Source organism: Ranitomeya variabilis, chromosome 2, assembly GCF_051348905.1.
Source record: "Ranitomeya variabilis isolate aRanVar5 chromosome 2, aRanVar5.hap1, whole genome shotgun sequence".
Lineage (NCBI taxonomy): Eukaryota > Metazoa > Chordata > Amphibia > Anura > Dendrobatidae > Ranitomeya > Ranitomeya variabilis.
The window spans coordinates 64,490,965-64,563,053 of NC_135233.1; the positions used below are offsets into that span (position 1 = coordinate 64,490,965).

Below are 72,089 nucleotides of genomic sequence, written 5' to 3' on the forward strand. Positions count from 1 at the left end.
GTCTGGAGTCCAGGCACACTCCCAGGAAAATCTTCCTTTGTTCTGGTAGTAGGTCTGACTTCTGTCAGTTTAGTACCCATCCAAGATGTTCCATTACTGAAATCGTCCGAGTACTGAAATCGTCCGAGTCCTGTGATCCGTCAGGAGCTCTACTGAATCTGCCACGAGAAGAAAGTCGTCCAGGTACGGAATTATTATAATACCCTGGCTTCTCAGGAAGGCCACCATCTCTGATACAAGTTTTGTAAAAATACAAGGAGCAGAAGCCAGCCAGAAGGGGAGGCCCTGAAACTGGTAGTGACAGGTCCGGGTTGGCAGAGCTTCCGCAAACCTCAGCAGATTCTGAGACGAGGGATGCACCGGGACCTGATAGTAGGCACTCTTTAGGTCGAGTGTGCACATAACAGCATCCTGATCTATAAGATGAACTGCTGACCGGATAGATTCCATTCGGAACCTTTTGTATCTCACCCAGGTATTCAAAGGCTTTAGATTTATTATGGTGCGAGTGTCGCCCGATGGCATGAGGCAGTGAATAGGGATGAATAGTGCCACCTTCCTTTCTCAGATGGAGGGACCGGGATTATTACCTCCGTACTGAGCATGTCTTGTAAATCTTTTAGTATGGCAGAGTCTGCCGTAACTATAGTAGGTGCAATGTACCTTTCTGGGGGAGGGGAGTAAAGCTCTATGCTGTATCCCTCTGACACGGTTCTGCGAACCCATTGATTTTGAGTGATCTGGGCCCAGTTTTTTGCAAACTGCCGAAGCCTTCCCCCAATGCACGTGGCGTCATTGTGACTTATTTCTAGAGGATGGACTAAAGAAAAGATCACTGCTCCTGTTACCCTGTCCACGGGAGCCTCCGTAGGATCCCCTGCTGGACCGATTTTGTCCCCGAGAATCAAATTGCTTTCTGGAGAAGAAACCTCTCCGAAAGGGTTGGAACCGCTTAAGCTTGTCCTCAGGGAACCCCTTCTTTTTATCAGAGGCTGACTCAAGGATAGAGTCCAAAGCAGGTCCAAACACCCTCTGTCCCGAAAATGGAATAGAGCAAAGTTTGGACTTAGAGGCATTGTCACCTGACCAGGACCTCAGCCATACAGCCCTCCTAGCCGCATTAGATAGGGAACTGTTACGAGCTGAGAATCTAACCGATTCTGCTGTCATATCTGATAAAAATGCCATGGCTGACTTCATAATAGGTATGGAGCTCAGAATATCAGATCTAGGGGTCTTGTTGACTAGATGATCTTCCAACTGACCCATCCATAGGTACATAGATCTGGCCACCGAAGTGGCTGCTATGTTTGTCCTAATTAGGGCCGCAGAAGCCTCCCAGGCCCTCTTTAGGAGAATGTCAGCTTTCCTATCCATGGGGTCACGCAAACTAGAAGAGTCCTCGAAAGGTATAGCAGTCTTTTTGGTGACTTTTGCATAACTTGCATAACTTGACATCCTCTGGGTCGAATGGCAAACGACCCTTAAAGTCACGAGATAGCACCAGCCGGCGCTCAGCATCTTTCCACTCTTCTAGGACCATGGTTTTGATATGATCACTTATAGGAAACACAGTCTGGTTTCGCGCCACAAGTCCCCCAAACATCAAGTCCTGTCTGGACTGTGGTTTAGAAGTGTCCTCGATAGGCATAGTATTCCTCACTGCTTGGACAAGCTCATCTGTCTCCTCGGACTGGAAGAGGTACTTCCTGGCTCGATCCTGGCTCTCTACCGGAATCTCTCCCTCCTCTTCTGATAGAGAATCCCTTAACTCGGAACCTTCATCAGAAGAATACTCCGGCTCCCCATGGTCTTTTTCCCGCCTGGCTCGCTTACGACCAGCTATGGGACTGGCAGGGCGCGAATTTGAGAGGCTGGATATGGAGGCCTGAACCTCCTCCCGTATTAGGGATCTCATCTCTGAAAGCTGTGATGTCTGCTCATCCTTCATGACCCTAGAGGTACAGGGTGCGCAGAGGGTCCTGCCATGGGAGTCTGGGAGCTTTATATGGCATACAGGACATCTGTTGGTCTTCACCGTGACCTTCCCAGATTTTTTAGCCGTGGCTGGGGGAGCAGGGGGGTTTCCCTTATCCTAAACGACATAAGATAGGGAGTAATAGGCTAGATGCTGTGCGTGGTATTATGTGGGGAGAGGTTGAACTGCACCAGGCAGACTTACCCCATCCTCCTCGATCTCCATAGCTGGTCTGAAGCCGACAACGTACCCCCTGCACGATGCTGGATGCTAATGTTAGTAGCGGCCAAGCTGCACTGCGCTCTCCTGATGGAGCGCCTGCTCTCCCCGCTCATAAAACGCCACCGGAAGTGACGTTTCGCCGACCCCTGGCGAAACCGGAAGTGACGCGGCTCCCCTGATCCCGGAAATGCCCGTCAGGTGCAGAGTCTCCCGAACAGAGCGCCTTGCTGAATGGAGGCCCGCCAGGATCACCGCCGCGTCCTGAGCCGAGAGCCTCCCACCGGGAGGAGCGGCTAAATCCCGGAGCATCGTCCCGCTCCAGGCCTTTGGGGAAGAGGGACTCCCACCTGGGGAGTTTCGACCCTGAGCCTCTTGACAGGGGGAAGGATTGGAAGACCGCACAATCCCCCTGAGCTCGGTAAGCCTGCGCAGCTCCTTCCTCGTGTGTCCCTCCATGCAGGGACAGGAAAAAACACTGAGGATTGGTGGGTGGGACCAGATATTTGAACTCTCGTGTGTTTCCTGTCCCAGCAAGGAGGAGGACGTCCTCCAGGGTGCTGTCAGGAGAGACGTCCTGGAAAATTGCTATTGTTGCCGGGTACTGGTTAGCAGATCTCAGTGGGCACACTGCGCATGCGCCTGCTGTTAACTACGGTAAGTATTGTATATTATTTTCATGCACTATGCTATTTATTTATTGCAGGACATTTAATCATTATGTTTTTTTTCTGTTCACTGCATGCACACCAATTTATGTCCCAGTTTATACTTTTTCGTGTTTTTTCTGCCTGTCTGCATCATGTGCATATAAAAGGCGTGGCCTGCCTTTCTCTTGCTTGAGCTGGGCATTATATGGCTGTGTGTTCACTAGTTGGGCTCAGTCTCTCAGCCCTTATCTACATGCATGTCACTTGACAAATGGTAAGGTTTTTAATATTAGAGTTAGGACTGTCCCAATTATGGTCACCATGAAGAGGTGGGATGGCTTTCGCACTTTTTTGATCAAAAAACATGTTAACTAAATACTGTATATTATTTTCATGCACTATGCTATTTTATTTATTGCAGGGAATTTGTTTTTTGTCTTTTTCTTTTGTATTCAATCATAGTTGCAGATTTAATTAATTTTGAATCCGTTATACATAGTGTACTTTTTGACAAGAAACAAACAAACAAAAAAAAATAATAATTACCGTAAGAAAAAAACAATACCTCTAATTAACCTAAATTAGGGCATAAAACCTAAGCTGCTCATTCACATAGGCCCCGGATCACCAGCGCCTTTTTTTGCCTAGTTTGCACCCAATTCATTATTCTATTTGCGCCCTTTTTAAGTCAGGCTTATATGTGCTTGACTGCTTGTTTTCCACTTTGTGAGTGGAGTCTGGTAATTCCAGATGTTCTGGCTGATTCCCCAATTGCGTTTCTTTGAAAAGTAAAAAAATTAGTTGCAATGTCACTCCAGTATTCCCCACCTGATGTATTTTTCAGTACGCTAGCACGTTGGCACAATTTGAGACTTTTAGTGCAGAAGAAGTTCAGGACCGGAAGAAGGCCCCTTTTTAACTTTGTGCCAAATACATTAATCGCATGCACCACTTTGATGAATGCGATGCCAAGAACAGCAACCAATATCACAAGATAAAAAAGGAAAGGGACTTAAAAAGAAAAGCAAATGATTAATCGGGTCTAATGTTTTTTTTTGCTGGCAGATCCCCTTCTGACAACATTTTCTTGTATACATTAATACCCCAAGTTCCTAAGGAAGGATCACTGGAGGAAAAAGTAAAATCAGCCATCTTGGGTCATCTTACACAGTCAAGATAAAGCGTCCATAACAAGCACAGATCTAGTATGTAGTAAGTCGATTTATGTTCACTTACGTTTATCCTAACTTAGTAATGAACTGGACATGGGTTTGTACAAATGATCGCTCGCGTGATCTTTGGATCCCTCCTCCTGTTCTATATGTTACATTATTGACGGCAGGACATCCGCAGTTTAAATGACCAACGATCATATTTAGAATGGCGAGATCACCGACAGCCTAACATTTTCTAATTTGATCACTGGGCAGAATTACACTGGGCAATGATCAGGAACGAATGTTTTTTTCTCTATGCCAAAATAGTATTGTTTGCTGGCATTAGTAAAGTTCGGAGGTGCTTAACAGCTGCTCGCCCACCTCCCCTACGAAGAAGTAATACGGAAATGTAGCTGAGCTACAGAGCATAGCGGGGATATACACGGCAGGACAATATCACATCGTCAGATGGCATCACTGCGGATGGCATGCAGCATCACGCCCGTTATACTGTAATAGAGCCAAGTTATTAAATTGTTCCTAATATATAAAATAAGACAAAAAGGCATTTTACAAGAAAAAATAAAGAAACTTCACTCACCAGTGAGGGGATTCGCACTTACTATAAAACTTCTGTTACCAAATAGAGCTATCAATACAGAAGCTGGAGGTTCCTGCCCAGCCGAGCGTTCACGCCATTGACAGGACTGCAACCCTATCTGAAGGGCTATTGTGCGACTGATGTAATGAGTCTGTAATTACCTTATTAATAATGTAGAAATCTATCACTTTGCTTAGGACGACCTTACATTAACATTCCAATTATGTATATGCGTAAAAATCAGCTCATCCAGCACAAATGAGATCCAACAAGTGTCGCAGCGAACAATTGGGAGAATCAGATGGTGAAGAGCCTACACAACCATGTGGCAGCCAAGCTTTATATAAGATCCAAGAGTTTCAACCTTTTCGCGGTGTCTTTAGCTTTTTTTGTGGGGCGTTTTTCATTACGTACAAATGGCTTCAGGGTTTTTGCTTCTTTTTTTTTTTCAAAACACAGCCTGACCAGGTATTACACTTCTGCTGCATTTTTTACTCAAGGCTTCTCTAAACGACTTATAGGAAAATGTCTTATAGAACATTATAATTTAAAAATGCCCTTAATAAAACAACGGGGGAGGGAAAGTCTAGAGAACCACAATATTCAGTCTTTGCAATGTATTACGCGTCTTTCTGATCATTTTTTATAGATTGATTATTATTATTTTGCTAAAATAATCCTGGAAAAGTAAAGTTGCTTGGCACATCAGAAAAATAGATAAAATCTTCAAATACTATTCCAGAAGTATCAAGCAATTAAAACCCACATGTTGTTGATAGAAAAAACATTAACGTGTTTCTAGTATTATCAACAACATGTGGATTTTAATTGATTGATACTTATGGAATAAAATTAAATTTGAAGATTTTATATATTTTTTTGGATGTGACGATCAACTTTAATTTTCTTATACTAATTTCCTGACATTCAGCATTATTTTCAATGGTACCCAATGCATGGAAAGAACAGATTGGGTCATTCACTGCACGGTGAGCAATTTAGTCTTCCTTTTTTAATTAACCACTAAAATACCTTTAAAACTGCATTTTCATAACATTGATTTTAATATATATATTGTACACATGTTTGGAAGATTCAAATCAACAGTGGTTTGCTTTTTATTTTTTATCCTGCTTTTTTTTAACTGTATTTCACACATTGTGCCCCCAATAGGATCATCAGAGATGTTTGGAAGGATTTTCAGCATTTAAACACATTTTTGTTCCTGCCCATTTTCCCTGTAACTGAGGTTTGCATATAAACCTAACTAAAGGGTTTTTTTCAGGACAATTTTATTTTTTTTAATATAGGCCTAAGAACTAACAAGCATGTCTGTCTGCTCCACCCGGCTCAGAGTGGTCCTGGATCATTACTGTCCCATGTCAGCAAAGCGACTCCTCCTCTTCCTGACTGCTCTGTCGACAGGGCATGACTGCTGGCATCATGCTGACTGACAGCTGGCTCACCCCAGTTAGGCAGCAGAAAGCTGACTGTCAATCAGCATGATGTAGGCAGTGACGCTCTGTCAACAGAGCGGAAGAGAAGCCGATGCTCTGTCAATGTGACATTAGCAGAAGCTGCAGAATCACCGGCAGGAGCGCTCTGTGACCACTCTATGCCGACATAGATCATGGGGGACAGAATAGGCAGATGGTTAGCAACAACGAGCCTGCTAGTTCTTAGGCCTGCAGTAAAAAATAATCCCAGGTAACCTCTTTAAAGATATGGTCACACACTGCGTTTCCGATTATTTTTTTTATTTTTTTTTTACATTTACCTTATTTTACTTTGATTTTCACAGCAAACAACTAATCGGGAATGCATCCTTACAGGAAAAATTCAGCCTCCGATCTGCACTATAGAGCTCATTTTTAACCCGCTCATCCCCCAGCCCTTTTTCACATTCATAGACTGAATAAATCTCCTGACATATTCTCTCACGCAATCTCCGGTCCTCCCAAGACCTCTACTCTCCTCCACACTTATTCGTTCCTCACCCAATCGCCTCCAAGACTTTTCCCGAATATCCCCCATTCTCTGGAATTCTGTGCCCCAACATCCGATAATCAACCACATTCTGATCCTTTAGATAGAACTTGAAAACCCACCTCTTCAGGAAAGCCTACAGCCTGCAGTGCCCCCGCTGCCTCCTCACCACTAATGAAGCTACCGCCTCACCAACACCGAAGCTGCTGCAACCCCCAACCTACTGTCTCCTTCCCCATAATCCTGTAGAATGTGAGCCCGCAAGGGCAGGGTCCTCGCCCCTCTGTACCAGTCTGTAATTGTTAGTTTGCTTACTGTAAGTGATATCTGTATATCGAGTTAGGGGTATTGATTGTATCCGTGCGGACCTTCGGGGTGGAAATATTGGTCCCCTTTTAGCCCAGAAGGAAGCCCGTTGGATTTGAGAATTACGTACTATGCAACCGCAACGTCTAAATGAGGTCATGAGTTATGCCCTGTTTCTCTGAACTAACTTGCTGCCAGAAATTTTAATTGGCCTCGTCAGGGGTTGTTTTTAATTTATTGTATGTCTTACGTTTTTTATTTTATTTAATTTTAGTTCATCTATACAGTTCTTTATTTTACGGCTGCTGTTCGGTGTGGGAATCTGGAAAATTTGGAGTATGAAGACCACTATCTAACAAACGACTGAGGGACAAGAAGTGATTATAATATATATATATATATATATATATATATATATATATTTATTTATATATATATTTAAATTTTCATATCTTATTTTGTATGGACGGTATATAGATTGTTGTATTTTATTATATAAATTACACTATATATGTTTTTCTCGGAAAATACATTCGTATATATTTATACGTTCTTATTTCTCACTATATGCACTTTGCACTTTTGTAGAATTAATTATGTGTATAATATGTGCACTTTTAAACTATTATGTGTCTGTTATAGGTATCATGTGATTGATCTTTTGCACTTTATCATATTGTAGTATATGACTCGAATAATGTGAATTATATGTTTATATATATATATGAGGTAGAATATTTATTTTGTCACTAATTGCACTTTATTATTAAATATAAACTTTGCATATAAAATGTGGATTATATGTTAGGATATTATACATTATACTCCAGCAGACTCATATATATATATACCGTACTCATTCTATGTAGTCATTCATACATGGCTTCACATTCACTTTCTGTCCCTTTACTTCCTCCTGACCTGTGCGCATGCGCGCTGTTGAAAGGTTGCCTAGCATCACTGACGGCGTCTCTATTCCATTTGCTTTGATGAGGACAAGGACCTGCCCACGTGATCGGTGGGCGCGTTTCTTTTCCTTGCACCTGCATAGGCTTATGACGCCCTCGGTGATGCGTGGGGCGCCGGACTCCAGCAGCGCATGCGCCGTTATATGGCCAGGTTTCTCCTCTTATTCTCATCTGATTGGGCAGCCTGTATATCTAAACACCATAGGACCTGACGATGCCACTCCCCCGGAAGAAGGCACACAAGCCGAAACAGCCGTAGGGGCAGTGGCACCGCTGGTCTAAGATACATATATTGGTTTATACAGCTTTTTTTCCCTCCCTGATTCTTATATGTTGACCACTGGATACTTCTTACCAGTTAAACGTGTGTACTTTGTTTGACCAGCATAAACATGATTAGGTATATCGGTATTTACTCTGGTAGGGTGCTGATACAATTGTTATGTTAATTTGCCTTTGACCTGTGGTTCCATCTAGTAGTTGTCTCCATTATTGAATCCCGTTGCTAGTATTATGGCATTTTATAATATATTCTCAATAAATTGATTGTTTTTACTATCTGGATCCCTTAGTGCATTTTTTTATATAGGTTCTATATATTCCCCATAATCCTGTAGAATGTAAGCCCCGCAAGGGCAGGGTCCTCGCCCCTCTATATCAGTCTGTAATTGTTAGTTTGCTTACTGTAAGTGATATCTGTAATCTGTATGTAACCCATTCCCATGTACAGCACCATGGAATCAATGGTGCTATATAACTAAATAATAATAATAATAATAAATAAATAAAAAAGACAAGGCCAAATTTTACAATTCTGACCAGTGTCACTTGAGCTAATAACTCTGGAACGCTTCAATGTATCTCAGTGATTCTGAGACAGTTTTATAGTGACAAGTGTACTTTATAGTAGTGGTAAATTTAGGTCAATATTTTTTTGTGTTTGAAAATATTGGAAATTTGTTGAAAATTTCGCAATTTTTAAACTTCTAGCTTTTATGCCCTTAAACCAGAGGTCACACAAAATAGTTAATAAATAACATTTACCATATGCCTACTTTGCATCATCATATTTGAAACATATTTTCTTTTTGTTAGGAAGTTAGAAGGGTTAAAAGTTTATCAGCAATTTCTCATTTTTTCCAACAAGATTTAGAAAACCATTTTTTAGAGACTACATCATGTTAGAAGTGACTTTGAGGGGCCTACTGTATGTGACAGAAAATACCCAAAAGTGACAATACTCTAAAAACTGCACCCTCCGAACTGCTCAAAACCACATTTAAGAAGTTTATTAACCCTCCAGGTGCTTCACAGGACAAGCATTGTGCAAAGACATGAAAATATTAAGTTTTCACAAAAAAATGTTGCTTTCGTCCCAAATTTTTTATTTTCAGAAGGGTAACAGGAGAAAATTGATAACAAAATTGCTGTGCAATTTCTCCTGAGAACGCAGATACCCTATATATGGTGGAAATCTACTGCTTGGGCACATGGCAGGGCTCGGAAAGGAAGGAGCACCGTTTGACTTTTGAAGCACAAAATTGGCTGGAATAAATAAAACACCATGTTGAAGAGCCCCTGAATGTGACTAAAGAGTGAAACCCCCCACAAGTGACCCGATTTTGGAAACTACATCCCTGAAGGAATTTATTTACAGGTAAGGTGGGCAGCTTGACCCCCCCAGGTGTTTCACAGAATTTGATAACGTTGAGACGTGAAATTGAAAACAATACGTGTTGTCTTACCCGCAAAATTTTCATTTCCAAAAGGGCAAATGGGAGAAAACAAATGGTACAATTTGTTGCACAATTTCTCGTATATTTTCGGTTAGGCTGCCGTCACACTAGCAGTATTTGGTCAGTATTTTCCATCAGTATTTGTAAGCCAAAACCAGGAGTGGGACAAATAGAGGAAAAGTATAATAGAAACATATGCACCACTTCTGTATTTATCACCCACTCCTGGTTTTGGCTTACAAATACCGTATTTTCCGGCGTATAAGACGACTGGGCGTATAAGACGACCCCCCAACTTTACCAGTTAAAATATAAAATCTTCTTAAAAGTCGGGGGTCTTCTTATACACCCTATGTCGTCTTATAGGGCCGGTGAATATGTGCCTTTTGGGGGGGGGGGGGGGGGGGGGGAGTGATCCTGATGACGAGGGGGCGTCTCACAGGAAAGTGAGTATCCCCCATTACCTTATCGTAGCGGTGCAGCGTGGGGGTCTCAGTGCTGGGAGTGGCGGCGGCGGCTGCTGTGCTCTGGTGCGGCGGCTGCTGTGCTCTGGTGCGGCGGCTGCTGTGCTCTGGTGCGGCGGCTCCTCTTCTGTGTGGGGCCTCTGTGCTGTGCGGTGGCGGTGGCGGCGGCATATCTTTATCCAGTTGGGGCTCCTCCGGCATCTCCTTAGCCCTGGAGGCCCCGCCGCAACTCCATGAGTGCAATGCAGCGGCCATTTTCCCGGAGGCAGCTCAATAGGTGCGATGCGGTGGCCTCCGGGAAAATGGCCGCTGCTCAGATTCAGATCTCGTCCCGAAATCTCGGGACACGAGATCTGAATCTGAGCAGCGGCCATTTTCCCGGAGGCCACCACATTGCACCGATGGAGTTGCGGCGGGGCCTCCAGGGCTAAGGAGATGCCGGAGGAGCCCCAACTGGATAAAGATACGCCGCTGCCGCCGCCACCTCACAGCACAGAGGCCCCACACAGAAGAGGAGCCGCCGCACCAGAACACAGCAGCCGCCGCCACTCCCAGCACTGACACCCCCACGCTGCACCGCTAGGATAAGGTAATGGGGATTACTCACTTTCCTGTGAGACGCCCCCTCGTCATCAGGATCACTCCCCCTCCCCACCCACCATATACACCGGCGTACAAGTCGATTCCCGGCGTATAAGACGACCCCCGACTTTTAAGAAGATTTTCGGGGGTTAAAAAGTCGTCTTATACGCCGGAAAATACGGTACTGATGTAAAATACTGACCAAATACTGATAGTGTGACGGCAGTTATGGTTTGAGGGTGCCATGTCACATTGATAAAGCCTGAGGTGCCAGAACAGCAGAACCCCTCCACTTAAGTGTCCTCATTTTGCAAACTACATTCCTCAATGAATTCATATAAGGGTGCAACGATCATACTGTTACCACGGGTTTGTCACAGAACCTTATAAATACCATTTCTCGGTGAAGAAAAAAAATAATTGCTTTATTAAAACAAAAATGTTGTTTTAGCCCCAGATTTTACATTTCCACACAGGGAAAATTGATCGAATAGATTGTCACAGAATTTCTGCTGAGCGTGGTAATACCCCATATTTGGCTGTACAGTGCTGCTTAGCCATACGGCGAGAATTGGGAGGGGCGGAGCGCTATTGGACTCGGAATTACCTAGAATAATTTGCGGACTCCATATACAGAGCCCCTAAGTGTCAGAAGAGAATAATCCCCCTTCAAGTGACCCCATTTTGGAAATTCTACCCTCTGGGAATTTGTCTATCACTGTAGTGATGATTTTGAGTCTATGGATGTCAGTGAGCCAAACCACAGACTCTTTAATTCCCCTGAATCCCGACTCCACAGCACTGGTCACTACTGAGCATGTACATAAAGTGCAGCACAGATTCATCTCAGCTACGACCCCACAGCACTGGTCACTACTGAGCATGTACATAAAGTGCAGCACAGATTCATCTCAGCTACAACCCCACAGCACTGGTCACTACTGAGCATGTACATAAAGTGCAGCAAAGATTCATCTCAGCTAAGATCCCACAGCACTGGTCACTACTGAGCATGTACATAAAGTGCAGCAAAAATTCATCTCAGCTACAACCCCACAGCACTGGTCACTACTGAGCATGGACATAAAGTGCAGCACAGATTCATCTCATCAGATCAGGAACAGAACAGTCATTCAAAGGACATTTCATAATTTTCCTAAATTCTAGTGAAAACATTTACATCACATCCTGCATTGTACTGCTGTACCCAATGTATTATATATTTTAGGAGTCATTCCATCTTTTACTGACTCAGACCACCAAAATGGACTCTGACTCCTCAACCCTGGTGCCTAGTACACTGTAGTGCCCAGCTCGTGGTCCTGTAGTCACGCACCCCGTAAATTAGGCGGGCTATCATCGCTAAAGAAAAGCCTAACATGTGGACGCTAAATGTGGTTTAAGCACACTGGGGCTAAGAAGGGAGGAGGCATTTGGATTTGGGAGCGCAGAATTTGCTGTATTTCTTCCGGGGGGCGAGGAGCCATTTAGCTTTTCCAGAGCCTTTGTGCTACCAGTAATGTGGAAGCCCCTATATTTCCGTTAACAGATGACAGACCTGAGAGGGGACTTGGTTTTTTTGTGGATTCAGTTGAACCTTTTATTGGGAACATTTCACACAACAATTTGGATCACATTTCTCCTGCACTCTATGCTCTGAGTGACATGATTCAGATGAAACCCCCGAGGGAGCCACTCACTATAATGAGGCAGCAGAGTTACTCTGGTCTCTGCCTGGACCCCGTCTTGTCCTTCTTTTCAGAGGTGCACAAAACTGTAGCGCGCCGTGCTTTTCTGTACGCCTAAAAAGACGGACACCAACGGAACATAGGCCAGACAGCATCCACAGTGCCTTCATCTGCCTCATTATTGGGAATCTCCCGCTGGGGGTTCCGTTTGAATCCCATAATTCAGAGATTTTACACGAAAACCATGATGTAAGCGCTCAGCGCAGAGCCCTACGCTTTGGGAGGCAGAATGAACAAATCAACAGCAGGTGAAGAATTGGGTTTTATTTATATTTTACGCCGTTCCTCGTGCAGCATAAGTGATTAGACGACATTATTCTTCAGGTCAATACAATTAGTCTGCCGTCACACTATCAGGCCGGCGTCACACTCAGCGTAAGACAATACGGTCCGTTTTTTACGGCCGTAATACGGAGAAATGTTCCCAAAATAGTGATCTGTATGTCATCCGTAGGCAGGGTGTGTCAGCGTATTTTGCGCATGGCATCCTCTGTATGTAATCCGTATGGCATCCGTACTGCGATATTTTCTCGCAGGCTTGCAAAACCGATATCTAATGGATTTATGTGCTCAAATGTTCGTTACAACAAATATACAGTATCTATATGTCATTGAGACACATATATATATATTCTGTATTTATATTTAATTCAGCGTGATATATGTGAAAAGCCATTTAAGACTTTATTTTAGCAGCTACAGCGCCCAAATTTTGCACATACACACTACTAACATTAGTAGTGTGGAATATGCAAAAAAAAAAGGGATATGAGATGGATTACTGTATGTAAACCATGTCTCATATCCTGTCGGGTTTGGGAAGGAGAAATGAAAAGCCGGCAATTGAATTACCGGCTTTTCACTAACACCGGTGCGTATTTCTCGCAAGTCACACTGCTGGTCCGTGTGGAATCCGTATTTTTATCGCCCTCATAGACTTTCATTGGCGATTTTTTTTGCGCAATACGCTGACAAACGCAGCATGCTGCGATTTTCTACGGCCGTACAAGACCGTATAATACGGATCAGTAAAATACGGCTGATAGGAGCTGGAACATAGGGAATCATTGGGCCGTGTGTTATGCGTATTTTACGGACGTAGTTTATGCGCTCATACGTCCGTAAAACTCGCTAGTGTGACGCCGGCCTCAGTATTTGGTCAGTATTTTATATCAGTATTTGTAAGCCAAAACCAGAAGTGGGTGATAAATACAGAAGTGGTGCATGTGTTTCTATTATACTTTTCCTCTAATTGTTCCACTCCTGGTTTTGGCTTACACGTACTGATGTAAAATAATGACCAAATACTGCTAGTGTGACGGCAGCCTTACAGTGATACCAGATTTATGTTGTTTGTATGTTTTGATGCTTTTACACAATAGAATCAATTTCATAAAAAAAGAATTATTTCTGCATTGCTTTATGAGAGCTATAGCTTTTTTACTTCTCAGATGATGGAGCTGTACGGCGGCTTGTTTTTTTGCAATACAAGATGACATTTTCAGTGGTACCATTTGCATTAACATTGGACTTTTTGATTGCGTTTTATTTCACTGTTTGGCATTATGATAAAAAGCATTGTTTTTTGACAATTTATTTTTTATGGTATTCACAGAAGGGGTTAACTAGTGGGACAGATTTATAGATCGGGTCATTCCGGAAGTGGCAATATATGTACTTTATTTGCTTATTTTTGTTTTAACATTAAATCTATGTATTTATTGGTAGAAAATTTTCATTTTTTTTTTTTTTTACAATTTTACAATTTTTAAAAACTTTATTTTTATTTTTTTTACCTTGTCCCTCTATGGGTCATCAAGTGTTACTGCCCTGATTGCTGATCTAATACTCTGCAGTACTTTTCCATTGCAGGGGATTAGATCAGGCAATCGCACACATGGAGGAGGTGTGTCAGCTCCTACTCTCAGCAGGCCATCTTTTGGCCTGGGTCACCATGGAGAGCATAGGCCCAACACGCTTGCGATCGCGTTGTGCCGATCGGAGCAAAAAGTGAGCTCCCGATCACCTGTGCTTAACCCACATTCACTACATTGGATCAGTGCTGTTTACACCACCATCAGGAAGGCAGAGAAGTGGCCTCCTGCATGATCTCCCTGCACTAGTGGAACGTGCACTGATGTACTAAGATGTTATATGTGATAAGGCCCGATGGTTTACACGGGTTGCCCCCTTTCAGATTTTTTTTTTCCTATAAACTCCATTAGTAGTAAATAAACAAACTGCTCTTTACTCATCTTTTCAAGGTCCCGTGACAAGACTTCACTGCAGCTCCTGGTGTCTGTTATTGTCTGCAGAGCTAACATCACGTCAACAGCGCTGCAGCCAATCAGTGAGCTCTCCAAGACATTGAGCTGACTGGCTGCAGCGCTGCTAATGTGGCATCAGCATTGTAGACAAAAACAGATAATGGGAGTAGCGACAGAGACTCAGTGCTGGACCAGGGGAGGGTGAGTAAAGTGCGTCTTCTTTTTTAACAATGAGCTTATAAGAAAAACTTTTCTGTAAAGGGGATGACCCGATTAAAACATTGCGACAAGAAGTAGATAAAAAAACAAAAGTGGTGAACATCACTTTAAGGTTCGCTCACACGAGGTAAATACACATCACAAAAATCATCCAAGGGACGAAATCAAAAGAATCTCATTTTTATGTCATGGATTTGCAGCCTAGAATTACGCAGGTCTATGAGCCGATTAACCACATTACATTTGGCTAAACCGAGTTCTCCCATAATAGGGCTGGAAAACCAAGGCACTGTGAATGACAACACATTACCCAATGAAAACACTGGGATCTGTTGTGGGTGTAAACTGGGAGGGGCAGCCTCTGCGGGTGTAAGCTGGGGGGGCAGCCTCTGCGGGTGTAAGCTGGGAGGAGCAGCCTCTGCGGGTGTAAGCTGGGAGGAGCAGCCTCTGTGGGTGTAAGCTGGGAGGAGCAGCCTCTGCGGGTGTAAGCTGGGGGGCAGCCTCTGCGGGTGTAATCTGGGAGGAGCAGCCTCTGCGGGTGTAAGCTGGGGGGGCAGCCTCTGCGGGTGTAAGCTGGGAGGAGCAGCCTCTGCGGGTGTAAGCTGGGAGGAGCAGCCTCTGTGGGTGTAAGCTGGGAGGAGCAGCCTCTGCGGGTGTAAGCTGGGGGGCAGCCTCTGCGGGTGTAATCTGGGAGGAGCAGCCTCTGCGGGTGTAAGCTGGGAGGAGCAGCCTCTGCGGGTGTAATCTGGGAGGAGCAGCCTCTGCGGGTGTAATCTGGGAGGAGCAGCCTCTGCGGGTGTAATCTGGGAGGAGCAGCCTCTGCGGGTGTAATCTGGGAGGAGCAGCCTCTGCGGGTGTAAGCTGGGAGGAGCAGCCTCTGTGGGTGTAAGCTGGGAGGAGCAGCCTCTGTGGGTGTAAGCTGGGGGGCAGCCTCTGCGGGTGTAAGCTGGGGGGGCAGCCTCTGCGGGTGTAATCTGGGAGGAGCAGCCTCTGCGGATGTAAGCTGGGAGGAGCAGCCTCTGCGGGTGTAAGCTGGGGGGCAGCCTCTGCGGTTGTAAGCTGGGAGGAGCAGCCTCTGCAGGTGTAAGCTGGGGGGCAGCCTCTGCGGGTGTAAGCTGGGGGGCAGCCTCTGCGGGTGTAAGCTGGGGGGCAGCCTCTGCGGGTGTAAGCTGGGGGGCAGCCTCTGCGGGTGTAAGCTGGGGGGCAGCCTCTGCGGGTGTAAGCTGGGAGGAGCAGCCTCTGCGGGTGTAAGCTGGGGGGGCAGCCACTGTAAGTGTAAGCTGGGGGGCAGCCTCTGCGGGTGTAAGCTGGGGGGCAGCCTCTGCGGGTGTAAGCTGGGGGGCAGCCTCTGCGGGTGTAAGCTGGGGGGGCAGCCTCTGCGGGTGTAAGCTGGGGGACAGCCTCTGCGGGTGTAAGCTGGGGGGCAGCCTCTGCGGGTGTAAGCTGGGGGGGCAGCCTCTGCGGGTGTAAGCTGGGGGACAGCCTCTGCGGGTGTAAGCTGGGGGGGCAGCCTCTGTAGGTGTAAGCTGGGGGACAGCCTCTGCGGGTGTAGTAAGGTCAGCCATTAGTTGTCACTCTACTCCCTGTAACCAGACACAACCTGTACACTGGGGGGCGCACGGGGAAGTCTCGTATATAAAGCAGAGCATTGTATTCTGTGTATATACAGAGAATCAGTGCAGTGATGGCTAATGCCGCCCGCGGTCGGCGCTGTGTACTGTGCGGTATAGACGATAGCAGTGAGCACAGGACACACACGGCTCCTACCTCCCGTCCTATTACCGGGCTCCGCCGCAGGACACGTAATGTCAGCGCTCCCGCCTCTCACTAGTCACTACAGGCGGCAGAGGCCTCCGCCGTCTCCTAGCAACCAGCAGCCTCGTCTGTGCAGTGAGGGGCGGGGCCATGCTCCCGCTGCAGTGCACTGATTTCTGTGGTGACTGGTGGACGCCTCATGTGCCGGGACCGGCAGTGTACACTATATACACCCCTGTACTGCGCCCCCGCCCGCACACGGGTCTCTGAGAGGGGACAACGTCCGTAGCGGTCACCGATCCCACAACCAGTCATTTCACGGAGTATAGTGCTCTCCGTGAAATACTCACTTTACAGCCCTCTCTAACCAGTCCTCACTATCCGCTCCTCACCGCGCAGCCCTTACTATCCGCTCCTCACCGTGCAGCCCTTACTATCCGCTCCTCACCGTTCAGTCCTCACTATCCGCTCCTCACCGTCCAGTCCTCACTATCCGCTCCTCACCGTGCAGTCCTCACTATCCGCTCCTCACCGTTCAGTCCTCACTATCCGCTCCTCACCGTGCAGTCCTCACTATCCGCTCCTCACCGTTCAGTCCTCACTATCCGCTCCTCACCGCGCAGCCCTCACTATCCGCTCCTCACCGTGCAGTCCTCACTATCCGCTCCTCACCGTGCAGTCCTCACTATCCGCTCCTCACCGTTCAGTCCTCACTATCCGCTCCTCACCGCGCAGCCCTCACTATCCGCTCCTCACCGCGCAGCCCTTACTATCCGCTCCTCACCGTTCAGTCCTCACTATCCGCTCCTCACCGTTCAGTCCTCACTATCCGCTCCTCACCGTTCAGTCCTCACTATCCGCTCCTCACCGTTCAGTCCTCACTATCCGCTCCTCACCGCGCAGCCCTTACTATCCGCTCCTCACCGTTCAGTCCTCACTATCCGCTCCTCACCGTTCAGTCCTCACTATCCGCTCCTCACCGTTCAGTCCTCACTATCCGCTCCTCACCGTTCAGTCCTCACTATCCGCTCCTCACCGTTCAGTCCTCACTATCCGCTCCTCACCGTTCAGTCCTCACTATCCGCTCCTCACCGCGCAGCCCTTACTATCCGCTCCTCACCGTTCAGTCCTCACTATCCGCTCCTCACCGTTCAGTCCTCACTATCCGCTCCTCACCGTTCAGTCCTCACTATCCGCTCCTCACCGTTCAGTCCTCACTATCCGCTCCTCACCGTTCAGTCCTCACTATCCGCTCCTCACCGTTCAGTCCTCACTATCCGCTCCTCACCGTTCAGTCCTCACTATCCGCTCCTCACCGTTCAGTCCTCACTATCCGCTCCTCACCGTTCAGTCCTCACTATCCGCTCCTCACCGTTCAGTCCTCACTATCCGCTCCTCACCGTTCAGTCCTCACTATCCGCTCCTCACCGTTCAGTCCTCACTATCCGCTCCTCACCGCGCAGCCCTTACTATCCGCTCCTCACCGTTCAGTCCTCACTATCCGCTCCTCACCGTTCAGTCCTCACTATCCGCTCCTCACCGTTCAGTCCTCACTATCTGCTCCTCACCGTTCAGTCCTCACTATCCGCTCCTCACCGCGCAGCCCTTACTATCCGCTCCTCACCGTTCAGTCCTCACTATCCGCTCCTCACCGTTCAGTCCTCACTATCCGCTCCTCACCGTCCAGTCCTCACCATCCAGTCCTCGCTATCCGCTCCTCACCGCGCAGCACTCACTATCCGCTCCTCACCGTGCAGCCCTTACTATCTGTACCCAGTGGCGTAACTACAAAGTTATGGGCCCCGGTGCGAACTTCCAAATGGGCCCCCCCCTACCCCCGCGATGTGTGACTGCAGACTTTTGAATCCCCCCAGAGCATGTATTGTGTGCTGCGAGGATTTGCCGGTTTCAGCCCCTTTAAGGCATCCACATTGGATTAATGTCAGCTGAACCTGCTGATATACAGGCCCACAACAGATGATTGTCAGGCCAAAAAAGAATTCAGGATGTCTAATTTAGGAATTCTGATCCTTTTACTCTTGAAAAGATAAATCACCATAATGGTGCGTGCACACGTTGCAGATTTAGCTGTGGAGTTTTCTGTGCAGATTCTTCCTCTCTTGCCAGAAAACGCAGGTGCGTTTTTGATGTGTTTTTTTCATGCAGATCTGTATGCATTTTTGAAGGCTAAATAAAGATCTATTATTGAACAAAAAAAATTGTGATGTCATTTCTTGTCCAACCTCTTCATTTACATACGCCATTGAAGAATAATGTTTTCACACACAGACAGAGATCATAGATAATAGATCGATAGATAATAGATAGATCTATAGATAGATAGATAATACCAAGCCCGATGTCTAGTAATAAACATAATAAAATGGTACTTAAAGAGTTTAATAAAGACACACACGCACAAAATCTGCGTTAGGCCGGGATCACACTTACGAGAAACTCGCACCTCAATACCCGGCACTGCCGCCGGCACTGGGACCGGAGCATTCAGCTTCATAGAAATACATGCAGCCGCACTCTCCAGTCCCAGTGTCAGCGGCAGTGCCGGATACTGAGGTGCAAGACTCGTGCAAGTTTCTCGCAAGAGTGACCCCGGCCTTAAACGCAATATCTGTTTAATTTAAAAAATAATTGTGTGGGCTCCAGCGCAATTTTCAAGTCCAGAGTGGGAAAGCCAGCGACTGGGGGCCGATGTTTGTAGCCTGGGAAGCGGGTAATATCCATTGCCCCCTCCCAGTCTATAAATCTCAGCCCGCAGCAGTATATTTAGCCTTTACTGGCTATTAAAATAGGGGGACCCCCCAAAAAAATGGCCTGGGGTCCCCCTATGATTTATAGCCAGAAAGGCTATGCAGACAGCTGTGGGCTGATATTCATAGCCTAGAGATCGCCCCCCCGGGCTACAAATACCATCTCCCAGCCGCCCCAGAAATGGCACTTAGCCTCTCTCTTCTCACTGCCCTGTAGTGGTGGCATATGGGGTAATAAGGGGTTAATGTCACATTTGATTGTAAGGTGACATCAAGTCTGATTAGTAATGGAGAGGTGTCAATAAGATACCTATCCATTACTAATCCTATAGTAGTGAAAGAGTTAATAAAAAGACACAGCCAGTAAAAAAGTATTTTATTATTCTTAATTTCACCAAACGTACAACCACGCCTAATTCCCCAAAGCCATCAATCACCTGCAAAAAATAAACCAACCATATACTCCCTGACCGCCGTAGTCCAATTAATAACATGTCCCACTACAATCTCCCCTATAGAATAGTGACATCGGGTGATGTCACCGCTCTATAGGCCTCCCATGATGCACTGACAGGAGATAATGGCTCCTGCAGTGCATCGCTGATGAGGATACCTGAGTTCAGGCTCACTTTACGGCAATGCTGCGTGGGAATTTTCTCACACAGCGTTGCCAGAGAGAGAATGAACTTAAGTGACCTCTCTCCCGGCAGCGGCGGAGGGATATACATCGCGGAAGGTTACCTCCGCTGTCAGTAAATCACGGGGCCCCTGTAGAGCGCTGACATCTCCCGATGTCACTGTTCTACATGGGAGGTCATTGTGGGACACTCGTTATTAACTGGACTACAGCGGAAAGGTAAGTATAAGTTGGTTTATTTTGTTATTTTTATTACAGGAGAATCGAGGGCTTCGGGGACTAGGTGATTGGTGAGTATGTACTGTATGTTATATGTTGTATGTTATGTGTGTCATGCAGCGCTCGCCCCCGGCTTCTGCAGCTCGCCGGGTGCGCGCGCGCGGCGCATTCAGCTCTGCGCGTGCGCACATCTGATTCCTCTGTTGGCACTCCTTCCTGTCCTCTCCATCATCCTGGAGGACTGTAACCCGGAAGTAGCTCTCACGCTGGTATATAAGCTGCTTCCTGCTGCTCCTCTGTGCCTGATGATCATTTGTGTTTACAAGTGCTTCTGGTCACCTGTGGTCTCTGTGCGTTCCTAGCTTTCTGACCTTGGGACTCCTCCTTCCTCTGCAGTACCTGCCTGTTTTTCCTGTGTTCCTGCTTTGTTCCTTCAGTTCCTGTTTCTCTGCGGTACCTGCCCGGCTCCTTTACCACACCTTGCTCCCGTCAGCCTCTGTGTCTCCATATTGTCTCGTCAGCCTCCGTGTCTCTGTAGTATTCCCATCTTCTCCCTCGTCTCAGTAGTTCCTTGCCATTCCCTCTGTTTCCTCCGCTGTTTCCTTCGGTCCCTGTGTTCCTGCAGTGTACCCTTCTTATCTCAGTCGACCCTCCAGCTTCCGTGGCGATAGTCCCTCACGGGCCTGCCCCTAACGCTCCCTGTATAGGGGGCGGTCCACCTGGTCAGCTCGTCCGAGGGGGGTTCGTCGTCACGGTCCAGTGGGTCCACTCTCCGTTGTCCCTGTTAGAATCTACTCTCTCAAATGGGACTGCACTCGGATGACATCTGAGTGCAGCCTGATTCTTACAGCATCACAATGTGTATGCACTGTATGTTATATAATGTATGTTCTTTATGTTGTTTTTTTTCTTTTATTTACTACTGAACACAGCCATTGTCTGATGGGACTACTTTCCCATCATCGGCAATGCTGTCACTGTGAGCATTCATAGCCAGATGGGAGCAGTAGTCCTATCAGACAATGGATGCCTACACAGACACACACACACAGGGACACACACACAGACCCGCACACACAGAGACAGGCACACACACAGGGACACATGCACACACACACACAGGGACACATGCATACACACAGGGACACATACACGCAGACCCCCGCGCACACTATACACGCATATAGCTATGCCCACACACCCCTCCTCCCGATTTGCAGCATTTCATCCGCAACAAAACTGCAGATCTTTTTTACACCTGCTGTTTTGCTGCGGATTTGCCTGACTCAATGGAAGTCAATGGGTGCAGAAATGCTGCAGATCCGACAAAAGAATTAACATGCTGCGGGAAAAAAAAGCCGCGATTCCACGCTTTTTTTTTACAGCATGTGCACAACAATTGTCAATTTCACATAGACTAACATTGGCTGTGCACTACACTGCGGATTTGATGCCAAAAACTCAGTGGAAATGCATCAAAATCCGCAACGTGTGCACATAGCCTAAGTGTCTAACAACGGCTCTCATACACAGGGGCGCTCCTTTGTATGGAGGAGTCGGGTGAGACAGCTGCAAGCCAGACCATCATTCAGACAACAGCTCTCTAACGTGTCTGAGGGGCTTTAATAATAGTAGAAAAAAAACATTATCCCTTTGAGGGGCATATACTTGTTAGTGTTTCTACACATGGTGGTAATGAAAGGCGCATTGGCTTTTTAAGAAGAGTTCCAGATATCAGCTCTTTTTAAGGAGTAGCAACAGGTTTGCTGTTTTAAAAGTGGAGAAGCAATGGCTTTTTTTAAGGCCGGCGTCACACTGGCGAGTTTTACGGACGTAAGAGCGCAGAAACTACGTCCGTAAAACGCGCATTACATACGGCACAATTATTCTCAATGGGGCTGCTCCTATTAGCCGTATATTAGGGTTCAGTATTATACGGCTTTCTACGGCCGTACAAAATCGCAGCATGCTGCGTTTGTCACCGTATTGCGCAAAAAAATCGCCAATGAAAGTCTATGGGGGCGAGAAAAATACGGATTCCACACTGACCAGCAGTGTGACTTGCGAGAAATACGCAGCGGTGTTAGTGAAAAGTCGGTAATTCAATTGCCGGCTTTTCATTTCTCCTGCACAAACCCGACAGGATATGAGACATGGTTTACATACAGTAATCCATCTCATATCCCCTTTTTTTTTGCATATTCCACACTACTAATGTTAGTAGTGTGTATGTGCAAAATTTGTGCACTGTAGCTGCTAAAATAAAGGGTTAAATGGCAGAAAAAATTGGCGTGGGCTCCCGCACAATTTTCTCCGCCAGAGTGGTAAAGCCAGTGACTGAGGACAGATATTAATAGCCAGGAGAGGGTCCATGGTTATTGGCCCCCCCGTGGCTAAAAACATCTGCCCCCAGCCACCCCAGAAAAGGCACATCTGGAAGATGCGCCTATTCTGGCACTTGGCCACTCTCTTCCCACTCCCTGTAGCGGTGGGATATGGGGTAATGAAGGGTTAATGCCACCTTGCTATTGTAAGGTGACATTAAGCCAGATTAATAATGGAGAGGCGTCAATTATGACACCTATCCATTATTAATCCAATTGTAGGAAAGGGTTAAAAAACACACACACACACACATGATTAAAAAGGATTTTAATGAAATAAACAGCGGTTGTTGTAATAATTTATTGTTCTCACAATCCATTTGCAAACCCTCGCTTGGCAAAATAATAAATGCACAATATACATACCTTCTGATGTCAGATCACTTCCCACGATGTAATCCATCTGAAGGGGTTAACTAATATTACAGGCAGGAGCCCTGCAAATGCAGTGTTGCTCCTGTCTGTAATCCCCCGGCGAATGAATGAAATGTAGGTCATTGACCTACATTTCCTTCAGTTGCGGTGATGCGCCCCCTGGTGGATGTCCTCATATGACCTGGAGCGTGGGAAAAAGTTCCCAGGCTGCAGTTCATGAGAACATCCAGCAGGGGCGCATCACCGCCACTGAATGTAAGTATAGATCACTCTGCTTTCCTTTCAGCACCCGGGGATTACAGGCACGAGCGAGTGGTTTATCGCAGCTCGTGCCTGTAATATTAGTTAACCCCTTCAGATGGATTACCTCGTGGGACGTGATCTGACATCAGAAGGTATGTATCTTGTGCGTTAATTGTTTTGCCAAGCGAGGGCCTGCAAATGGATTGAGAGAGCAATAAATTATTACAACAACCGCTGTGTTTATTTCATTAAAATCCTTTTTAATAATGTGTGTGTGTGTGTGTTTTTTAACCCTTTCCAACAATTGGATTAATAATGGATAGGTGTCATAATTGACGCCTCTCCATTATTAATCTGGCTTAATGTCACCTTACACTAGCAAGGTGGCATTAACCCTTCATTACCCCATATCCCACCGCTACAGGGAGTGGGAAGAGAGTGGCCAAGTGCCAGAATAGGCGCATCTTCCAGATGTGCCTTTTCTGGGGTGGCTGGGGGCAGATGTTTTTAGCCACGGGGGGGGGCCAATAACCATGGACCCTCTCCTGGCTATTAATATCTGTCCTCAGTCACTGGCTTTACCACTCTGGCGGAGAAAATTGCGCGGGAGCCCACGCCAATTTTTTCCGCCATTTAACCCTTTATTTCAGCAGCTACAGCGCTGAAATTTTGCACATACACACTACTAACATTAGTAGTGTGGAATATGCAAAAAAAAAGGGGATATGAGATGGTTTACTGTATGTAAACCATGTCTCATATCATGTCGGGTTTGTGCAGGAGAAATGAAAAGCTGGCAATTGAATTACCGGCTGTTCACAGATATCGCGCTGAATGAAATCTAAATACAGAATATATATATATGTGTCTCAATGACATATATATATATATATATATATATACTGTATATGTTTTAATGAACATTTGAGCACATAAATCCATTAGATGTCGGTTTTGCAAGCCTGCGCGAAAATCTCGCAGTACGGATGCCATACGGATTACATACGGAGGATGCCATGCGCAAAATACGCTGACACACCCTGACTACGGATCAATATTTTGGGAACATTTCTCTGTATTACGGCCGTAGTACGGACGTATAATACGTGGCGTATTGTCTTACGCCAAGTGTGACGCCGGCCTAACAGTCAAAAAATTATCCCTTTATTGGGGACAGTTTCAGGGCTGTTTTAGAGCAAGTAAATAAAGGAATGACCTTTAATCCTAATTTTTCTACTGCGGTTGCTGGAACCTTTTGTCCTATATGTGTCTTCTGTTAGGCTACTTTCACACTAGCGTTGTTCGGCGGACGTCGCAATGCGTCGTTTAGGAGAAAAAACGCATCCTGCAAAGTAGTCTGCAGGATGCGTTTTTTCCCCATAGACTAACATTACCGACGCATCGCCACACGTCGCAACCGTCGTGCGACGGTTGCGTCGTGTTTTGGCAGACCGCCAGCACAAAAGAAGTTACATGTAACTTTTTTTGTGCGTCGAGTCCGCCATTTTCGACCGCGCATGTGCGGTCGAAACTCCGCCCCTTATCTCCCCGGACCTTACAATGGGGCAGCGGAAGCGTCGTAAGACTGCTTACGCTGCCCCCGTTGTGCATTTCTTTCACAGCATGGGTCAGTACGTCGGTCTGATGCACTGCGACGGGCCCGTACCGACGCTAGTGTGAAAGCAGCCTTACTTGGGAACTGGCCCACAGTCTTTGTCCTTGCACTGTACCCAACAACACAATCAATCACTTTGGATCCGGTGTTTTTGTTTTGTTTTTTTAGTGTTATGAAGGAGCAGTAGCAGATCGGCAGTAGGGTATACTTTTTTTCCTTTGCTTGTTAAGAAAATGTGGAGCCCGGATTTAGAAAAAAAAAGTTCTGGTCAACCTCTTTACACTCAATGATGTACCTATCCGTCATTGTGTGGGTGTATAGAGCGCGCTCAGAAGATGAGCCCATTCTACACAGGGCAGATGCCTGCTGTGTTATACAGCCAGCATCTGCCTCTACCATCAGGTGAAGACCTCCGTGTAACCTACGCGTTTTGAGCACCAAATGTTCCTAATCCTGTTATAAGGATTGCATGCCAGGATGAAAGGGAACCTGTCACCCCCCCCCCCCCCCCCCAGGCGTTTGAAACTAAAAGAGCCACCCTGTGCAGCATTAATGCTGCATTCTGACAAGGTGGCTCTTTTAGTTATTGATGCTGTAACTGCAGAAATAATCCGTTTTGTAATTTGTCAGAAGATACCTTTCTTCACTCCTGGGGGCAGGCCTTTCCCCCCTGCTGCAGACGCCGCACAGCCGTCACTCAAGTCTTCTTGGCGCCGGGCGCCGACTCCTCAGCGCTGTTTTGAAATGAGCCGGCACCTGCGCTCTTTTCTCCTGCCTTGGGCTGCCCTGCCTGTGAATCCCAGCCCCGCAATGTGAATAAGTCAGAAGACACTGCGGGTATGCCAGGATTAAGAACGTCTGGCGTTTGGTATGCCAAGAATAAGAACATCTGGCGTTTGGTATGCCAGGATTAAGAACGTCTGGCGTTTAGTATGCCAGGATTAAAGGTACCGTCACATTAAGCGACGCTGCAGCGATATAGACAACGATGCCGATCGCTGCAGCGTCGCTGTTTTGTCGTTGTGTGGTCGCTGGAGAGCTGTCACACAGACAGCTCTCCAGCGACCAACGATGCCGAAGTCCCCAGGTAACCAGGGTAAACATCGGGTTACTAAGCGCAGGGCCGCGCTTAGTGACCCGATGTTTACCCTGGTTACCAGTGTAAATGTAAAAAAAACAAACACTACATACTTCCATTCCGGTGTCTGTCGCGTCCCCCGGCGTCCGCTTCCCTGCACTGTGTAAGCGCCGGCCGTAAAGCAGAGCGGTGACGTCACCGCTGTGCTCTGCTTTATGGCCGGCCGGCGCTGACACAGTGCAGGGAAGCGGACACCGGGGGACGCGACAGACATCGGATTGCAAGTATGTAGTGTTTGTTTTTTTTACATTTACACTGGTAACCAGGGTAAATATCGGGTTACTAAGTGCGGCCCTGCGCTTAGTAACCCGATGTTTACCCTGGTTACCAGTGAAGACATCGCTGAATCAGCGTCACACATGCCGACTCAGCGATGTCAGCGGGTGAGCCAGCGACGAAATAAGGTGCTGGCCTTCTAGCTCCGACCAACAATGTCACAGCAGGATCCTGATCGCTGCTGCGTGTCAAACACAACGATATCGCTATCCAGGACGCTGCGACGTCACGGATCGCTAGCGATATCGTTGTTAAGTTGTTCAGTGTGAAGGTACCTTAAGAACGTCTGGCGTTTAGCATGCCAGGATTAAGAACTTCTGGTTTTTGGTATGCCAGGATTAAGAACATCTAACGTTTGGTATGCCAAGAATAAGAACGTCTGGCGTTTGAAACGCGTAGGCTACACGGAGGTCTTCACCTTCATTTATTTATTTTTGCATCTGTGTATATCTTTGTAATGGAGTATCAATAAAATCACTATTTTATCTCCAATTCGATCTGGAAGTTTGACTTTCTTTCTCTTGAACTCAGAAAATAGTGACACAAACCAAATTTTTTTAAGCCATAATAAAAATCAAACCCCAATGTAAATCTGGTAACTGGACTGTGATGGAGAATCACATCACCGGGTCATTTTACCACCCAATCACCTAACACAAAACCCCAAATTCAATCCTGCACTTTTTTCACCAGAAAATGTTTTATTTTCTCACTTAGCTGCACATTATACAATAAATCGTTACAATATAATTAGAAACGACATCTCACGGCAATAACGACAGCCGGGAATGGAAACATATAAGGCTACTTTCACACTAGCGTTAACTGCAATACGTCGCAAATGCGTCGTTTTGCCGAAAATACGCATCCAGCAAAAGTTCTTGCTGGATACGTTTTTTCGTCATAGACTAACATTAGCGACGCATTTGCGACGCATTGCCAAACGTTGCGTCCGTTTTGCGACGCTTGGGCGTGTGGTAGCGGACCGTCGGGAGAAAAAAACGTTACATGTAACGTTTTTTGCTCCCGACGGTCCGCTTTTTCCGACCGCGCATGCGCGGACGGAACTCCGCCCCCACCTCCCCGCACCTCACAATGGGGCAGCGGATGCGTGGGAAAAATGCATCCGCTGCCCCCGTTGTGCGGCGGAGACCACGCTAGCGTCGGGAACATCGGCCCGACGCACAGCGACAGGTTGTTCCCGACGCTAGTGCGAAAGTAGCCTAACCAAAAAAAAAAACGTTTTGGCTCTTCGAAAAAAATAAACTAAGAAACAGAGAAAAATCGTCTGCGCCCTTATGGGGTTAACTACATTTCTGCAGCAATAAATCCCAGCTGAGGTCCCAGCGTTCCCCTGACATTCACTTCTTGACAGTGAACTTCAAACCAACCTTAGACTTTTTTTTAACCAGTAACGACTTGTGTGACTACACACCCCTGACACAGAATCCCCCCCTCTGCTCTCTGCCTCAGCTCCTCATTACATTCACTTCAGGCATCACGAGTCACGTTTCATCACGCGAGAATCACACAACGACCACCTCCTGCCCCAAAAATAGAGGCGGAATGATCTGTTAGTGCTACAACTCTCAAAGCATGCCGGGTAATGTAGTCTTGTCTGAGCGAAGCTCCCAGTAGAATGTCAGCACGCGGCGTCACGAAAGACTACAAAGCCTCGTCACATCGGAAAGAAAAGAGGCGAAGCAGGGAGGGGGTGTGTCAGTCACGTGGTACCATTAAGGCTGTAGAAGCGCTGGTAAAGGTGACCTGCAGCCAGTGTGACTGATAGAAGCTGCAGAGAACAGACAACATCTCCCTCCGCCTGTCAAGCATCATGGTGGGTACTGGGTGTGATTCCTCCGCCGCTGGGGCAGAGGCTGGATGCCCCGGTGTGTCAGTGCGGCCTGTGGCGGTGACATGATGCGCGCTGGTGGTCTCCTTATTCTCCAGCCTCGGTGTGCAGGGAGCTGTGCTGGGTGGCGTGCTGCCAGAGGCCGGCACTGCAGCGTCTGTAACCTTGTGTCTCCCTGTAGGGGCCGCGTTATACACCCTGCACCCAGACTATACGTGTGTGTATATAGGGGTATTGTACACACGTGCTGCGGCTTCTCCCTGTAACTCTGTGCCATCTGTAAGCTGTCCATTTGTCTGTGGACATAAAGATGGCGAATAATGAGTATACAATGTAGAGCCATGGAATACAGGGTGCTATAAGAGAAGTCTACACCTTCAGGAGCACATTTAGTTTTTTTCTGGCTAAATTTTTGCACTGATGGGTTTCATTTAAATTCTGCACTACTTGGGGTTTTTATAGGGTTCTTTTCTCCTCTGCAGGTAAAGCCTGCTCTCTTGGCACCAAGAGACTTGCTAAAAAAAATAAAAAATAAATGTTAAAAAAAATAAATAAATAAAAAAAAAATATATATATATATATATATATATATATATATATATATATTTCCCCCCCCCCCCCCCAACAAATATTGCTTTCTCAATGGGTGAAATCACTAAAAAAAAGACATTAAAACAAGTGACAAAAAAAACCAAGCAGTTTGCCTCAGACTTCTGAAATCTCATATACTTTGCTGTTACTGTAATATGCAGCTAAATTCTTTATACAGAACATATAAATGTGAACATGCCCTTATCTGTCAATGGCTCGGGTAATTATGTCTGTAATATCGAGTCCTATCAAAGTGAAAACATGTTTACAGTCCTGTGCTGTAGAGTAAAGTTCAGACATAAGTGCCTTTTTTTTTTTCTTTTTTTTTTTTTTTTTTCCCTTAACCCCTTAGTGACGGAGCCAATTTTTTAAAATCTGACCAGTGTCACTTTATGTGGTAATAACTCTGCAACGCTTCAACAAATCCGAGTGATTTTGAGACTGTTTTTTTCGTGACACATTATACTTTATGATAATGGTAAATTTAGATCAATATGTTTTGTGCTTATTTATAAAAAATAACAAAAATTTGAGAAAAATGTTAAAAAATTAGCAATTTTCTAAATTTGAATGATTATCCCTTTAATCCAGATGGTCATACCAAGGCAAACCATTAATAAATAACATTTCCCACATGTCGGCTTTACAGCAGCACCATTTTTAAAATGTTATTTTATTTTGTTAGCATTTTAGGAGGTTTAAAAATGTAGCAGCAATTTTTCATTTTTTCAAGGAAATTTACAAAATTTATTTTTTTTAGGGACTTATCCATGTTTGAAGTGACTTTAGGGGTCCCATATATTGAGAATCCCCCAAACGTGATACCATTTTAAAAACAGCACCCCCTGACATATTGAAAACTGCTGTCAGATAGTTTATTAACCCTTCAGGTGCTTTACAGGAATTAATGCAAAGTGGTATGACAGAAATGAAAATGTGTATTTTTACCACCTAAATGCCTCTAACTTCTGAACAGATTACTAGAGCTGTTAGACTGTAAGGCCGCTATTTGGTCATGAATTGCCATCGCAAACATCAGGACCACAAAATAATGATCTGAGGGCACCAGTTTGGATAAAGAGGAAACCCCCACACTCTGTTAACCATTTATAATGATGTAGTCACTATTGACAGCAGCATCTAAGGGGTTAAACAGATTTGGAAAGTGCAAATACTGATCGTGGCTGATACAGCAAGTTGTCAGGTATAGTGGACAGCCGACAGCTGCTGGATTGTCACCTGTATGGGGAGGCTATTCTCTTATATCTCAGGTCAGTTAAAAGACGTATTGGCTGTCACTAAGGGGTTAATCAGCCCATTTCATTGAAGCCTATATGGAATCTGAGCATTAAATGTAGCTTTTATGCTTTTTTTTTTTTTTTGTTAGGGGGAATTGTGTTTTGTAACACGCTGTGTACGGCAGTAGTGTACATGTAGCTGGATGTAACTCTTCCCAATACCCTGTAAAATCTGAACTTGACTTTTTAGTGAAGTGTTCCAATAATTTAGCAGAGCTTGTCCCCCCTCCCCTTAAAACATATATAATTCTATACTTATTATTGTAGTGTATGTATATAAATATTACACCATAGAACAAACGCGGCAGCACTCACCGGTCCTGTAGTCAGGAGTTCCTTTATTCAAATATCAATAAACATCTTCACGGCTCGGGGGGACAGGGCAGTGAGAGGAGTGTGCAGGAGGAGACGGCCGTTTCGCTCTTGAAACAGCGCTTCTACGGGACCCCCCCCCTCGCGCCTCTCATTTCCCCCCCCTCACGCCTCTCATTTCCCCCCCCCCTCACGCCTCTCATTTCCCCCCCCCTCACGCCTCTCATTTCCCCCCCCCTCACGCCTCTCATTTCCCCCCCCCTCACGCCTCTCATTTCCCCCCCCCTCACGCCTCTCATTTCCCCCCCCCTCACGCCTCTCATTTCCCCCCCCCTCACGCCTCTCATTTCCCCCCCCCTCACGCCTCTCATTTCCCCCCCCCTCACGCCTCTCATTTCCCCCCCCCCTCGCGCCTCTCATTTCCCCCCCCCCTCGCGCCTCTCATTTCCCCCCCCCTCGCGCCTCTCATTTCCCCCCCCCCTCGCGCCTCTCATTTCCCCCCCCCTCGCGCCTCTCATTTCCCCCCCCTCGCGCCTCTCATTTCCCCCCCCTCGCGCCTCTCATTTCCCCCCCCTCGCGCCTCTCATTTCCCCCCCCTCGCGCCTCTCATTTCCCCCCCCTTGCGCCTCTCATTTCCCCCCCCTTGCGCCTCTCATTTCCCCCCCCCTTGCGCCTCTCATTTCCCCCCCCCTTGCGCCTCTCATTTCCCCCCCCCCCTTGCGCCTCTCATTTCCCCCCCCTTGCGCCTCTCATTTCCCCCCCCCTTGCGCCTCTCATTTCCCCCCCCCCTTGCGCCTCTCATTTCCCCCCCCCCCTTGCGCCTCTCATTTCCCCCCCCCTTGCGCCTCTCATTTCCCCCCCCCCTTGCGCCTCTCATTTCCCCCCCCCTTGCGCCTCTCATTTCCCCCCCCCTTGCGCCTCTCATTTCCCCCCCCCTTGCGCCTCTCATTTCCCCCCCCCCTTGCGCCTCTCATTTCCCCCCCCCCTTGCGCCTCTCATTTCCCCCCCCCTTGCGCCTCTCATTTCCCCCCCCCTTGCGCCTCTCATTTCCCCCCCCCTTGCGCCTCTCATTTCCCCCCCCCTTGCGCCTCTCATTTCCCCCCCCTTGCGCCTCTCATTTCCCCCCCCTTGCGCCTCTCATTTCCCCCCCCCTTGCGCCTCTCATTTCCCCCCCCTTGCGCCTCTCATTTCCCCCCCCCTTGCGCCTCTCATTTCCCCCCCCCTTGCGCCTCTCATTTCCCCCCCCCTTGCGCCTCTCATTTCCCCCCCCCTTGCGCCTCTCATTTCCCCCCCCTTGCGCCTCTCATTTCCCCCCCCTTGCGCCTCTCATTTCCCCCCCCTTGCGCCTCTCATTTCCCCCCCCTTGCGCCTCTCATTTCCCCCCCCTTGCGCCTCTCATTTCCCCCCCCTTGCGCCTCTCATTTCCCCCCCCTTGCGCCTCTCATTTCCCCCCCCTTGCGCCTCTCATTTCCCCCCCCTTGCGCCTCTCATTTCCCCCCCCTTGCGCCTCTCATTTCCCCCCCCTTGCGCCTCTCATTTCCCCCCCCTTGCGCCTCTCATTTCCCCCCCCTTGCGCCTCTCATTTCCCCCCCCTTGCGCCTCTCATTTCCCCCCCCTTGCGCCTCTCATTTCCCCCCCCTTGCGCCTCTCATTTCCCCCCCCTTGCGCCTCTCATTTCCCCCCCCTTGCGCCTCTCATTTCCCCCCCCTTGCGCCTCTCATTTCCCCCCCCTTGCGCCTCTCATTTCCCCCCCCTTGCGCCTCTCATTTCCCCCCCCTTGCGCCTCTCATTTCCCCCCCCTTGCGCCTCTCATTTCCCCCCCCTTGCGCCTCTCATTTCCCCCCCCTTGCGCCTCTCATTTCCCCCCCCTTGCGCCTCTCATTTCCCCCCCCTTGCGCCTCTCATTTCCCCCCCCTTGCGCCTCTCATTTCCCCCCCCCCTTGCGCCTCTCATTTCCCCCCCCCCTTGCGCCTCTCATTTCCCCCCCCCTTGCGCCTCTCATTCCCCCCCCCTTGCGCCTCTCATTTCCCCCCCCTTGCGCCTCTCATTTCCCCCCCCCCTTGCGCCTCTCATTTCCCCCCCCCTTGCGCCTCTCATTTCCCCCCCCCTTGCGCCTCTCATTTCCCCCCCCCTTGCGCCTCTCATTTCCCCCCCCCTTGCGCCTCTCATTTCCCCCCCCTTGCGCCTCTCATTTCCCCCCCCCTTGCGCCTCTCATTTCCCCCCCCTTGCGCCTCTCATTTCCCCCCCCTTGCGCCTCTCATTTCCCCCCCCCTTGCGCCTCTCATTTCCCCCCCCCTTGCGCCTCTCATTTCCCCCCCCCTTGCGCCTCTCATTTCCCCCCCCCTTGCGCCTCTCATGGTCCCCCCCCCTTGCGCCTCTCATGGTCCCCCCCCTTGCGCCTCTCATGGTCCCCCCCCTTGCGCCTCTCATGGTCCCCCCCCTTGCGCCTCTCATGGTCCCCCCCCCTTGCGCCTCTCATGGTCCCCCCCCCCTTGCGCCTCTCATGGTCCCCCCCCTTGCGCCTCTCATGGTCCCCCCCCCCTTGCGCCTCTCATTCTTTTAAGTCCCCCTTGTTCACATCTGGCAGCTGTCAATTTGCCTCCAACACTTTTCCTTTCACTTTTTCCCCATTATGTAGATGGGGGCAAAATTGTGTGGTGAATTGGAACACGCGGGGGTTAAAACTTTGCCTCACAACATAGCCTATGACGCTCTCGGGGTCCAGACGTGTGATTGTGCAAAATTTTGTGGCTGTAGCTGCGACGGTGCAGATGCCAATCACGGACACGCACGCACATTTATATATTAGATATATATATATTTGGGTTTTTTTCTTCAAAAATAGATATTGTTTTTTCTAGGTGATAGGTTTTTAGTAGAGACCCCAAGGGACAACAGTCTATATGGTGCTGCATCATGTATCTGGAGCAGGGCTGGATGGTGGATGTGGTTTAGGTTATGCAATCTGCTGCGTGCCTACTGTAAGGCTGTGGACAGACTGCTGGTCTCTTGAGACCCCTGCTGTCTGTGACATAAAGCTAAGACTGCCTATACCCTGGTATATAGGGGAGCCAGGTTGGTGAAGGTGGCATCTACTCGGAGCAGAGCTGACTTATGGACACCATGTCCTGGCAACGTCTGATTTTTTTTTTTTTCTTTTTTCCTGTTGATTGAGTTGGAAGTCTTCCCATGGGTCCTGTAGAGGTGCTGGTCTCTACACACCTGACTGTAGTGTGTCCAATGTGACATCCGATCCAACATCCTGGCCATCATCCTCTGTTCACGTTTCACAACTGGGCCACATTGTGCAGTATATTTACATGGCCAGCACCTGGTGACTCTCATTTTGAAGCTTGCGTGCTCCTATAAATCTTGAAGAGTGACTGTAGTTGTAGCCACCACTTCCTAAGAACAAGCGACTTCATCTCCATGTTCTAAGTGTCATTAAAGAGAAACTGTCATAGAAAATGGTGTCTGAGCTGCTGGATGTTACAGAGCAGCAGGAGATGATAAATTGAATATCATTCTGATCAGTGATTCTTGTATTGACATCCCTGGTGTCTGTAGACACCGGCCGCCCAATGAACTCCTATACAGGGATGACTGACCACCTTAACTGTATGATTGTGCATGCAGACATAGCTGTCAATCACTGAGTAGCACCGCCCACTGGACTCGTACAGCCAAACTTTGGATTTCAATGACTAAAATGCAAGAATTACTGAATTTTTCCATTAAAAAAAAAAAAAACCCTATAGTTCACCTTGGCTCCATACCATGCGGTCCACAGATCGGACTTCTGTGACAGGTTGCTTGTCCAGCACTCGTATGACGTTCTCATAGTTCATTGCTAGAAAACTGTCCCCTATGTGTGCCAGCAGCCTGGTAATTACAGGCCCTTGTGCGGATCCATACAGTTGTTTTTGGACATGTGATCTATATGAGAGATCAAAGCAAGATGTATCACTCATAAAAGGGTAGCGTACATTTTTGTAGATATGTTGACTTAAGAACAGGCTGGCCAGAAGCTTCTGGTCTTCAGATACATGTAGTAAACCTGACTGCAAGCAGCGTTCTTACTATTTGCGGAGTTGATGGCATAGAAGGGTTTTCTTTTTGTTTTTTCCTATAGCCATGAAAACAAGCAGAAATTAAGTACGGTACATATATAAAATTGGAAAAAAAAAAAAAAAAAGCAACAAATGCTTTGATTTTTATGACTTGCCATCATCTATGAAAGATGTATGGAGGAACCCTGCAGATCTGATGAAGATCCTTTTTATCCTAAGAGTATGGTCAGGAAAGTCTAATGGAACAGTAGTAATGACCCCTGGTCCTCTGTAGGAGTGGTGGGCTCGTATTCTTACTACAATACAGATCACAGAACTGAAGGATATAATCACATCTGTTGGGGAAAAATACTCGTGTCTGATTGGAATTCATCATATATTAGAAATCACAAGAAGGAAAGCGGATAAATATAGGAAGTTGGGAGCCCAGTGGTGGTTGTAATCGGTCATTGTGAGCTGTCCTACCTGACTTCAAGTGTAGGTCATTATCTGATGATGGGATATATATTATATATAAATATATGGGCCTAAAAAACTAAAGAACGTGTAGTTGTGATCTACTAATCACTGACCGTTCCTGCCAGTGATTCTGCTGCATGGGTATCCATGGTTACGACCACTCATGTAGTGACTCCCAGTGGTCATTACCATGGATACCTAAGCTACAGCAATGGCCTCCATGAAGTAAGCGATATAGCAAATCTGGAGAACTATACTAAATTTCTTATGGGAGGTAATTATTATTATCATTAAACTTATTGGTATTTAAGTCCATTTGCTGTGTCCACTTTGACCCTCCTGGCTCAGCCTGGACATGCCCTTAGGGCTCCATTTACCTGACCAAAGCCAAGCAAAACCTGTATCCTCCATGGCCTTTGATGTTCAATGTGCTGACGTCCTTCTGTTTCTCCAGCCTGAAGCCATCAGAGTCCTGGTGACCGGAGCTGCTGGTCAGATCGCCTATTCCCTGCTGTATGGCATTGCTAAGGGCGATGTCTTCGGAAAGGACCAGGTAATGGAGCAGGACCATGCCCCTGTATTGGTTGTGGTTTAGGATGATCTGCAGATGTTTCCTACATGCATTCACCGCTTTCCTCCTGTTTGCAGCCTCTTGTTCTTATCCTCCTGGATATTACCCCCATGATGGGAGTCCTGGATGGTGTAGTCATGGAGCTGCAGGACTGTGCCTTGCCTCTGCTGAAAGGTAAGGCCATGTCTTCTTTTACTTGATGAATGGGGTATAATGACTTGTTTGCTATTCACAACTGGGTTTCTACATTTAGAAGCTCCCGAAGGATCTGCAAGAAATGACCCTAAGACAATGGGACTGAGCTACAGAAATTTGAATGTGCCCAAAAAAAACAAAACCCCTTTTCGATACCCTGCACCACATGAATTTTGACTTGTGTACAATCTCCTCACCGGTTGTCATCTGTAAGGCTACGTTCACATTTGCGTTGTGCGCCGCAGCGTCGGCGCCGCAACGCACAACGCAAACAAAAACGCATGCACAACGCTGCGTTTTGCGCCGCATGCGTCCTTTTTTTGATTGATTTTGGACGCAGCAAAAATGCAACTTGCTGCGTCCTCTGCACCCGGACGCGGGCGCCGCAGGGACGCATGCGGCGCAAAACGCAAGTGCGACGCATGTCCATGCGCCCCCATGTTAAATATAGGGGCGCATGACGCATGCGGCGACGCTGCGGCGCGGACCGCAAATGTGAACGTAGACTAACCCAGTGGGAAGGAGGCAGTGCTTCTTGGTTAAATGTACTGGAAAGTGGACTAAAGGGGTTGTTGCTTGGATCGCTATCCCATGTGCCAAAATTACAGGAGGAATTATCATATGTTTTTGATGCAACATGAGACCCCAAACAGAATGAGCTTTCTTACACATTCATCACAACCGTGCACCAAACTTATCAGCCAGCATGAGACCAATGTGCGTTTTTAACACTTTCTTCAGGTTTACATCATATAATTAGACAGGATTAACAAATCAGCCCAAAGGTTTACAAAGCTGAAACTCCCTGCAGATCTCAGTGCATAATCTGCCGAGAATCTGCAGTCCACTGTCATTTTTGTTTTTTTTTTTTCCCTGTTCCTTAATTTCATCTGGTAAGATGACATGTAAATGTGAAATTTTTTGTTTTGAAGATTTTTCAGTTTTAACCCATCAGTCAAGGTTCAAAGGAAGGAAACTGACATTCTTTATCTGTAAGACAAAGGTTAAATCGGGAGACTTATGACAACATGTTGATGAGCTGTAAACTCGCTAATACAGTAGGGTTGTCTGTATACTGTTCACAAGTTCACCATAGAAGGAGATCCAGTGTAGTCGGAACACTTGCACCTAATATATTTTGGCAAATGCTGATGCAAGATGTGGGTGGCAAAGAAAGTGCCATGTAAAAATCACCTGACCCTGGATTCGGACATTGAGGTGCGGTGGAAAATTAACTGCAGATGGAAATTTTTTTATTTATTTTTTTTCCCCCCCCCCCCCCCCCTTCCCCAGCCATTTTGTGGCAGCAGAATACAACTCGTCTATCTAGTGGATGGCTATCCAAGAATGTTACAGATCAGTCTGCGCTCCTGACTACTCACTTGTGTGTTAGAGATGACAACCAGGAGGGGAAAAATGTTACAAAAATTAATCCAGGGAGTGGAGTACATGACACAAAAATTAAACCTTTAGGGTATTTGTCCACGTTCCGGATTTGGTCAGGATTTTCCATCAGTATTTGTAAGCCAAAACCAGGAGTGGAACAATTAGAGGAAAAGTATAATAGCAACATATGCTCCACTTCTGCATTTACCACCCACTCCTGGATTTGGCTTACAAATACTGATGTAAAATCCTGACCAAATCCTGATGCAATCCTGAACGTGGACACATACCCTTAAGGTTGCAATGGTGGAATCATCCAAACTGCTCATTAACAAGAATGACATATAACCTGGCCTTTAAAAAAGGTGCAGATGTAGTAATTGGTCCCTTAATGTTAAACTGTTCGTCATGCACTATATGGCCAAACGTGACCACTGTGAATGACAAACTTTAGAGTTTTTACACTTTGTAAATGCCATACATTAAAAAAATCTAAAGCTCCTGTGCAGAGCTGATAAGATACATGATGAAGTCTGTGCATATTTTATCTACAGAGGTAATTGCTACAGACAAGGAAGAAGTGGCTTTTAAGGACCTAGATGTTGCCATTCTTGTGGGCTCCATGCCAAGGAGGGAGGGCATGGAGAGGAAGGACTTGCTGAAAGCCAATGTAAAGATTTTCAAGTCTCAGGGTGCTGCACTGGATAAATATGCAAAGAAGACTGTTAAGGTGACTTTTTTTAAAGGATCCACTTTACTCAATATGTGGGACAGCTGAGTCATCTGAACTGTCACTTGTCAAAGTTAATAGCTGCAAAAATAAAGCGAGGCTAGACTTGTCTTGGTATTGGTCATTTGGGACTGAAATCATTAAAGGGGGGGGGGCGAGTTTCCAAGAATAGAAAAAAATGAGCTAACGAAAATAGAAATATTTGTAAATACATGTAGTTGGTAACTTTTCTGTTTGTCTAGGTAATCACTGTAGTGCACTAAAATGGCAGCTGTTCTGGTGACTTTAAGAAGACGGGTGCCAGTGAGCATGTGCAGTAAGATACCGGCAATCTGACAGCAGCAGCTAGTCAGTCAATGACAGCAGTGTGAGCAGCCTCTTCTTACCCCAGGACTCCTGGTATCTCCAGTATTAGATCAGATGGGGTGGACATCGGTGTGAGCAGCCTCTTCTTACCCCAGGACTCCTGGTATCTGCAGTACTGGGTCACTATCTGGGAGCACATCTTCTTGTACAGTAGGGGGCTACCTCTGCCCCTCCACTTAATCATTCTAGAATGGTTTGTCAGATAACAGGATGGTAGACATTTAAAATTCCATAGTGATTCCTTCCCTACACAACAAGCGATATTTCTAAATGATATTTTGGCACTTATTTATGATCCTTCCTCTTGCTATTCATAGTCATCCCTTTGCAGCTCAGGCAGGGGCTGAATGTACAGAACCAGATTAGGACTACTTCATAGACTAGTAGAGTTCTCATCTCTTATCGTTGCCTGGGAAAACTCACTTAGTACTAGTCAATGAGGTGGGTAAACCTCAATCCATTTGGGTCCACTCTTGCATTATATGGTGTGGTTGACTCGCACACTTTATACTTTGTATTGCAATCTTCAGTGATTTCTGCAACTTGCTTCAGCTGTAGAACACTGCAGATTGCAAAAAATCCTGTGTAATTGCCCCTTGGCAATGTAACTAAAGTGTGGGGGTGTTAAAGCCACTCAAATAGGCAAAAGCACAAACACTGGGTCTTGGAACAACAAATGATTTGATTTTTAAGCAGGGCATCCTCACTGTGGAAGTGTTGGGGCAATAAAGGTACATCCCTATTAAAATGTAATGTGTTTATTTTTCTTCCCTATTCTAGGTGATTGTTGTGGGAAATCCTGCAAACACCAACTGCCTCACTGCACTAAAGTCTGCTCCATCCATCCCCAAAGAGAACTTCAGTTGTCTGACCCGCTTGGACCACAACAGGGCGAAGGCTCAGGTATGGTAACCGCAACTCTTGTAAATTAAAGTAATAACTTAAGGTTTTTTTTTTTTTTTTTCTCCTTTCTTTCCCTGCCACTGTCTTCCCAGGCTATGTTCCAGTCAATGGGGGGGCATGAAATATCTGAACCTACTTCCCATAATTGCTGCATTACCACCTATCCGTATGATGTGAAGTCATTGTCATAATACAATTTGTATGCCTAGTGGTGGTAATATGCATGCACCTAATCACTTGAGTAGAGGAGCCCTATTTTCATGATTGAGGGTCCTAGTCGTCTGAAACCCCACCTGCACCCCCTCTAGGCTTGCCCACCTCCTGTCCTGGTGTAGCTGGTAAACCTCTGCTCTATATCTATATATCTATATTGTGCATGTTACGGCAATCAGATCCCCCACCGATCAATGAGTTATCACTCCTCTAGTGACTAAGTGTTAATTTGTCTTCATCTGAGAGCTCAGGGGCATACATAGAAACTACATTTGGCTGGGTCACTTGAGCATATCGCCCACATTTTTTGCCTTTTCAAAGTAATTCCTAGATTCCCCTTTCATTGCACCCATAAAGTATGATAAGAAAAAGTGCCCCACAAGCCCGGCATGATACCTCCCAGAGTAAATTCCTCACCACTCAGTATGGTGACCCACAACACCGTATAATGGCCCCCACACAATCCTTCACTGTATAATGGCCCTCAAATAGCCATCTATAAAGTATAAAGGCTCCCACATAGTCCTCCATGTGTTCTAATGGGCCATGTATAATCACAGATTAATCCCTCGATTCCCCCACTGTTCTGTTGTGATGTCATCGCTGTCTGATCTGACATGTGGGAGAATAATGGAGGATTGAGTGGAGCGATCCCTCTTTCATAATTGCTGTCAATTGTATCAGCATCAGTGATGTGTGGTGCCGGGAGGGGGTCCATAGCAGCTGCGTGGTCTGACTGCATCGGTGGTACGCCACGGCAAGAGCCCCCTTATAAAGGTGACGTAGTGGAGAATTTGTCTGATTCTTATTTACACCTTTTATTTTTATTTCCTTTCAGATTGCGATTCGTCTAAATGTGACCTCTGATGAGGTTAAGAACGTGATTATCTGGGGAAATCATTCCTCCACTCAGTATCCTGATGTTAGTCATGCTGTTGTAAAGCTGCAGGGGAAGGATGTGTGCGCCTCTGAAGCTGTGAAGGATGACAGCTGGCTGAAGGGAAGCTTCATATCGGTAAGACATCCATCACCAAGATGATGCCCCCACTGCATCTGGCACTGCGGGTAAACTGTGCTTGGCCTAATATAACGTGTGTAGCCGATACTGCCATCCCCTACTGGGTTGCAATGGGAATGATTTTCATTTTTTAACTAAACATTTTCTGACACTCATATCTGGTTCTTTTATAGCTTTCAGTATCTTGGTTCAATCTGCAGCTATTTGTAGAAGAACCAGGTCTGAAAAATATATTAAACTACTGTATAAGCTGACACCCCCCCCCCCCCTAATTTTGCTACAAAAAAACTGGGAAAACTTATTGACTCGCGTATAAGCCTAGCGTAGGAAACGCAGCAGCTACCGGTAAATTTCAAAAATAAAAAGATACCAATAAAAGTAAAATTAATTGAGACATCAGTAGGTTGTGTTTAAAATGTGCCACATATAATGCTCCATACAGTTCATTATGGCCCCATAAGATGCTCCATATAACAATGTGCCACATGTAATGCTGCTGCAATAAAAAAAAAAAGACATGCTCACCTCTCGTCTCTGCTCCTCAGCGTCCCGTCTCTCCGCAGTGACTGTTCAGGCAGAGGGCGGCACGCACACTAATACGTGATCGCGCCCTCTGACCTGAGCGTCACTGCAGAGGATGTGGAAGACAGAGCGGCGGTGGAACAAGGAAAGGTGAATATGGAATACTCATCTGCTCCCGGCATGATCCCTGGCAGCTTCTCCCGGACAGATGGGCTCCGGGAGCCGGCAGCTTCTTTCTCTGTTCAGCGGTACCAGTGACCGCTCATTACAGTAGTGAATATGTGGCTCCACCCCTATGGGAGTGGAGTCCATATTCATTACTGTAATGAGCGGTACCACGTGACCGCTGAACAGAGGAAGAGCTGCAGGCGCCGGAGAACATCTGTCCGGGAGCAGGTGAGTATGACAGTCGTCGCTCCCCCCCCCCTGCCGACCATGACTCCCAGTATAAGCCGAGAGGGGGCACTTTCAGCCCCAAAAATGGACTTAATCTCGGCTTATACTCGAGTGTATATGGTACATTATTAGCACTTTTAGTTTTAAAGTGTAAAAATAAAGTGCATAGTTGATGGTTCACCTTGAAAGATTTGTAGGGTTAGCCTCTAGCCCCTGCGAGTCTGTCTCCTGCTTCACCCATCATTTTCATATTTATTTCAGAAATCAATGGCGCCCATGAAAATATGAATTTGTAATGAATCTTATCAGAGCAATTCATAGGTAAAATGTTTCAGTGATGACAGATTTTCCCATTAGAGATGGGAAATGACAGTTGGTGCTATTAAAAATCTATGGAAGAGGCAGATTCTGCTACAGGGTCTCCTGGGACAATCAGTTCTCCATAGAACTTGTGGTGGACATTGTCTCATAATCTCAGTAATGGGAAAGTCTTCGCTGAATAAATCATTTTAAACGTAAATTAAGAATGATCAATTCAGGATGAGAAGGAAGTAAATTACTTTTAAGATTTTTCATGTTTCTCACTTTCACATGTAAAATTAATTTGATTAAAATTTTAAAACCATGGTTAATCTTTCAGGAATGATGGTGACTGCTGCAGCCAACCCCTGGCTGAGACCGGTTTATAAATATTGTTAGTTTACATCATGTGAACGTGCCCTTTAAAGGAATCCTTTATTAGTGTTGAGCTTGTAATATGCATATCTGTGATGTCAATAAAATGGGAAGCGTTTTCACCTCCAGCAGTTTGAGCCTCCGTCTCTTTATAGACTGTCCAGCAGCGCGGTGCAGCTGTGATTGCAGCACGGAAGTTATCCAGCGCCATGTCTGCTGCCAAAGCCATCTGCGATCATGTGCGGGACATCTGGTTTGGAACCCCAGAGGTAAATAATAGCAAACTTGTGTTTTTTGTTTGTGTTTTTTTGTGTTCTCACCCCCTAGATGACTCATGTGCTCCTGCTTGCTGGATATACTGCAATAATGTCTTACTCCTATATAACATTCTCCTCCAAGTCTCAGCTACTGGTACAAACGCGTGCCATTCAGATGTAGTGGACTTTTAGGCAGACCAATGCTGATCACCGTCCTTACGACCTTTGCTTCATCTCATAGGGAGAATTTGTTTCGATGGGTGTGATCTCTGATGGAAATGCGTACGGTGTACCCAATGAACTCCTGTATTCTTTCCCTGTTGTCATCAAGGTATGATACTTCTGGGTATTGATTTTAGGTTCTCGCCTCACAGATTTTTTACTTTAAATATTGCTCTCTGTTCTCCAACAGGACAAGTCCTGGAAAATTGTCCAAGGCCTGAAAATTGATGACTTCTCCCGTGAAAAGATGGATGCGACGGCCAAAGAACTTCAAGAAGAGAAGGATACGGCCTTTGAGTTCCTCTCAATTGCATGACTAGAAATTGATCCCAAACCACAATTAAGTCCTGAAAAAATGAAAAGCTGTCTATAAGTTTTAGCATCAAGTACTTATTTATGTCTACAACCGTTCTCAGTAGTAAAGTCACTGAACATCACATCGGATTTGGTTTTGTATCTGTGATTAGTAGAAAGTCATTCCTAGCAATAGCGAATTAAAAAAACAAACCCCTGTTTGGGGTGTACACTGTACTGTCTCCTGGAGTGGCTTTAATGAGATGTTCTTTACAGGGACCATATGGGAAAAAAATGGAACCATGGCTGTAATCTAAAATACGTGGAGTACCTAGTCTGACATGATATACAAACCTGGCGCTCCGTGCATGGTCGGTGGTACCATCTGTCACTTCGGACACTGGATTCTCCCAGTTCCGTTGACTGAGTTTCTCCAAGTGAAGCTAGTGCTGTCTCCTACTGAGGAAAGACCACCCACAGTGCACTGAACACCAAATATCACAAACAAAAAGGGGAGAAACTGACCATGAAGTCCAAAATATTGTATTAGAAAATCAGGATAAATTTGTTAGATGACAGATAATCAGATAAAATAGCGGAAAAACAATGTAGATAACAGAATCCAGTTGTAAAAATGGTCACTAAAGTCATTTAAAAAATCTTTAGAAAACAAGGATGCATATCCAGAATCGTAAAACTGAACATAAGTGCCAAATTGTCAGATTCTATCAACCGCTGCAGCCTGTGATTGACTGCAGCGGTTAGGTGACTGAGCAGCATGTCCTTCTACAAACATTTGACCAGTGCTAATTGTAGGTCGCAGCAGTCCTGCCGCTGGCGGGATGGGTCTAGTTTCTATTTCTTATGAATAGAACAAGTGAAGCCTTCTGAGCCTCGCTTACCGCTACCTGTAAATGTCGGCATCTCTATGCACATTATGTCCTTTGTCCATTTACGCTGCCATCACGGTTTAGAGCTCAGCATCGAATTCCTTCAGGGAGCCCCCTCGGTGGAATCTTCGGGGGACTCCTTTACAAACTTGGCGCTGAGCACTTACCAGTGCAGCAATATAATTGTATCTGCTGAGAGTTATTAGTAGGGATAACTAGCGCTGACTTTAAGTGCTCCCTGCTGCAAAGCTTGACCATCAGATGACAGTTCAGCTCTAGGCCAGACTAACACTGAGCGCTAATCAGTATAACTGCTCAACACTTCTGTTTCCCCATAGCACCTTTCTGGCGCAGCCTCTTCCTAAACTTTTTTTTCCTAATCCCACTTTTTTCCTTCCTTCTAACCCTGAAGGACATATACCCTATCCAGCACAGGTGTCATTGAGCCATAACCCTAAGAGCAGCTCTGTGGTGCAGCACCTGCACTGTATGTCCCGAACACATTGAACAAATACTACAGCTTCATATTAATACTCTGCCCTTTTTATTTATATAAAGAAATAGGACTTCTGCTACAGGATCCCACGATTTCTATGTATGCCCCTGCCCTAACTCACCAGCAAATGGCAGCCCCCCAGCAGCTATAGAAAAAAATATTGTTGACCTACAAATACAATTACTACACGTACACCAACTATTATTGTTCACTCTTCCCTCAACATCTTCTTCTTCCTCATCATCCTCAATTCCAGATATACCGTATATACTCGAGTATAAGCCGACCCCCCCCCCCCCCTAATTTTGCCACAAAAAACTGGGAAACTTAATGACTCGAGTATAAGCCTAGGGTGGGAAATGCAGCAGCTACCGGTAAATGTCAAAAGTAAAAATAGATACCAATAAAAGTAAAATTAATTGAGACATCAGTAGGTTGTGTTTTTTGAATATCCATATTGAATCAGGAGCCCCATATAATGCTCCATACAGTTTATGATGGCCCCATAAGATGTTCCATATTAAAATATGCCCCATATAATCCTGCATAAAGGTTAATAAAGGCCCCATAAGATGCTCCATAGACACATTTGCCCAATATAATGCTGCACAAATGCTGATTATGGCCCCATAAGATGCTCCATAAAGATATATTTACCCCATATAGTGCTGCACAAACCTTGATTATGGCCCTGTAAGATGCTCCATACAGACACTTGCCCCATATACTGTAGTGCTCTACAAACGTTAATTATGGCCCCATATAGTGCTGCACAAACGTTATGGCCCCCATATAGTGCTGCACAAACGTTATGGCCCCATATAGTGCTGCACAAACGTTATGGCCCCATATAGTGCTGCACAAACGTTATGGCCCCATGTAGTGCTGCACAAACGTTATGGCCCCATGTAGTGCTGCACAAACGTTATGGCCCCATGTAGTGCTGCACAAACGTTATGGCCCCATGTAGTGCTGCACAAACGTTATGGCCCCATGTAGTGCTGCACAAACGTTATGGCCCCATGTAGTGCTGCACAAACGTTATGGCCCCATGTAGTGCTGCACAAACGTTATGGCCCCATGTAGTGCTGCACAAACGTTATGGCCCCATGTAGTGCTGCACAAACGTTATGGCCCCATGTAGTGCTGCACAAACGTTATGGCCCCATGTAGTGCTGCACAAACGTTATGGCCCCTTAGATGCCCCATACAGATATTTGCCCCATTTGCTGCGATAAAAAAAAATCAAAAAAAAAAATCACATACTCACCTCTCAGTCGGTCAGGCCCCCAGCACTTTCAATAGTCACCCGCACCTCGTTCCGGCACCACTCCATGTTCAGCACCGACGTTCAGCAGAGGGCGCACACTAACTGCGTCACCGCGCCCTCTGACCTGAGCGTCACTGCTGAAGACAGATCGGCGCCCGGAACGAGGAAAGGTGACTATCGCGCAGCGCTGCGCTCCCCTCCTCCTATACTCACCTGGTCCTGGCGCTGTGCAGTCCCTACTTCCCCGACGCTGCACCTTCTAACTGTACTGAGCGGTCACTGTTACCGCTCAATACAGTAATGAATATGCGGCTCCACCCCTATGGGAGGTGGAGCCGCATATTCATTTACTGTAATGAGCGGTACCATGTGACCGCTCAGTACAGGCTGAAGCTGCCGGCGCCGGGGAAGCCAGGGACCTGCAGGGACCGTGCCTGGACTAGGTGAGTATTTTTAGACAGCCCCCCTGTTATGATCTGGTGACCTTGGAGCCGCATGAAACTTTCTCTGGAGTCGGTGGAACCTATACTGACCGCAAATCCTGAACTAACACCGCAACTAGAAGTAGCCGTGGGGTGTGCCTAACCGACCCTAGACACCTCGACACAGCCGGAGGACTAAATACCCCTATAGATGGAAATAGGAATGCTATCTTGCCTCAGAGCAGACCCCCAAAGGATAGGCAGCCCCCCACGAATAATGACTGTGAGAAGGAGAAGAATAGACACACGCAGGTAGAAAACAGGATTTAGCAAAAGAGGCTACTCTAGCTAAATAGGAAAGGATAGGACAGATTACTAGGCGGTCAGTATTAAAACCCTTCCAAAAATATCCACAGCAGATAATACAAAAAGTTCCACAATCTAACTAAAGACATGGAATGTATATCTGCCACTCCAGAGAATCCAGCAAGACTGAGAAAATACTGACACAATCTAATCTGGACAAGAAAACACAAAGAATAGCTCTGAATTGTGAAACACACAGCATGTGTGTCACAGGGAAAAAAAAAAACCAGACACTTATCTTTGCTGATTTGGCAGGAGGAACCAGGCAGAGGTGAAACACCTCCCAACAACAATTGACAACTGGCAAGGACTAATGAATCCTGCACACCTAAAGCAGATACACCTGACCAGGACTGTAACTCAGGAGCAACTGCATTACCACCTACAACCACCGGAGGGAGCCAAAAAGCAGAATTCACAACAGTACCCCCCCCCCCCTTGAGGAGGGGTCACCGAACCCTCACCAGCGCCCTCAGGCCGATCAGGACGAGCCAGATGAAAGGCACGGACCAAATCAGCAGCATGGACATCAGAAGCAAAAATCCAAGAATTATCCTCCTGGCCATAACCCTTCCATTTGACAAGGTACTGAAGCCTCCGCCTCGAAAAACGAGAATCCAAAATCTTCTCAACCACATACTCCAACTCCCCATCAACCAAAACAGGGGCCGGAGGATCAACAGAGGGAACAACGGGCACCACATATTTTCGCAATAAAGATCTATGGAAGACATTATGGATAGCAAAAGAGGCTGGAAGCGCCAATCGAAAAGACACCGGATTAATGATCTCAGAAATCCTATAAGGACCAATAAACCGAGGCTTAAACTTAGGGGAAGAGACCTTCATAGGAACATGACGGGAAGACAACCAAACCAAATCCCCAACCCGAAGCCGGGAACCAACACACCGACGACTGTTCGCAAAACGTTGAGCCTCCTCCTGAGACAACACCAAATTGTCCACCACATGAGCCCAAATCTGCTGCAACCTGTCAACCACAGAATCCACACCAGGACAGTCAGAAGGCTCAATCTGCCCAGAAGAAAAACGAGGATGAAAACCAAAATTACAAAAAAAAGCGAAACCAAAGTAGCCGAACTAGCCCGATTATTAAGGGCAAACTCGGCCAATGGCAAAAAGGCCACCCAATCATCCTGATCGGCAGACACAAAGCATCTCAAATAAGTCTCCAAAGTCTGATTAGTTCGCTCGGTCTGGCCATTTGTCTGAGGATGAAATGCAGAAGAAAAAGTCAAATCAATGCCCAGCCTAGCACAAAAGGCCCGCCAAAACTTAGAAACAAACTGGGAACCTCTGTCGGACATACTCTCTCCGGAATACCATGCAAACGAACCACATGCTGAAAAAACAACGGAACTAACTCTGAAGAGGAAGGCAATTTAGGCAAAGACACCAAATGAACCATCTTAGAAAACCGGTCACAAACAACCCAGATAACCGACATCCTCTGGGAAACCGGAAGATCAGAAATAAAATCCATAGAAATATGCGTCCAGGACCTCTCAGGGACCGGCAATGGCAAAAGTAACCCACTAGCACGGGAACAACAAGGCTTGGCCCGCGCACAAGTCCCACAGGACTGCACAAAAGAACGCACATCACGTGACAACGAAGGCCACCAAAAGGACCTACCAACCAAATCTCTGGTACCAAAAATACCAGGATGACCAGCCAACACAGAACAGTGAACCTCAGAAATCACTCTACTAGTCCATCTGTCAGGAACAAACAATTTCCCAACAGGACAGCGGTCAGGTCTATCAACCTGAAATTCCTGAAGAACCCGCCGTAAATCAGGGGAAATGGCAGAAAGGACCACCCCTTCTTTCAGAATGCCGACCGGTTCAAGGACCTCAGGAGAATCAGGCAAAAAACTCCTAGAAAGGGCATCAGCCTTAATATTCTTAGAACCCGGAAGATACGAAACCACGAAACAAAACGGGAAAAAAACAAGGACCATCGAGCCTGTCTAGGACTCAGCCGTTTGGCAGACTCGAGGTAAATCAGATTCTTATGATCGGTCAGGACCACAATACGGTGCTTAGCTCCCTCAAGCCAATATCGCCACTCCTCAAACGTCCACTTCATAGCCAACAACTCCCGATTGCCGACATCATAATTGCGTTCAGCAGACGAAAACTTGCGGGAGAAGAAGGCACACGGCTTCATCAAAGAACCAACAGAATCCCTCTGAGACAAAACGGCCCCTGCCCCAATCTGAGAAGCATCAACCTCAACCTGAAACGGAAGAGAAACCTCTGGTTGGCGCAACACCGGAGCAGAAGTAAATCGGCGTTTAAGCTCCTGAAAGGCAGAGACAGCCGCAGAGGACCAATTCGCCACATCAGCGCCTTTTTTCGTCAAATCAGTCAAGGGTTTAACCACGCTGGAGAAGTTAGCAATGAAACGGCGATAAAAATTTGCAAAACCCAAAAATTTCTGAAGGCTCTTCACGGATGTGGGTTGAATCCAATCATGAATGGCCTGAACCTTAACCGGATCCATCTCCATAGATGAGGGAGAAAAAATAAAGCCCAAAAAAGAAACCTTCTGCACCCCAAAGAGACACTTAGACCCCTTCACAAACAAAGCATTGTCACGAAGGATCTGAAATACCATCCTGACCTGTTTCACATGAGACTCCCAATCATCGGAAAAAATCAAAATATCGTCCAAATATACAATCAAGAATTTATCAATATAAGTCCGGAAGATATCATGCATGAAGGATTGAAAAACAGATGGAGCGTTAGTGAGCCCGAATGGCATCACAAGGTATTCAAAATGGCCTTCGGGCGTATTGAACGCAGTTTTCCATTCATCACCCTGCTTAATACGAACAAGATTATATGCCCCCCGAAGGTCAATCTTCGTAAACCAACTAGCCCCCTTAATCCTAGCAAACAAATCGGAAAGCAAAGGTAAAGGGTATTGAATCTTGACCGTGATCTTATTCAAGAGGCGATAATCAATACAAGGTCTCAAGGAGCCATCCTTCTTAGCAACAAAAAAAAACCTGCTCCCAACGGTGAAGAAGATGACCGAATATGCCCTTTCTCCAAAGACTCCTTAACATAACTCCGCATGGCGGTATGTTCAGGCACAGACAGGTTGAAAAGTCGGCCCTTAGAAAACTTACTGCCTGGAATCAAGTCAATCGCACAAACACAGTCCCTGTGCGGTGGAAGGGAACTGGACTTGGGCTCGTCGAATACATCCTGAAAATCAGACAAAAACTCTGGAATTTCAGAAGAGGAAGAAGAGGAGATTGACATCAAAGGAACATCATTATGAACCCCCTGACAACCCCAACTAGTCACAGACATAGATTTCCAATCCAACACAGGATTATGTACCTGCAACCACGGGAAACCCAGCACGATAACATCATGCAAATTATGCAACACCAGAAATCGACAATCTTCCTGATGGGCTGGCGCCATGTGCATGGTCACCTGTGTCCAAAACTGGGGCTTATTTTTAGCCAAAGGTGTAGCATCAATCCCCCTTAAAGGAATAGGGTTCTGCAAAGGCTGCAAGGGAAAACCACAACGCCTAGCAAACTCAAAATCCATTAAGTTCAAGGCGGCGCCTGAATCCACAAATGCCATGACAGAAAATGATGACAATGAGCAGATCAAGGACACTGATAACAGAAATTTAGGTTGTACAGTACTGATAGTAATTGAACTAGCGATCCTTTTTGTCCGCTTAGGGCAGACTGAAATGACATGAGAAGCGTCGCCACAATAATAACACAACCTATTCTGATGTCTGAATCCTTGTCGTTCCGTTCTAGACAAAATCCTATCACACTGCATTGGCTCAGGACTTTGCTCTAAGGACGACGCCACAGCGCGCACAGTTTGATGCTCCCGCAAGCGCCAATCAATCTGAATGGCCAGAGACATAGAATCACTCACACCAGAAGGCGTGGGAAACCCCACCATAACATCTTTAACGGATTCAGAAAGACCCTTTCTGAAAATTGCCGCCAAAGCATCATCATTCCATTTAGTCAACACAGACCATTTTCTAAATTTCTGACAATACAATTCTGCCGCCTCTTGACCCTGAGACTGGGCCAACAAGGTTTTCTCCGCTTGATCCACAGAATTCGGTTCATCATATAATAATCCTAAAGCCTGAAAAAAGGAATCTACATTAAGCAAGGCCGGATTCCCAGATTCCAGGGAAAATGCCCAATCCTGAGGATCGCCACGCAGCAGGGAGATGACAATTTTAACCTGCTGAATGGAATCACCGGAGGATCGTGGTCTCAGAGCAAAAAACAGTTTACAATTGTTTTTAAAACCCCAAAATGTGGATCTATCACCAAAAAACAAATCAGGAGTAGGAATCTTCGGCTCTAAAGCAGGAGTCTGAACAATATATTCAGAAATACCCTGTACTCTAGCAGCAAGCTGGTCTACACGAGAAGCTAATTCCTGAACATCCATGCTGGCACAAGACTCCTCAGCCACCCATAGATAAAGAGGGAAGAAAAGACAAAACAGGCTGCAGAAAAAAAAATGGCTCAACACCTTTCTTCCCTTCTTCTGAGATGCATTTAACTCATTATGGGCCAGTTGTACTGTTATGATCTGGTGACCTTGGAGCCGCAAGAAACTTTCTCTGGAGTCGGAGGAACCTATACTGACCGCAAATCCTGAACTAACACCGCAACTAGAAGTAGCCGTGGGGTGTGCCTAACCGACCCTAGACACCTCGACACAGCCGGAGGACTAAATACCCCTATAGATGGAAATAGGAATGCTATCTTGCCTCAGAGCAGACCCCCCAAAGGATAGGCAGCCCCCCACCAATAATGACTGTGAGAAGGAGAAGAATAGACACACGCAGGTAGAAAACAGGATTTAGCAAAAGAGGCTACTCTAGCTAAATAGGAAAGGATAGGACAGATTACTAGGCGGTCAGTATTAAAACCCTTCCAAAAATATCCACAGCAGATAATACAAAAAGTTCCACAATCTAACTAAAGACAGGGAATGTATATCTGCCACTCCAGAGAATCCAGCAAGACTGAGAAAATACTGACTCAATCTAAGCTGGACAAGAAAACAAAGAATAGCACTGAATTGTGAAACACACAGCATGTGTGTCACAGGGAAAAAAAAAAACAGACACTTATCTTTGCTGATTTGGCAGAAAGGCAGGAGGAACCAGGCAGAGGTGAAACACCTCCCAACAACAATTGACAACTGGCAAGGACTAATGAATCCTGCACACCTAAATACCCCAGTCAGAACTGCAATCAGCAGATACACCTGACCAGGGCTGCAACTCAGGAGCAACTGCATTACCACCTACAACCACCGGAGGGAGCCAAAAAGCAGAATTCACAACACCACCCCCCCTCCCCTGCGTATGACTCGAGTATAAGCCGAGAGGGGGACTTTCAGCCCAAAAAAGTGGGCTGAAAATCTCGGCTTATACTCGAGTATATACGGTAGTTATTTCTGGATTTAAAGTGAACCTGTCAGCAGGATTGTGCACAGTAACCTACAGACAGTGTCAGGTCAGCACCATTATACTGATTACAATGATACCTGATGATGAAATCCGTCTTGTGGTTGGTGTTTAATCTTTATTTTCAGTTTTGAGTTAATGATATGCTCGTTCTCTGGGGCGGCCTGTGGCAGGGTCTTCATTGGGTGCTCTGCTTAGGTGTTCATACTGATGGCCTATAACAGCTCACTGACCTGCCCCCTATATTACATAATGAATGAATAAAAAAAAATATATATATATCCCCGCCTGCGCTGTAGCATAATCACATAGGTAATATGTATGTAATTCATTTCTTTGATATTATCCTTAAATTATTTTAAAAAAAATAAATAGATAATAAAAATCAGTTTGAAAATGGTGCTACCTCACCTTCATAGTAGCAGCTACCGGGAATCTGATAGATGCTACTGTGCAGGCGCCATCTTAGAGGAGGCAAATTTTTTTTTTCTCACCGTTTGGTGAAAAATGGCTGTCGTCCATCTCATTCCACACAAATAACAAACTTATTCCATATGTGATGCCCTGCAACACTACTACTACTATAACACTACGATGGAGGAACCACTCGTCTATGGACCGCTGTACCTTCTGCTTGCGCTGACACTAGCCAACTGCTATAGCTAAACAGAGGATCTTTCCATAGTTGATGGGAGGGACCCCGCTAATCAGGCACTGTCCGGTAGTGTATACATTTTTGAGGGCTTTTATAAGAGATGACCTGCAGAGATATATTGTAGATAATATAACGGACAACCAGCATGGATTCATGAAGGATCGGTCGTGTCTAAGTAACATGTTGGGTTTCTATGAGGAGGTGAGTGCAAATCTGGATGTTGGTAATGCGGCTGATGTGATTTATCTGGACTTTGCAAAGGCATTTGATCCTGTATCACATAACAGCCTTATACTGAAGCTACAGAAGCAAGGACTGGGGGAAACTATATGCAGATGGGTAAGGAATTGGCTTAATGACCGGGAACAGTCGTCACAAATGGTAAGTTCTCTAAATGGGGTATAGTCAGCAGTGGGGACCACAGGGATCTGCACTGGGAGCAGAGGGGACCACAGGGATCTGCACTGGGAGCAGAGGGGACTGCAGGGATCTGTACTGAGAGCAGAGGGGACTTCAGGGATCTGCACTGGGAGCAGAGGGGACTGCAGGGATCTGTGCTAGAACCGATTCTTTTTAACCTCTTTAGTAATGACCTTGTAGATGGGATTGAGAGTAAAGTGTCAGTCTTTGCTGATGACACCAAACTATGCAGGATTCTAAAATCTGACCTTGACATTACAATACTGCATAATCTGGATAAGATGTCTGAATGGGCAAATGAGGTTTACTGTAGATGGATGTAGAGTAATGCACCGAGGACGGAATAATTCTACAGCAGTATATACAATAAATGGGAGTATACTCAGGATTACAGAACAGGAGAAGGACTTGGGTATTCTGGTCACAAGTAAGCTGAGCAGGGGTGGCGTGGCTTAGGCGCAGGTGATGTAGGTCGCAAAACTTGCGAGCTCCTGAGGTAATCCATCTTTTTTGAAAATGTTTACTTCCATTTATATTTACCGTATTTTTCGCTTTGTAAGACGCACCCCAAATTTTGAGGAGAAAAATAGGAAAAAACTTTTTTTTAATAAATTGGTGGGGCTTCTTATAATCCATGCGTCTTATTGCTTACCAGGGGTTGTGGCTGCAGTGGATCAGGGTCCCAGGGTTGTTGCTGGAGGCTGGGATGAGGGGGTCTGCAGGGGGGCTCCTGTGCTGCAGGCTTGGATGAGGGGGTCTGCAGGGGGGGGGGCTCCTGTGCTGCAGGCTGGGATGAGGGGGTCTGCAGGGGGGGGGCTCCTGTGCTGCAGGCTGGGATGAGGGGGTCTGCAGGGGGGGGGCTCCTGTGCTGCAGGCTGGGATGAGGGTCTGCAGGGGGGGGCTCCTGGGCTGCAGGCTGGGATGAGGGGGTCTGCAGGGGGGCTCCTGTGCTGCAGGGGGGGGCTCCTGTGCTGCAGGTTGGGATGAGGGGCTCCTGTGCTGCAGGCTGGGATGAGGGGGTCTGCAGGGCTGTCTCCGGTGCTGTGAGGGGCTCTGCCGGCAATTTGTGAAAGGCCAGAGCCCCTGGCAGTTCGTCCATGCTTTCCTGTGCGGTGGACTTCGGGAAAATGGCTGCCGGGACGCGGCGCATGCGCAGATGGAGATCTTGGGACCAAGATCTCGAGAGATGAGATCTCAGCCCTGAAATCTCATCTCCCGAGATTCCGGTGGCCATTTTCCCGGAGTCAGTCATACAGGAAAGCGTGGACGAACTGCCGGGGGGCTCTGGTCTTTGACAAAATGTCGCCAGAGCCCCCCGCAGCACCGGAGCCTCCAGCATCACCCGGGGCAGCAGCGGACAACCGCGGCGGCAGACACCCCCTCATCCCAGCCTGTAATGGTAAGCGGTATATCCGCTTTGTAAGACACACCCCCATTTCCCCCAAATTTGGGGGAAATAAAGTGCGTCTTACAAAGCGGGAAATACGGTACTTTTATTCAGAAATTTATGGTGCATTTTGAGACATTTTTCGCCTTAATCGGATAATCCTAGGATTGTTTATCCTGTTTTGAAGATGACAGACTTAAAATGGCATCATCAAACGGTTTGTCCCTGTGAGTGACTAATTTTCTGAGGTAAAATAAACTACAGGACTACAATTTTTCTTTTTAAACATTGTTTATTTTTTTATATACATTTGTGTGGATTTATGACATTTTTAAAACAATTCTTGCTTTTAGTGTTTTGTTTTTTTTCTAGTTTACCTGTTGTACCTGGTGTCTGTGAGGTTGCTATGGTTACCTCAGTAACCTCTATTGCTCTGCTGAAGACATTGTGTTAATTTCTATTAATAACACCACTGGAGGTGTTTTTTGGGGCCTCCCCTGGCCATCTGGGGGGGTTTTACCCTTTTTTGATTGAATTTGTACCAGGTACATCATCTTTGAGGGCCCTGTCACAGCCTGTCATAAGTGCTGGTGGTCCGGCATTTTTTCTTTTAGTGACGTCACCGCTAATTGGGCGGTGAGACAGACTACCAAGAGCACCTCCCTCGATCTTCCTTAGGTGTGCCCCTACCCAACGGGGGTTTTTCGCACCCTTTTGACTACTTTTGGACCTGGCACACAGGGTTTCACCCCCTTTTAACTGTATTTGCACCTGGCACTCCAGGGGTGAAGCTTCTACCACGGACCGCTCAAGGTGCCATCTCCCTCCGCTTCAGGGACGTCATCGCTGCCTGCGATATTCTTGTAAGTGCTCAAATTGCTTCTGATCCACTTCAGAAAACTTCCTTCGGGGTTGCCCCTTGTGTCTGGGATCTATTTTGCTTCTGTTTTCATTGGGCACATCGCCCGGGAAGATCCTGTCACGGACCGCTGTTTCCATCGGCTCCCTGGCTTCTCCTCCTCTGGGGGTGACGTCACCGCTGACTGCGGCCATCTTCTGGAGGCTGCAGAAGATTACAGATGCTCTGTTTTTGCATAATATTGACTTATTGCTTGCTTGGTTTCATTGAGGGTGGGGAAGGGGAGGGTATTTTTATTGCCTGAAAAGGTCTTTTTTGTCCATTTCCTTTTAGCAGTTACTTTTAAAAAATTGGGAGTTGGTTCTGATATAATATTAATAATTATATAAAGCTTATAACAAATTTGTATTGTATATTTATATATCTACCTATTTACATACTAGGTCACTTTTACCTGTATCTTATTGGGAGATAACATTTTAAAGTAAGAGGTTGGTAAAATATATAACAAGTTTCCTAACCTATACAATATCACATTGTGGTGGAACCTTGTCTTGTCTTCAATCACTTTTTTATAATACCGCTGGACACCATGAGTCATCTCACCTCTAAATTGCCTATGGCTAAATCATCTGGTTCTTCTAAAGCTCAAAAACAGAATAAGGACCCACGGGGTAATCATGGTTCTTCAAGGGACTCTGTTAATTTGCGGAGTCCAGATAAGTCTCGTTCTATTGAGAGAGAGCTCTCACAGTCCTCTATCAAGGCCCTTTCTCATTCCGCGTCCACCCCTAAAGCTTGCTTAGCAGAGCTCGGTGTGGAACTAACCTCTTCACTCATTCCTACTGAGACCATGGACCTCTCTTCCTTTTCAAAGAGGAAGGGTCCCTCGAGTTGGGGGGGAACGCGGTCATTCATTACCAATTCTTTGGAAGAGGACTCTACTAATTATTCTCCCCATCCTAGTCCAAAAAAGTCCAAACCAAGGACCGAGAAACCATCTGTGTCTTCCCTGTCTTCTTGTACCTTTCATGTTGCAACGTCGCTTGAGGCGTGTATGGATACTCTGGTTGATAAACTTAGCACCAGATTGCGTCTTGATATGGACAACCATACCAAAATATTTCAGGAGACTCTTGAGTCTTTCACTTCTAGGTTGGATAACCATTAAGTCAGACTGGGAGAATTGGAAAAGACACATGCACTGTCCCTAAAGGAACAGTCTGACTCTAAGTCAGAGATTCGTCAGTTGAAGCTTAAGTTGGCAGATCTAGAGGACAGATCCCGTCTTAACAACATTAAAATTAGAGGTATATCTGAAGATATCTCACCCATTAAGCTCCCTGAGTTTAAGGGGATTTTTAGGAGGATGATTCCCAATCTTTCGGATACGGATCTCATTATAGATCATATTCATCGTCTTCCTAAGCCTCCTTCTGTCCCTAAAAACCTCCCTAGAGATGTTATCATGAAAATTCACTTATCATATTAAAGAGAAAGTACAAAACCTGGTCAAAATTTAAAGGAGGATTCCCGGAACCCTATCGCCATCTTAAGTTATTTGCTGACCTGTCCAAAGTGACTATTGAGGGTCGGAGGCACTTTAGATCACTCACCTCCATGCTGAGAGAGAAAGGCCTTCCTTACAAGTGGGGTTTTCCTCTGAGGCTCATCTTTAATTATAGGGGGAAAAATGCAGTTTTTCTTACACCTGAGGAGTGTCTCCTATTTTTGAAATCCCACTGTTATTTCTTCCGTTCCTGCATCTACTTCCACAGGTCCAGGCCATGTCACTCAATTTGTCATTTTTATTTACGTACCTGGGTTTTCTAATATTGTATGATATTGTGCTTCTATTATTCATTTGTTCAATCTTAAATATTTGTTATTGGTACTAATGAGGGTCTCCTTGGCCTTGCGCTGCATGGACTTTTCCCCCCGTACAAGAAAGAGCCATTTTCTTGGTTTCCCTCTAATGCTCTAGTACTGTAAAGTTTTAAGTTTTTTACTTTTCTTTGTCTATTTAGTCTTGGTAATGATTTCTTTTTCTTGTTACTTTCCAGCTGGTGATTGCCTACGAACAGCAATTTTTTCTTTATTTTTTTTCTCTCATGGTGCTTACTTTGGTTACCTATAATGTGAGGGGTCTTAATAGCCCGAATAGACATTTTTCCTTTCAGAGGGAAATTAATAAATCTGTTGCGGATGTGGTGTGCCTGCAAGAGACTAAATTTAAGATGCATAATCATCCTGCATTTGCCCTAAAACATTACCCACATGTTTTTGAAGCCTCGGGTCCCTCTAAAGGGGCAGGCGTTATGACCCTGATCAGAGACTCCTTGTCATTTGAACTATTGGAGGAATTGGTTGATGTGAATGGTCATTTTCATGTCCTTGTTTGCAAGTTAAATTCCCAAATTCACACAATTGTAAATATTTATGCTCCTAATAAGGGTCAAATTAAATTTTTAGATAAGTTGCTGGGAAAAAATTGAACCACTTAAAAAAGGCATTATTTTACTTTTAGGAGACTTTAATTTGGTCCCTGATAATATACTTGATGCCTGATCCTCAAATAGGCTTAACTTCCCCTCCTTAAATAATTGGCTTTTTACTCACAAATTTTATGACATCTTTAGATGTTTAAACTCCACTTCAAGGGAATACACATATTTTTCTGACTCCCATTTGTCAGGTTCTCGCATTGATCTGATATTATCAGATGTGTTCTCCCTCCCTAGATTTTCCTCTATATCCATTGGTAATAAATCCATTTCGGCTCATGCCCCTGTCATTGCCAAATTGATTGAAGGTCACTCTATCAATAATCAACCGTTGTGGAAGTGTAATGCTTCTATTTTTCAAAATCCTACATACCATGAGGAAATTTCTAGATCTCTTAACCTTTATTTTTCTGAGAATGTGTATGACCCTTCCAAGCCATTCCTCCAGTGGAACGCACACAAGGCGGTTCTACATGGCGCTCTCATTCATATTTCCTCCCGTATTAAAAATTTTAACCGCCAAAAGATTAAATGTTTACAAGCCTTGATTAAAGAGGAGTTGGAGCTGGCATTGGCCAATAGCCCCACCCCTTATTCCAAAACTTTGACTGATTTATCCCATCTTAGGAATGAATTGAGGGCCACAATTTTTTCATTTTATGACTCTGCGGTCAAACAATAAAAAATCAATCACTATATGTCCCTTAACAAGCCCACTCGTTTTATGTTTAATAGAATTAAAAAGGTTAGAAAACGTAACCGAATCGACAAGATCATTTCTCCTAAGGGCATTTCTCTCACCCACCCACAGGACATTGCAAATGAATTTGCACAATATTTCAATCAATTATATAATTTGCTGACTGATCGCTCTCTTCCCATTCCAGGTGTGAGATCTATTGATGACTTTTTGTCTTCTATCAATCTTCAACAACTTGATTCCATGGATGCTGTCTTTTTGGCTGCTCCTTTTACTGCAGAAGAGATTAGTGACACAATAAAACAATTGAAATCTTATAAGGCCCCTGGTCCTGATGGTTATAGCAATAATTATTATATTATTATTATTATATTATTATTTAATTCCATGAAATTCTTGTCCCCATTGTTAGTTCAAATTTTCAATGCCGCTGCGTCCATTGGTTCTTTCCCTAGGGAAAATTTGGATGCCACAATTATACTTATTCCCAAGACTAATACTAGTCCTGATCAAATACTTAATTACCGTCCCATTTCATTAATTAATACTGATCTAATAATTTATTCCAAAGTCTTAGCTAACCGCCTCAACCTTATTTTGCCCAAATTAATTTTCACGGACCAGATTGGATTTATCAAGCACCGGCAATCCATTGAAGGTACCAGGAGGCTGAAAAATATTAATTAATTCCCGAAAAATAACTCCACTTTAATTTCCCTTGATGCAGAGAAAGCGTTTGATCGCTTAAATTGGACTTTTCTCAAATGTTCCCTACAAAAATTTGGCTTTGATTTGGACTTTATAACTAAAATTATGGCTTTATATTCCAATCCTCAGGCAAAAATGTATATTAATAATCACTTTTCTTCCCCATTTCCAATCTCTAATGGTACTCGGCAGGGTTGCCCCCTTTCTCCACTGCTTTTTGCCATTGCCATAGAGCCATTAGCCCAGCTCATTAGAGATAATCCCTCCATAGGGAGTATATATTCGTCTAAGGGGCACTTCCGTCAGTCTGTCACGGAAATCCTGCGTCGCAATCAGTGACGGGCACAGTCTGGCCGCGAATTTGCCCCTTCCTACTCTGTCAGTGCCCCCTCCAGTCAGCGCTCACACAGGGTTAATGGCTGCGTTATACCGCGTTATAACGCAGTCCGTTAACGCAGCTATTAACCCTGTGTGACCAACTTTTTACTATTGATGCTGCCTATGCAGGATCAATAGTAAAAAGATCTAGTGTTAAAAATAATAAAAAAAAAATAAAAAATCATTATATACTCACCTTCCGGCGCCTTTCCCCCTCCTCGCAACGCTCCGGGCCATGCATTGCGGTCACGCGAGATGATGATGTAGCGGTCTTGCGAGACCGCTACATCATCTCGCTAGACCGCAATGCATTCTTGCGAACGGAGCGTCGCGAGGAGCATCGCTAAACGTCTCGCCTGGATCCGGGGGCCGACAGAAGGTGAGTATATATAACTATTTTTTATTTTAATTCTTTTTTTTTTTTTAACAGGGATATGGTGCCCACATTGTTATATACTACGTGGGCTGTGTTATATACTACGTGGGCTGTGCTATACTACATCGCTGTGCTATATACGACGTGGGCTGTGTTATATACTGCGTCTCTGTGCTATATACTATGTGGGCTGTGCAATATATTACGTGGCTGGGTAATATACTACGTAGCTGTGTTATATACTGCGTGAGCTGTGCTATATACTGCGTGAGCTGTGCTATATACTACGTGAGCTGTGCTATATACTACGTAGCTGTGCAATATATTACGTGGCTGGGCTATATACTGCATGGGCTGTGCTGTATGCTATGTGGGCTGTGCTATATGCTATGTGGCCTGTGCTATATGCTACGTGGCCTGTGCTATATGCTACGTGGCCTGTGCTATATGCTACGTGGCCTGTGCTATATGCTACGTGGCCTGTGCTATATGCTACGTGGCCTGTGCTATATGCTACGTGGCCTGTGCTATATGCTACGTGGCCTGTGCTATATGCTATGTGGGCTGTGTTATATGCTTTGTGGGCTGTGTTATATGCTACTTGGCTGTGGTATATTTCTCTGCTGTATCTGTGTGCATCATGAATCGTGGTATGTTTTAAAGAGGGGGTCCCATTGAGACTCTTTCGCCTGGGGCCCTCAAAAACCTGGAGCCGGCCCTGGCTTCACTGATTGTTCGTGGCCGGCTGGGCGTGACCAATCAGCGACAGGCGTAGGCCTGTGCATAAATCCTGTGTATAAATTGCATTATTCTGAAAACTTCATAAATAAACTACATACATATTCTAGAATACCCGATGCGTTAGAATCAGGCCACCATCTAGTCAGTTTATATGCTGATGATATTCTACTGTCCCTCACCAATCCTTGTCATTCTATTCCACATTTGCAAACCCTTCTTAAAAAATGTTCCTTTTTTTTCGCATGTTAAAATAAACGAGTCCAAGTCGAAAATTTTTCAATTTAACCTCACTGATTCTCAAATCTGGAGTATAAAGGATATTTCGCCCTGGGGTTGGGCGGAGACGGATATTGTTTATTTGGGTCTGAGATTTTCTAGAAACCTTAGCTCCTTGATTCCCAGCAATTATGGATTCTCTTATTGCTTCCATTTCTAAAGACCTTAGATTTTATGATGATAAAGTATTATTGTGGTGGGGAAGGTGCCTTATTGTAAAATCAATAATTCTTCCCAAGATCCTCTATATCTTCAGGTCCCTTCCTATACTTGTTTCTACTTCCTATTTGACCAGTTTGCAGGCACACCTCAATCTGTTTGTTTGGGGCAACAAGAGAGCTCGTATAGCCTCTAGTCAACTGTATAAACATAAATTGCGTGGGGGTATGAGTCTTCCTAATGTTTCGGCCTATTATTTCTCTAATTTAATAAAACAGAGTCTATATTGGTGGTCTGCAGATCATACACCTTCATGAGTGGAATTATATTTTAATAGAAATTCTCCACCTTGTAATATTATCAATTTATTCACCTCTAAGTCTTTGCTTCGGTCTGATCATCCAATATTTGTAGTTGTTCTTGTGGCATGGCGGAAATTTCTCAAAATTAAGTGGTTTCACTAGGCTAGAACTTATGCTGAGACTTCCCCTCTCTTTTTTGGCTACTGTTTTCTTGTTTGATCTGCATTCAAGTTGGGCTGAATGGGGAATCTCTAAACTACATGACATCTTTGATGGTAACAAGTTTGTTTCATTTACCCACCTTAAAGATAGCAGATGAGGGAACACCAAACCTTTTATGCAGTTTACTATTTTAAAGGATTTTTTGAGGCCACTGGTAACTGGTCGCCCTCCTTCATCGGAGCCGGCGATTAATATTTTATGCAACCCTGGTCATAGCATATTTTGGTCTACTCAATATATCTACCAGTGGTTTAATAACTATTTCAAAATTATAAAATCCCCACACAGGAGCAAATGGGAATCTACTTTGAATCTTTCTGTAGCTCTAGATGATTGGGAACTGGCCATGTCCTTGACTTATCCCTATTATTACAGACCCTCTCATCCCTTGGCATCACAGACTTGGCCCTATCCTGGATCTCATCATACCTAACAGACCGGACATTCAGCGTCTCCCACTCACACACCACCTCCTCACCTCGCCCCCTATCTGTCGGAGTCCCACAAGGTTCAGTCCTTGGGCCCCTGCTTTTCTCCATTTACACCTTTGGCCTGGGACAGCTCATAGAATCTCATGGCTTTCAGTATCACCTCTATGCTGATGACACACAGATCTACATCTCTGGACCAGATATCACCTCCCTACTAACCAGAATCCCTCAATGTCTGTCCACTATTTCATCCTTCTTCTCCGCTAGATTTCTGAAACTTAACATGGACAAAACAGAATTCATCATCTTTCCCCCATCTCACGTGACCCCCCCAACGAACCTATCCATTACAGTAAATGGCTGCCCACTCTCCCCAGTCCCACAAGCTCGCTGCCTCGGGGTTATCCTTGACGCTGATCTCTCCTTCAAACCACATATCCAAGCCCTTTCCACTTCCTGCCGACTTCAACTCAAAAATATTGCACGAATCCGTTCATTCCTCAACCAAGAATCTGCAAAAACCCTAGTCCATGCCCTCATCATCTCTCGCCTTGACTACTGCAACCTTCTGCTCTGTGGCCTCCCCTCAAACACTCTCGCACCCCTCCAATCTATTCTAAACTCTGCTGCCCGACTAATCCACCTGTCCCCACGCTATTCTCCGGCCTCTCCCCTCTGTCAATCCCTTCACTGGCTCCCCATTGCCCAGAGACTCCAGTACAAAACCCTAACCATGACGTACAAAGCCATCCACAACCTGTCTCCTCCTTACATCTGTGACCTCATCTCCCGGTACTTTCCTACACGCAACCTCCGATCCTCACAAGATCTCCTTCTCTACTCCCCTCTTATCTCCTCTTCCCACAATCGTATACAAGATTTCTCTCGCGTATCACCCCTACTCTGGAACCCTCTACCACAACACATCAGACTCTCGCCCACCATCGAAACCTTCAAAAAGAACCTGAAGACCCACCTCTTCCGACAAGCCTACAACCTGCAGTAACCACCGATCGACCAAACCGCTGCATGACCAGCTCTACCCTCACCTACTGTATTCTCACCCATCCCTTGTAGATTGTGAGCCTTTGCGGGCAGGGTCCTCTCTCCTACTGTACCAGTTATGACTTGTATTGTTCAAGATTATTGTACTTGTTTTTATTATGTATACCCCTCCTCACTTGTAAAGCGCCATGGAATAAATGGCGCTATAACAATAAATAATAATAATAATAATAATAATAATTCTGCCACCATGTCCATGGCTCTTCATGAGTCTTATTTTAAACTTATCTCTAGGTGGTATTATTCACCGTCTCGCTTAGCATTTATTAACCCCTTAAGCCCCGAGGGTGGTTTACACGTTAATGACCAGGCCAATTTTTACAATTCTGACCACTGTCCCTTTATGAGGTTATAACTCTGGAACGCTTCAACAGATCTTGGCGATTCTGACATTGTTTTCTCATGACATATTGTACTTCATGATAGTGGTAAAATTTCTTCGATATAACTTGCGTTTATTTGTGAAAAAAACAGAAATTTGGCAAAAATTTTGAAAATTTCGCAATTTTCCAACTTTGAATTTTTATGCCCTTAAATCACAGAGATTATGTCACGCAAAATACTTAATAAGTAACATTTCCCACATGTCTACTTTACATCAGCACAATTTTGGAACCAAAATCAGTCATTTTGAGGGGTCTATATGATGGAAAATACCCAAGTGTGACACCATTCTAAAAAATGCACCCCTCAAGGTGCTCAAAACCACATTCAAGAAGTTTATTAACCCTTCAGGTGTTTCACAGGAATTTTTGGAATGTTTAAATAAAAATGAACATTTTACTTTTTTTTCACACAAAATTTATTTCAGCTCCAATTTGTTTTATTTTACCAAGGGTAACAGGGGAAAATGGACCCCAAAAGTTGTTGTACAATTTGTCCTGAGTACGCTGATACCCCATATGTGGGGGTAAACCACTGTTTGGGCGCATGGCAGAGCTCGGAAGGAAAGGAGTGCCATTTTACTTTTCAATGCAAAATTGACTGGAATTGAGATGGGACGCCATGTTGCGTTTGGAGAGCCTCTGATGTGCGTAAACATTGAAACCCCCCACAAGTGACACCATTTTGGAAAGTAGACCCCTTAATGAACTTACAGTATCTAGATGTGTGGTGAGCACTTCGACCCAACAAGTGCTTCACAGAAGTTTATAATGCAGAGCCGTAAAAATAAAAAATAATATTTTTTCACAAAAATGATCTTTTCGCCCCCAATTTTTTATTTTCCCAAGGGTAAGAGAAGAAATTGGACCCCTAAAGTTGTTGTGCAATTTGTCCTGAGTACGCTGATACCCCATATGTGGGGGTAAATGGCTGTTTGGGCGCATGGCAGAGCTCGGAAGGGAAGGAGCGCCGTTTGACTTTTCAATGCAAAATTGACTGGAATCGAGATGGAACACCATGTTGCGTTTGGAGAGCCCCTGATGTGCCTAAACATTAAAACCCCCCACAAGTGACACCATTTTGGAAAGTAGACCCCCTAAGGAACTTATCTAGATGTGTTTTGAGAGCTTTGATCCCCAAGTGTTTCACTACAGTTTATAACGCAGAGCCGTGAAAATAAAAAAAAATTTTTTCCACACAAATGATTTTTTAGCCCCAAGGTTTGTATTTTCACAAGGGTAACAGGATAAATTGGACCCCAAAAGTTGTTGTCCAATTTGTCCTGAGTACGCTGATACCCCATATATGGGGGGGAACCACTGTTTAATCGCATGGCAGAGCTCGGAAGGGAAGGAGCGCCATTTGGAATGCAGACTTAGATGGATTGGTCTGCAGGCGTCACGTTGCATTTGCAGAGCCACTGATGTACCCAAACAGTAAAAAAAAAAAACACAAGTGACCCCATATTGGAAACTAGACCTCCCAAGGAACTTATCTAGATGTGTTGTGAGAGCTTTGAACCCCCAAGTGTTTCACTACAGTTTACAACGCAGAGCCGTGAAAATAAAAAAATCCTTTTTTTTCCCACAAAAATGATTTTTAGCCCCCCAAATTTTTATTTTCCCAAGGATAACAAGAGAACTTGGACCCCAAAAGTTGTTGTCCAATTTGTCCCGAGTACGCTGATACCCCACTTGTTGGGGTAAACCCCTGTTTGGGCGCACTGGAGAGCTCGGAAGGGAAGGAGCACTGTTTTACTTTTTCAACGCAGAATTGGCTGGAATTGAGATCGGACTCCATGTCGCATTTGGAGAGCCCCTGATGTGCCTGAACAGTGGAAACTCCCCAATTCTACCTGAAACCCTAATCCCAACGGTAACCCTAACCACACCCCTAACCCTAATCCCAACCCTAATCCCAACCGTAAATGTAATCCAAACCCTAACCCTAACTTTAGCCCCAACCCTAGCCCTAACCCTAATGGGAAAATGAAAATAAATACATTTTTTTAATTTTATTATTTTTCCCTAACTAAGGGCGTGATGAACGGGGGTTTGATTTACTTTTTATAGCGTTTTTTATAGTGGATTTTTATGATTGGCAGCTGTCACACACTAAAAGACGCTTTTTATAGCAAAAAAGTTTTTGCGTCTCCACATTTTGAGACCTATAATTTTTCCATATTTTGGTCCACAGAGTCATGTGAGGTCTTGTTTTTTGCGGAATGAGTTTACGTTTTTATTGGTAACATTTTCGGACACGTGACAGTTTTTGATCGCTTTTTATTCCGATTTTTGTGAGGCAGAATTACCAAAAACCAGCTATTCATGAATTTCTTTTGGGGGAGGCGTTTATACTGTTCCACGTTTGGTAAAATTGATAAAGCAGTTTTATTCTTCGGGTCAGTACGATTACAGCGATATCTCATTTATATCATTTTCTTATGTTTTGGCGCTTTAATACGATAAAAGCTATTTTATAGAAAAAATAATTATTTTGGCATCGCTTTTATTCTGAAGACTATAACTTTTTTATTTTTGTGCTTATGATGCTGTATGGCAGCTTTTTTTTTGCGGGACAAGATGACGTTTTTAGTGGTACCATGGTTATTTATATCCATCTTTTTGATCGCGTGTTATTCCACTTTTTTTGTTCGGCGGTGTGATAATAAAGCGTTGTTTTTTGCCTGTTTTTTTTCTTTTTCTTACGGTGTTCACTGAAGGGGTTAACTAGTGGGACAGTTTTATAGGTTTGGTCGTTACGGACGTGGCGATACTAAATATGTGTACTTTTATTATTTTTTTATTTTTTTTTATTTAGATAAAGAAATGTATTTATGGGAATAATATATATTTTTTTCTTTATTTAGATTTTTTTTTATTTTTTATTTATTTTTTTTTACACGTGTGGAATTTTTTTTTTTTTACTTAGTAGTTTGCACAGCACTCTGTCAGATCAGCAATCTGACTTACAACGCTGCAGGCTTACCAGCGCCTGCCCTGGACCCGGAAGTAGTCCCTGCAGGACTCGGATGCAGCCCCGTGGCCATTTTGGATCCGGGGCCTGCAGGGATAGGAGGTAAGAGACCCTCGCAGCAACGCGATCACATCGCGTTGCTCCGGGGGTCTCAGGGAAGCCTGCAGGGAGCCCCCTCCCTGCGCGATGCTTCCCTATACCGCCGGAACACTGCGATCATGTTAATGGGTTAATGTGTCCGTGACCGCTCCTGGCACATAGTGCCGGATGTCAGCTGCGATAGTCAGCTGACACTCGGCCGCGCTCCCCCCGTGAGCACGGCCGATCGCATATGACATACTACCCCGTCAGTGGGAATTAAGGCCCACCCCACCTCGAGGGGATAGTACGTCATATGGGATTAAGGGGTTAATCCTTCCAATTCCTCTCTCTGCTGGAGGGATTGTGGACATTATGGTAGCCTTTCCCATTTGTTTTGGTTTTGTCCACGTATTAGACCTTTTTGGGATGAAATCTCTTCTCTTATTTCTTTTATATTAAAACGTTCGGATTTTTCTCTGTCTCCTCAGTTGGCCCTGCTTTTGTTGAATGCAGATCAATTGACTCCACCTTTTAGGAAACTTGTTATACATCTGCTTTTAGTTTCTAAGAATGCTATTGCTTTTTTTTGGGGGGAAATCTTCTAAAATACCCTGTTCACAAGAAATTATTGACAAACTGGCTTTGCATAAATCCTATGAACAAAAATTGGCGTTACTGAATTGCTGCTTTCCTTCCTTTTTGAAAAAATGGTCTCGCTGGCTGGAAATATTTCCATAAGAATTTACTGTGTTTATTGTTTTGTTGTTTTATTTTATTTTTACTTTTATGCTTCATGAATGTTTCATGCCATTGCATTTATGTTAACCTTGCTCTCGGTCTTGATTTGGTTGAAAATGTTAATAAAATTGTTTGGAAAACAAGCAAGCTGAGCAGCAGTACTCAATGTCAAGCAGCAGCCGCAAAAGCAAAAAAGATTTTAGGGTCCATAAAGAGAGAAAATCCTACGATCCCGACGTATTGTTACCCCTTTATAAATCACTGGTGAGGTCACATCTAGAATACGGGATCCAGTTAAAAAGGATATTCAGAAGATAGAATCCGCTCAAAGATGGGCAACTACCGGTATATTATTACAAGGGATTGAAGGTCTCTCGTATGATGAGAGGTTGGAAAAGTTGGGCTTCATTACCTTAGAAAAAAAGACGCCTCAGAGGAGATCTAATTTACATGTATAAATATGTGTGGCCAGTACAAAACACTGACACATAACTTATTCCTTCCAAAGGGTACCGTCACACAGTGAAATTTCCATCGCTACGACGGTACGATTCGTGACGTTCTAGCGATATCGTTACGATATCGCTGTGTCTGACACGCTACTGCGATCAGACATCACGCTGAGAATCGTACGTCGTAGCACATCGTTTGGAACTTTCTTTCGTCGCTTGATCACCCGCTGACATCGCTGGATCGCTGTCACACACAACGATCCAGCGATGTGTTCGCTTGTAACCAGGGTAAACATCGGGTAACTAAGCGCAGGGCCGCGCTTAGTAACCCGATGTTTACCCTGGTTACAAGCGTAAACGTAAACGTAAAAAAAACCAAACAGTACATGCTCACATTCCGGTGTCTGTCCTCCGGCGTCTCAGCTTCTCTCCACTGTGTGAGCGCCTGCCGGCCGGAAAGCGAGCACAGCGGTGACGTCACCGCTCTGCTTTCCGGCTATGGCGCTTACACAGTGGAGAGAAGCAGAACGCCGGGGACAGACACCGGAATGTAAGTATGTACTGTTTGGTTTTTTTACGTTAACGCTGGTAACCAGGGTAAACATCGGGTTACTAAGCGCGGCCCTGCGCTTAGTAACCCGATGTTTACCCTGGTTACCCGGGGACCTCGGCATCGCTCCAGCGCCGTGATTGCAAAGTGTGACCGCAGTCTACGACGCTGGAGCGATATTCATACGACGCTGCGACGTCACGAATCGTGCCGTCGCAGTGATGGAAATTTCACTGTGTGACGGTACCCAAAGACCACAATGAGGACCAGGGGGCACTCATTACAGGTGGAAAAATTAAGTAATAAGACAAGCCGGTCTGCAGATGGTTTCCATCACCACAGTGTGCAGTGACCTCTACAGCTGGTCCTGTTACTCCTACGTCCACTTATTCACCAGCCTGCACTCACACAATAGGATGAGAAATAATTTACACAGTTACATAGATTGAAAAAAGACCTAGGTCCATCAGGTTCAACCTTTCTCCACCAATTATACATTTTGTCACTAATTTAATTATAACCCGCAATGTTATGTATATCCAGGAAATCATCCAGCACTTGTTTAAAGCTAAATTGAGGTATATGAACGGCACTAGGCTGTCTCGCATAAGTTCATTAAATAGACGCTGGGTCCTATTAGGACTCGTGCAGCACGTGTAAAAGCAGCAGTATATGGGGGGTGCTCAACAAAAAAGAACAAATAATGCCCAAAAATAGAAAAAAAGATGTGGCACTCACCCCGGTTGACTGCAGATCAATATCCTTTATTCATCATTAAAACAAAGCAAACATTGTTAGGAGAGGCGGCTGGTACGGGTAATGGTGCGGGGAGTAAGGAAAAGGACGACCAGTTTGGGTTTTATGGCATTTCCTCCTGCCGATCCTCGTGACATTGAAGATGCATGGCTATTAGCCAATCTTTGTGAACCAACGCAGGAAACTATTGATCCCAGAGAGGTTGTGAATACGGACATGAATACTGAGTCCTTTAAGGGTGGCATACGTTCAACCTTTATGCCTCCCATTTCACCGGGCAATGTGATTGACTTGTTCCAAGATCTAGTAATAAAGGATGTTGAGGCTATCTTATACCGTAAGCCTAAGAAGAATTTATAACGAGGAAAAGGCAATACGGGAAATGCAACAGTGGGATGATGTAATCATAAGAAAGGCAGATAAGGGGGGTAATTTAGTCATTCTTGACAAAAGTTATTATATTAATGAAGCTATGTCCCAACTTAATGATAAAAACACTTATATTCCTCTGGACCACAATCCAACGGAGAAATATAAGGAGAGATTGAGGTCCTTATTAAATAAATACGTGACAAAAGGTACTTTATTAAAAAATAAAGCTGAAAAATTGCTTCCTAACCATCCAAACATACCTTATTAGTATAGCTTGCCAAAAGTACACAAAAACGCTACTCATCCGCCTGGACGTCCTATAATATCTGGAATTGGATCATTAACAGAACCCCTATCCCAATTTCTGGATTGGTTACTGAAACCACTGTTGCAAAAAATCCCATCTTTTGTGAAGGATTCAGGAGACTTTCTGATAGCCCTACAATCATTAGATTGGCAGCCTACATATGCACTTACCTCAATTGACGTTGTCAATTTATACACGAGGATACCACAAGATAAAGGCATTGCGGCAATTGAAACCATCTTGTTAAATACCAACAAAGATCAAGACTTTATTGCATTTATTGTTGAAAGTTTAGAATTTATCCTGTCACACAACGCGTTTAAGTTTGGGGAAAAATGGTTCCTTCAACGCACCGGAACTGCGATGGGTACGCCCGTCGCTTGCGTATTTGCAAATTTATTCTTCGCAGTCTTCGAGGAAAAATACATAACTTCCATGATGAATCCTTTTCTAAAATTTATCCGTATGTATTTGAGATTCGCAGACGATATTTTTATCGTCTGGGACGGATCTCAAAACGAGTTTGATTCGTTTGTTACCCACCTTAATTTAGTGAACAATGACAACATGCAGTTCACGGCTTGCTTTGGGGGAAACACATTGGAATATCTAGACGTGAAAATTGATATAGCAGAGGGAATATTGAGTACGAAAGTTCATAAAAAATCCACCGCAACGAACAGTTTATTACACTTTAGCAGTGCTCACCCACATCATACTAAGAACAGCTTGCCCTATAGCCAAATGGTGCGATACAGAAAAATTAATAATAATGAGGCAATTTTTAAACAACAAATTGCGGAGCTAAAAACCGACTTTATAAATAGAAATTATCCACCTAACATTTTATCAGCGGCAGAGCATAAAGTAGAGCAACTTACACAAAAAGAACTGTTAAAAACTCGTAAAAAAAATGTAAAAACTGTACGGACTCCCCTGAATGAACATGAACAAAAAAGGTTTACTTTTACCTTCACGCATGGTCCAATTGACAGAGAAGTTTACGCAGCCATTAAAGGGCACCTGTCACCCCGTTTTTTGAAGATGAGCTAAAAATAGCGTTAAATAGGGGCAGAGCTGGGCGTTACATTAGTGTCTTTGTGTGCCTTTATAACCTACCTAAGCTGCCGAAATACCTTTGTAAAGTCGCCGTTTTCTGCTGTCACTCACGCTGGTCTGGTCATATGGGCGTGGTGACAGCGCTGTTTCTCCCCCAGAAACCTGCTCATCATTACGTTGGTGGCGTAGTGGTGTGCGCATGTCCAAAGCGAAGATCCACTGCCCAGGAGATTCAAAACAGCGCGGTCTTCGCTATTTGCCGTTTACCGGTGGGCGCGGCCATCTTTCCTGTGGCCGCGCGTGCGCAGATGGAGCGCTCTGCTGCCCGGGGCTTCAGGAAAATGGCCGCCGCGATCTCCATCTGCGCACGCGCGGAATCCCGCGGCCATTTTCCTGAAGCCCCGGGCAGCAGAGCGCTCCATCTGCGCACGCGCGGCCACAGGAAAGATGGCCGCGCCCACCGGTAAACGGCGAATAGCGAAGACCGCGCTGTTTTGAATCTCCTGGGCAGTGGATCTTCGCTTTGGACATGCGCACACCACTACGCCACCAACGTAATGATGAGCAGGTTTCTGGGGGAGAAACAGCGCTGTCACCACGCCCATATGACCAGACCAGCGTGAGTGACAGCAGAAAACGGCGACTTTACAAAGGTATTTCGGCAGCTTAGGTAGGTTATAAAGGCACACAAAGACACTAATGTAACGCCCAGCTCTGCCCCTATTTAACGCTATTTTTAGCTCATCTTCAAAAAACGGGGTGACAGGTTCCCTTTAACAAAAACTGGCATGTATTACAAAGTGATAGAGAATTGGCAGCATTGACAATAAATCGGCCAAGATTCGGGTACAAGCGCACGAGGAATCTTGGCGATTTATTGGTCAAAATCGACTCCCTCCGATGGTAAATAATTGGCTCACGCGGGCTCAACCCACGGGTAACCACAAATGTGGAAATTGTAAATTTTGCCATTTGAGACTCTTAGACAATCCCATCCGCATAGGTCCAGTTTGTCATACTGTTCGACACCTGATTACATGCAAAACCCAATATATTGTCTATTTAATCCTCTGCCCATGTCTATTTTATTATATCGGCAAAACCATACGTCCGTTGGTTACCAGATTCAAGGAGCACTATAATTCAGTGCTATCTGGGAAAGGATGCCCCCGTTTCATTAAACATATGCGTGACCAACATAACGCAAACCCAAATGTATTGCGGTTTGCAGGCTTGGATGTTGTAAAATGCCCTGTTCAAGGCGGTGACCGCAATAAAATTCTATTACAACGGGAGGCAAGATGGATAATGGAGACCAATGCGCAGGGGCCCATTGGTCTCAATGACAAATTGGACATGACCATATTTTTATAAAATCATTGCGTAATTTTTCTTACAATATGTGACTTATAATGTTGTCATCAAGTTGTGCTTGTTAATATTGTTTTTTGGCACCTAACCAGTTTGGTTTTTAATTTCACATCTGTTTATATCAAGTCGTATAGTTCCCTATAAAGGATATGACGTTTTTAATTGTGCACCTGGATCCGTAGAAGCGCATCGGCGCGAAACGGCCGTCGTCCTTTTCCTTACTCCCCGCACCATTACCCGTACCAGCCGCCTCTCCTAACAATGTTTGCTTTGTTTTAAT

General features: G+C 45.4%; 2 protein-coding genes across 2 annotated transcripts in view; one reads left to right on the plus strand and one right to left on the minus strand.

The window, feature by feature from the left end:
• The window catches only part of WDPCP (WD repeat containing planar cell polarity effector), a 357,770-nt gene extending 340,935 nt beyond the window's left edge, over nt 1-16,835 (minus strand). Inside the window, exon 1 of the mRNA XM_077282497.1 lies at nt 16,649-16,835. The gene's annotated coding sequence lies outside the window, so the exon portion shown is untranslated. The remainder of the gene's footprint in view (nt 1-16,648) is intronic.
• An 11,035-nt stretch (nt 16,836-27,870) lies between these two features.
• MDH1 (malate dehydrogenase 1) lies at nt 27,871-42,857 on the plus strand. Its single transcript, XM_077282500.1, has 9 exons — nt 27,871-28,128; nt 35,329-35,427; nt 35,523-35,619; nt 37,581-37,756; nt 38,903-39,025; nt 40,077-40,253; nt 42,005-42,118; nt 42,348-42,437; nt 42,519-42,857. The coding sequence occupies exons 1-9, from the start codon at nt 28,126-28,128 to the stop codon at nt 42,642-42,644; spliced, it is 1,005 nt and encodes a 334-aa protein (XP_077138615.1). The 5' UTR covers nt 27,871-28,125; the 3' UTR covers nt 42,645-42,857.
• Nucleotides 42,858-72,089: the final 29,232 nt, after the last annotated feature.

What these genes read in the sequence shown, in the direction of transcription:
- MDH1 (XM_077282500.1), top strand. An exon ending in ATGCAAAGAAGACTGTTAAG is followed by an intron (nt 37,757 to 38,902) that starts GTGACTTTTTTT and finishes TCCCTATTCTAG; the next exon opens with GTGATTGTTGTGGGAAATCC. An exon ending in CTTTCCCTGTTGTCATCAAG is followed by an intron (nt 42,438 to 42,518) that starts GTATGATACTTC and finishes GTTCTCCAACAG; the next exon opens with GACAAGTCCTGGAAAATTGT.